A 71,457-nucleotide genomic window follows, 5' to 3' on the forward strand; every position below is an offset into this window, starting at 1 on the left:
AATGGGTCTCCCAAGTGGGCACAGTGTTTAGTGTGTGTGTATGGCGGGGGGTGGCAACTGGAGATTACTCAATGAGAACTGCATTGGGCTGGATATTTGGTTATTTGTGAAGACTTCAGACAACAAACTAAGCTAGGCTGATATAAACCACAGGGGAGTCAAGCTTGGTTCTCAACTCAGAGTAACCCAGTCCCCCCTCCATCAAGGCCAATGACTCTGACAAAGGAAACATGGGTAAGGAAACCTGAAGGTAAGAAACCAAGAAAAATAACACCTGCCCCCACCACCAAAGCTCCAAGGAACAATGTGGGAACCACATGCAGACAGTCTTTGCAGCACTGGACGGAATGCTTAGCTTGTACTTTATGATTTAGATTAAATCTACTTTAATACTCAGAGTCATTCTGTCCTCCTAGGCCTCTGAGTCTGTGATGGGAGGGGCTGCCACAAAGGTCTCTGAAATGCCTTCAAGGCCTTTTCCCCATTTTCTTGGCTATTAGCACTTGGTTTCTTTTTACTTATGCAAATTTCTGCAGCCTGCTTGAATTCCTCCCCTGAAAATGGGCTCTTCTTTTCTACCACATAGGGGGCTGCAAATTCTCCAAACATTTATGTTCTGCTTCCCCTGTAAATGTAAGTTCCAACTTAATGTCTTTTCTTTGCTCACACATATGAGCATAGGTTGTTGGAAGCAGCCACGGCACATCTTGAATGCTTTGCTGCTTAGAAATTTTTTCTGCCAGATACCCTAAAATCATTACTCTCAAGCTCAAAGTTCCACAGGTCCCCAGGCCAGGGGCACAATGCAGCCAAGTTCTTTGCTAAAGTATAACAAAAGTGACCCTTGCTCCAGTTCTCAATAAGTTCCTCATTTCCATCACCTCCTCAGCCTGGCCTTCACTGTCCATATCACTACTGGCATTTTGGTCATAACTATACAACCAGACTCTAGGAAATTCTAAACTTTCCCTCATCTTCCTGTCTTCTTTGGAGCCCTCCGCACTCTTCCAACCTCTGCCCATTACCCAGTTCCAAAGTCACTTCCACATCTTCAGGCATCTTTATAGCAATGCCCCACTCCTCAGTACCAATTTTCTGTATTAGTCTGTTCTCACACTGCTAAAAAGAAACACCTGAAACTAGGTAATTGATAAAGAAAACAGGTTTACAAAAACTGCGTGTTCTCACTTATAAGTGGGAGCTAAATGATGAGAACATATGGACATACGGAGAGTAACAACACACACTGAGGCCTCTTGGAGGGTGCAGGGTGGGAGGAGGGAGAGGATCAGGAAAAATAACTAATGGATACTAGACTTAATATCTGGGTGATGAAATAATCTGTATAACAAACCCCATGACACATGTTTACCTATGTAACAAACTTACACATCCTGCACATGTACCCCTGAACTTAAAGTTTTTTTAAAAAGAGGTTCAATTGGCTCATGGTTCTGCAGGCTGTAAGAGAAGTATAGTAGCTTCTGCTTCTGGAGAGCCCTCAGGAAGCTTCCACTCATGGCAAAAGGCAAAGGGGGAGCTAGGCATCTCCTATGGTGGGAGCAGGAGCAAGAGGGGTCAGGGAGATGCTGCACACTTAAACAACCAGATCTCATGAGAACTTACTATCATGAGAACAGCACTAAGAGAATGGTGCTAAACCATTCATGAAAAATTCGCCCCCATGATCCAATCATCTCCCACCAGCACTGGGGATCAATTTCAACAAGATATTTGGTGGGGTCACAGATCCAAACCATATCACAGAGTTTTAGATCTAAAAGAAATTTCAAGTACCATTTAGTCTCCAGCACCAGCACCACGACCACAGCCAGCTGTCCCAGCCACACAAGCCCCGCCCCACCATGCTTCCTTCTCCCCCTAGCCATGTTAGATTGTAACTGGACTCAGTCCAGGATAGGCTGTAGTTCAGAACCTCCAAGGAGGGGAACTCCACACAACCTCCATTCTGATGTTAACATCATCTATGACAATGACTTCTTTTAAATGCTGTGGTTTAAACTATTTTTTTTCTTTTTCCAATCTGCAAAAGATAGAGAATGGCTCTGATATGGTTTGGCTGTGCTCCACCCAAAACCTCATCTTGAATTTTAATCTGAATTACAATCCCCACATGTTGGAGGAGGGACCTCAAGGGAGGTGATTAGATTGTGGGGGTGTTTTCCTTATGCTGTTCTCATGATAGTGAGTGAGTTCTTACAAGATCTAATGGTTTTATAAGGAGTTTTTCCCTCCTTGGCTCTGTACTTCTCTCTTCTGCCACCTTGTGCAGAAGGACATGTTTGCTTCCCCTTCCACCATGATTGAAAGTTTCCTGAGGCCTCCCCAGTCATGCAGAATTGTGAGTCAATTAAACCTCTTTCCTTTATAAATTACCCAGTCTTGGGCAGTTCTATATAGCAGCATGAGAATGGCCTCATACAGATTCTTACCTTTAAATCCTTAAGCATAGTGCTTTTTATAAGATAGACACCCACCAGGCATGGTGACTCAGACCTATAATCCCAGCACTTTGGGAGGCCAAGATGGAAGGATCACTTGAAGCCAGGAGTTTGAGCCCAGCCTGGTCAACATAGCGAGACCCCATCTCTATTATTTAAAAGAAAAGGAAAAAAAAAAAAAAAAAGGTAGACACCAATTACTAAAAGTGGTTATCTCTGGGACATAAGATAATGGAAGATTTTCTATTCTTTTACATTACTGCATTTTTAATCCATATGTATTATCTTTCCACATGTATTATTTATTTAAGAAGCATATTTTAAAAGTTCTTCATGGAGCATTATTTAGTTACCTCCTTCCCTCTTTCCTCCAGGCCACATCCTTCTAGTTTTATTCAAAGATTGACAACTCAGTTTTCTCTGTGGGTCAGATGAGTGACAAAGAAGTGAGATGGAGGAAGTGTAAGGACGTGCAGGTGACCAGGACCCTGGTAAACCGCAGGGAGCATGCCTGGCCAAGAGGCACACAAATCCCAAACTGGGCTATAGGCCACTAGGCTGTAAACCTCCCCCATGAGTGCTTTTCTCCATTCTATAATTTCTGGTCCTTCAAGCTTTCTACATTAGTGTATGGAGCCCCAAAAGAGAACACCTTCATTTTGGTGAGCCAGAGTCATGCCATTTCCTGTTGCATCAGTAGTAACTTTGGTCTTACGCCAAGCACTCACTAGCATGCAGCATTTGTACCAGCAAAAGGCTGATCAATCTCCTAAGTCCTACGAGAGGCCACAGGAGAAGATTCCCCTCTTTTTGAGCAAAGATCCCAGGGAAACGGTGATTCACAGACCTCACTCAGCATTAACTCGGGTGCCATGGCAACAGGGCTCCACATCCGGAGCAGATGGTGCGGCAGACTGCCCCTGTCACGCGGTGCCTCTTCTGGAAGTTCTGGCCATCTCACCAAGCAGGCTTGCTTCTGTCCAGCTGGCACAGAGTAACACCTGGTAACTATTTACATGGGTCAAAATACACCCGGAGCCAGCAGATGGCAGAGCCAGGCTGAGACGTGGGGAGAGAGAAGGGCTGGTTTGGGCTGTCTCAGAGGCAGAGGCGGCAGACAGCTCCTTTGGGGGGCACAGACAAGGCAAAACATCGCTCCTGTTGCTGCCTGGTGTCTCCGCACAGCTAGGAGGATGGGAAAGCATCCAGCGTGAGCAAAGCTGAAATGATCACAGGCTGATCCTCAGACACTGAGATGAAACGGCACTGGACACACTTGGTCCCCCTCCCACAGTGCAGGCAGTAGATGCTCCCAGCCCAAGGGACCTGTTGGCACCAGCCATCCTCAGCTCTTTGCTGTCTTCAGTGGGGTAGTACTGCCTCGCGAAGCTGGCAGATGGGCCCCATCACAGACAAGCATACCCACACCAGACAAGCAGCTCCAAAGCACGAGGTTCAAAACCTCAACCAAGGTAAGTGAAGAGATGGGGGCTCCCAGGGACAGATCCACTGTCTTTTTCAACTTTATCCCCAGTGTACCCCTGGGCTTGGTACACAACAGGTAACCAGAGGCATTTGTTGAGAGTAATTGGAAGAGAGTGTGACACAAATCCAACAGAATGACCTTTGCTTGTGGCTGGGTTTGGGGCGTGTGTATTTTTTTAAGGCAGGATGCCGGCTATAGAACATTTTGTGAGACGTCCTGAGCCCTGACAGCACCAGTGAAATTCTGACGTAGTTAGTCCTCGGTGATAAATCGGTGTTTCATTTCCTGCTTTGGAATTCTTTCCAGTCACAAGACCCTCAGTGTCTCCAGGCCCATGGCCAAAGTTTGGAGAATTACACTCATGCTCGCCCACGTGGACAGCGGCATTCATTTGCCAAATGGAAGGTATTTGGGCTTGGAGTGTTTTCTTCTTCCTTCTCCCTCTTCTTAAGTTTCCACCAGGGAGGTCTTTGGAGGGTGCCAATCTGTAGTGACAAGCATCAATCATAGGTTGACCCTGAACCTCAGCAGCAGCATCTGCACCAATAATCTGGAGATCAAACTAGGCTGAAAGCCAAGGAGTTAGGAGGCACACAGGCTCCCAAAATGTGCTCTGACATTAACACCAGGAACTTGCTAGAAAACAGTTAGAAGCTACAGACTAGGCAGGGCAGGTGGCTCATGCCTGTAATCTCAACACTTTGGAGACCAGGTTGGGTGGATGACCCGGAGTGACCAGGAGTTGGAGACCAGCCTGAGCAACATAGTGAGACCCTGTCTCAACAACATTTTTTTAAAAACATTAGCTGGGCATGGTGACGCGTACCTGTAGTCCTAGCTTCTCAGGAGGCTGAGGTGGGAGAATCAACTGAGCCCAGGAGTTCGAGGCTGCAGTGAACTGTGACTGCCCCACTGCACTCCAGCCTAGGTAACAAAGCAAGATCTTGTCTCAAAAAAAAAGAAGAAGCAGCAGCAGCAGCTATGGGTTAGAGGAGTCAGATAAATGATTATCGGAAGAATACATTTCCTGTTTGCATTTTATTGGGAACTTCAAAGAAAAGAAAGTGAGACAGATTGATTCCCAAGACAATCCGTGATGTAAACTCTCAACAAGCTGGGGAATTCTGCACAGTGAAGGGGTGGATGATGAGGCTCAGCACAGCCCAAAGTCAAAGGCATTAGGGTTGTTCTGAAAATAGAGATTCAAGAAGCCCTGGAAAATGCTCTTATCCATGAGAAGAGCACAGACTGTGGGGTCCCACTTCATGGCTGATATCCAGAGCCGCAGGGCTGGCGTGTGGCTCACACAGCTGCAAGACAGGAAAAAAGCGTCAGCACAGTACAGGGGGAGGCATCAGGAAAGGGGATGCACATTGCTTTTTAGATTTGCAAGATATGAAAAATGGGTTTATTTGGGGAATTATCTCAGTTATCTTACTATCAAGTGAGAATGATAACTTACTGGAGGAAAATCTTATTTTTGGAAAAGTCGAATGTGTAGAAGTTGTTGTTGCTTCTAACAATACAGTGAAATACTTTGGACTGATGGCTCTGGGAAAATAACATGTCTGTGCTTCATTGGGTTTTTTTGTTTTTATTGTTTTTTAATATATATATATTTTTAAACCTTGAGAAACTTACATGTGCTTCACTGTTTGCCAACAAAAAGACAACCCTCTGAAACAAACATTATTGGGTCATTCTCAGATTTTACTTTAGAGGATAGAAAAAAATAAAGACAAATAATTTCCAAAACATGTTTAAAATGAATAAGACAATAATGAAACCTTGAAATCATGGAGTTGACAGGGCTCTTTCAAAGATCCACCAGGACATTTAGTTCTGGGGTTTATAAAGTGACAAGCTGAAGATAATACGAGTGGGTTGTGGGAAATCCAGTACTAGAAGTGAGGTTTCCTAACCTGTGATTCCATGCTCTGTCTTCAGAGGATACCGCCTTTTGTAAATTTTATGTTTGAGACTGAGTTTTAAATATCCTGTTATGTCGTATCTAATCTCCTTCAAAGAGAGCTGAAGTCGGAAGTGCAGGAGACAGTGCCTGGGTGGGCTCCAGCCCACGGGTTATGAAGGTGCAAACACAGTTCTGCTTCAGCAGGGCTGGATTTCCAAGTGCCAGAAATGTCCAGCACCCACCATGAGAGTGGTTTGGATTAGGGTGGGCGTCCACGCACGTCCAACTTCTCTGAGCTTTGAAGTAACAGAGCACTGTTCTGCCCAGGAGCCTACACAGCTATTTCTTCTCCTTTAACGTCCCTGCACTTCCATACTTCCACAGTGCTCACTGCCGTTTTGTTTGTATGTTCCAACACCAAGCATATATTACTATACAGATCTTTTTTATAAGATTATTACTATCTGGGGGAAGATTCCTCCAGGCAATGAGATGTGACTAAGGTATATGGTGTCCACTGGGGACCCGGCAGGACCAGGTGGAAGCACTGGGCACTGTGACTGTGACTCTCCACCAGCTCTCAGACCGGCCTGTGGGGGTGCTGGTGAAGACAGCAGGTTCTGAAGTCTGTGGGAGGCTCCTGGACTAGGGGTCTTATCTGCAGAAATGCGGGCAAAGTGTGAGTCTGAGTTAGCAGTGGAAAAGCACATGCGTTTTTAACAAGGAAGCACACACTGGGGTTTAGAAACCTGATTCGCTTCACAGACATTCTGAAACATGTCTACAGGGGGCACGTAGACCATCTTAAGCAGTGTTACTCAGTGTGACTCCGGGAATTTACCACAAGGTCAAATGTCTTACTCCGCTATCCCATACACATCCAGCCGCTCAAACCAGGGCCAGAGGAGGTAATCAATCATGGATGTACAGGTTCCACCAAAGAAGGTGGTGTTCTGATACTCAAGAATCTAAAAATGGAAACAAAACAAAAGCAAATAAGTTTATATATCTCCTGACATGTTTATAGACACTAAATGCAAATCTCAAATTAATTCCCAGAGAGGGAGAACTGAGGCCTCTATCCTTCTCCCTCTGGTTAGCAGAATGCTTCTTCCCTTTCTCTGAGGTTTCCTCTCCCTCTTTTAGGGTCACACTCCTGGCCACCTCTGTCCCTTCCTTCCTTTCAACACTAGAGTGACAGTGAGGCTCATCTGATTGAAGAAACTGGAAGAACAACCCCCACAGAGTAGCCCAGCCCCTTCCTCTTAGCCTGGAGCAGCTCCTCCATGTGCTAAGCCTTCCAAGGATAAGCTGAGCCCTGGACAGAGGAGGATCCACCTCAGGCCAGCACTGCCCATTACTTGAGGACAAGGGGAGCCTCAGCATGATGTTGAAGTCTATCATTAGGAATCCCACTCAGGATCTCCCATTCTCCAAGACCTGCTTTATCAATAAGAAAGGGGATTCTGCCGGGCCTGGTGGCTCATGCCTGTATTCCCAGCACTTTGGGAGGCCAAGGCGGGTGGATTACCTGAGGTGGGGAGTTTGAGACCAGCCTGACCAACAGGGAGAAACCCCGTCTCTATTAAAAATACAAAATTAGCTGGGCATGGTGTCACATGCCTGTAACCCCAGCTACTCGCGAGGCCAAGGCAGGAGAATTGCTTGAACCCTCAAGGCGGAGGTTGCGGTGAACCAAGATCGCGCCATTGCCCTCCAGCCTGGGCAACAAGAGCAAAAAGAAAAAAGAAAAAAGAAAAAAAGAAAAGAAGAAAGGGGATGCTGTAATCTCCATGTCTTATTATTTTATCTTCTCAATTAATTCAAAACTAAGGCAGGAAAGAGCATCCTGTTTAATAGGCCCTCACAAATTCTAACCTTGTGTTCTTCTTCTTCTTCTTTTTTTTTTTTTGAGATAGGGTCTTGCTCTGTCACCTAGGCTGGAGTCCAGTAGATCAATCACAGCTCACTTCAGCCTCAACCTCCCGGGCTCAAGCAATCCTCCCACCTCAGCCTCCCAGGTAGCTGGGATTACAAGTGCAGGCCATCATACCTGGATGATTTTTATATTTTTTTTTGTAGAGATGGGGTCTTGGGGTCTTGCCATGTTGTGCAGGGGTCTCAAACTCCTGAGCTCAAGGGATCCTTCTGTCTTGGCCTCCCAAAGTGCTGGAAATACAGGTGTGAGCCACCGCACCCGGCCCCCAACACTGTGTTTCTATCACACTTTTTTTCATTTGAGCTTTTCAAACTTCACATTTGTTGGCCACTCAACACTATTACTTAACGCATTAAAATAAAATTTCTCATTCCCAAATGAGAGTAAACCCAGGTAGAGGGACTGTAAAGAAAACAAACTCACAACAGACAGGTAGCCAAAGACGGCCCCAAAAAAGTACCTGCAAGTTTAAAAAAGCAAAAGTGTTTAGCAGAGGTGACTGTTGGTACAGCTCTTCCCAAAGAGAAAAGCATGGCATGAATTACCTGGTTAAATCAAGCAAGCTACTCATTTTGACCTATATACCTCATAATCAACTCGATATTTCCCTAGAGCCATAGATCTTGATTGCTGGGCCCAGGTGAGTTGTGGAAATAAGCTATACTCTTGCTTTCATCTGGAAATATCAGGGTTCTGGTGAGGGACAGAGGGCAAAAGGACCAGAATCAAGCTGTGGATTAGGGTCCCGGGGCAGGGATAGCACAGTCCCCCGCCCAGCAAATGCACAACACGTTTCCCTCACATTTTCCAAATGTGTCTTGAAACCACCCACATCAAAACTACTGGCATTTCGTTATACAGCTGCAGATTATTGAGCCCCATCCCAGACAGGTATTTCCCCACCAATTTCAAACAGGGCAAGTCTAAAATCCCAACAGAAAAGCTATCTTTCCCTAAACTAGCACAAAGTGCTCGCTCCTTTACAGACGGAGGAGAACATCCTGGACAAGCCTCCTTGGAGGTTTGCTGAAGTCTTCAGGACTCTCGATAGGAGAGTTCCCTTCTGTGCAAACCTGGAACCTTCCAGACATGTAAAATTACTTTTTCCCCTTAAGAATCTGAGAAAATTGGGACTGGAAGGGCCCCTGAAACTCATCTAAGTGTGACCTCCTCATTTCGCCATTTATTTCTACCATGATCATTACACAAAGGATTAGAAGTGTAGTGTAAAAATGTGCACTACATACTAAATATGAAAAATAATAAAATGCTATAATTGGGGAAAATGAAAGCTGGAACAGAAGGTAAAAAACCAGGAAGGAAAACAGTATCAAGATATCATGTCCTGGGTCCTGCAGAGTTCCTTCAATAAAGCCTTGAATTCGACTCTTGAGTTTCCTGGCAGCCAAAGGGGAGAGGAAAATGTGCAAGTGATGTGATTCTTGTCTCCCACGGGGAAGCACAGGGGAGCCTTGCTATGCAGAAGAGGAAACCCAGTCCCAAGGAGGTTAAGGGGCTCTCTGGATCACACCAGAACTAACACGCAAATCATGTTTTCCTAATTCCCAGACTAGCGTCAACCCTATGTCATTCAATTTCAAATATGTATTTTTAGACTCTAATGAAAAGCTTTCTCAAATTGCTTGAGCCAAGGAGTTTGAGACCAGCCTGAGAAACATGGTGAAACTCCGTCTCTACAAACAATACGAAAATTAGCTGGACATGGTGGTGACACCTGTAGTCCTAGCTACTAAGGAGGCTGAGGTGGGAAGATCGCTTGAGGCTGGGAGGTCAAGGCTGCAGTGAGCACGCCACTGCACTCCAGAGCAAGACCTTGCCTACAAAAAAAAAAAAAAAAAAACTGGCCAGGTGCAGTGACTCACGGCTGTAATCACAGCAATTTGGGAGGCCAAAGCAGGCAGATCACTTGAGTCCAGGAGTTTGAGACCAGCCTGGGCAACAGGGCGAGACTCCATCTTAAAATAAATAAATAAACAAAACAAAATAAAAATAAAAAAGCTTCCTTGTCTCTTGTGAATTCTTTTCTGTAAGAATGAAGAAGAATACCATGACTTGATATCTTGATACTGTTTTCCTTCCTGGTTTTTGACCTTCTGTTCCAGCTTTAAATGTAAGTAACAGAAAAAAACTTGGAACCAGCAAACTCTGAAAGCTCCTCCTACTCTGCAGCCAAGGATTGGCTCGGCTCTGAGCTTCTCTGTGAGAAGAATTTCCTTCTTAGTCTCACTCTTTCATGCTCTCTGAATCAGAAGCTCAAGCCAAAGCAACTGACAGAGGGATGAGACATTCCAACACAGTCATGATGAAAGAGCTTATCAGAATTCTCTCCTTCCTGGTTTATTCCACTGATAAGCGGATCAGGCAACTTTACTAAAATAGTTATTTCTTGTACTCAATTTAAAGCAAGTCCCTTCCATTTACTCCTCTGAAAAAATGTTAGGATAGAGGCAGAGGCAAAATAAATTGACAGTCTTAACTTCCAATGTCTTGTCTTTCTTAAGTGTTTTATCATCAGAAATAGAATGAGAAATGGGTGTTAGATCTAGATCCACTTAGCAGTAGTTATGTTAATATCCAATCTGTCCTTTTAAAGAATTCTATGTTGAGTTCTCCCACCAGATTATATATCACATATAAAGATACAGTCAGGCATGGTGGCTCATGCCTGTAATCCCAGCACTTTGGGAGGCTGAGGTGGACAGATTGCTTGAGCCAGGAGTTTGAAACCAGCCTGGGCAACATGGTGAAACCCCATCTCTATAAGAAAACTAACTGGGCATCGTGGTGTGTGCCTGCAGTCCCAGCTACTTGGGAGGCTGAGGTGGGAGGACCACCTGAGCCTGGGAGGTAGAGGCTGAAGTGAGCAGTGATCACGCCACTGCACTCCAGCGTAGGTGACAGAGTGAGACCCTGTCTCAAAAAAAGAAAAAAAAAAAGGTATCAGTGGTCGGGCGCTGTGGCTTACGCCTGTAATCCCAGTGCTTTGGAAGGTCAAAGTGGAAGGAGCTCTTGAGGCCAGGAGTTCGAGACCAGCCTGGGGCACATAGTGAGACCTTGTGTCTACAAAAAATAAAAAAGTTAGCCAGGTGTAGTGGTGCCCAGGAGTTCGAGGCTCCAGTGAGCTATGATCACATCACTGCACTGCAGCCTGGGCAACAAATACAGCAAGGCCCCGTCTCAAAAGACAAAAAAAAAAAAAAAGATATTGGCCATTCTTAATGTTGAATAGCTTCCCTCACAATGGCATTCCTCACTTTCAGAACCACTGTCTTTTGTATGAGCAAGCAAACCAAAATAGCCTTCTTAGAAAATGTTTTTCTTCAAAGACCCCAGATATCCCCTATAAGGCTTCTACAAATGGCAGGGGAGGGAACTGAGGCTCTAGCTTCCAGGCCTCAGATTTTTGGAAAACATTGACACATTTTCAATTCAGGCTTAAGAGTTCAAGAGGTTTGTTGGGAGTCTTTAGTACAATAGAAGAGCTCCTTTCTAATGCAAACATGGTACCTTCCCCAGACATGTAAAATTACTTCCCCTTTAGCATGCTAGATATTTTGCAGAAAGGTGTTTGACCTTCTGGAGTATTAGAAAAATCTATTTTAAAATTTTCTGTTCTCCAATTCACTGAAACATAAGACTACGGACGCGATGAGGAGTAACGAGCGAGCAATGCAAATGAAGAGGAAGGGACTGCTTGGTAGGACGCGGGTGCACTGTTCCCACGCCCTGCACGCGAGAAGCCTGGCTGGAAAGGCACCTCATCTTCTGCGAGGGCCCTTCGGGCGCCCCCAGAGGGACGAAGGAGAACGTCAGCGTTTTGAGGTGCGCCCTGGAACACAGGGGGAAGGAGGAAGTGCGCGGGGCTCCACCTGGTGGCCATCAGTGCGAAGCGCGTCGGCCACGGCTCCCGAAACACCGTTTAACAGGAGGATGAAGAAATCCGCAAGGTTTTTGCGAGAGAAGCAAGATCATTAAGAGAAGCGAATCCCAGAGATCTCCAAACCAGGCATTCGAGAAAGCTCCAGTCTTCAACTCTTTGGTTCAGCCTCAATAACTGAGCTTCAAACATTGAAGCGGCCACCTCACCTTCATTGCCAAGAAATCCTGGGCCCCCAATCCCGAAACAGTATGGTGGCTCCCAGTGGGGGCTGCTGTACTTGCTGGAGGAGGAAGAGTTTTTCCTCATTAAAATCGTTCTGAAAATGCAGAAGCCATCCCCTACTCTCTGCCCCCCAAAAAAGCAGAAGCCATCCTCCACCCTCTGCGGCCCCTGAAAAGACACACAGCAACACACCAGTACATCAGTAATACTGGCCCTTTTCCAGAAGCAGCGGAAAAGTACTCAACTCCAAGGCAGAAGTCTTTTATTAATATTTTTATTTTTTGTGGGCACATAGTAGGTGCATATATTTGTGGGGTACATGAGATATTTTGGTCCAGGCATGCAGTGTGAAATAAGCACATTATGGAGAATGGGGTATCCATTCCCCCAAGCATTTATCCTTTGAATTACTAACAATCCAATTACACTCTTTAAATTATTTTTAAATGTGCAATTAAGTTATTATTGACTATAGTCACCATGTGGTGCTATCAGAGAGTAGGTCTTATTCATTCTTTCTGTGTTTTTTGTACCCATTAACCATTCCCACCTCCCTGCCAGCTCATGCTACCCTTCCTAGCCTCTGGTAACTATCCTTCTACTCTCTCTGTTCATGAGTTCAATTGTTTTGATTTTTAGATTCCACAAGTAAGTGAGAACATGTGATGTTTGTCTTTCTGCGCCTGGTTTGTTTCACTTAACATGATCTCCAGTTCCATCCATGTTGTTGCAAATGACAGGATCTCATTCTTTTTATGGCCGAATAGTACTCCATCGTGTGTATGCACTGCGTTTTCTTTTTTTTCTTTGTTTTTTTGTTTTTTTGTTTGTTTTGTTTTGTTTTCTTTGAGACAGAGTGTCACTCTTTCAACCAAGCTGGAGTGCAGTGGTGTGATCTCAGCTCACTGCAACCTCTGCCTCCCAGGTTCAAGCAATTCTCCTCAAGCCTCCTGAGTAGCTGGGATTACAGGCATGCACCACCATGCCAGCTTATTTTTGTATTTTCAGTAGAGACGGGGTTTCACCATGTTGGCCAAGCTGGTCTCGAACTCCTGACCTCAAGTGATCCGCTAGCCTCGGCCTGCCAAAGTACTGGGATCACAGGAGTGAGCCACCACACCCCACCTGTACCACATTTTCTTTATCCATTCCTCTGTTCATGGACACTTAGGTTGCTTTCAAATCTTAGCTATTGTAAACAGTGCTGCAACAAACATAAGAGTCCAGGTATCTCTTTGATATATTGATTTCCTTTCTTTTGGGTGTGTACTCAGCAGTGGGATTGCTGGATCATATGGTGGCTCAATTTTTAGTGTTTTGAGGAACCTCCAAACTGTTCTCCATAGTGGTTATACTAATTTACATTCCCGCCCCAGTGTATGAGGGTTCCCTTTTCTCCACATCCTCAACAGCATTTGACATTGCCTGTCTTTTTAATAGAAGCCATTTTAACTGGGGTGAGATGATATCTCATTGTAGTTTTGATTTGCATTTCTCTGATGATCAATGATGCTGAGCACCTTTTCATATGTCTGTTTGCCATTTATGTGTCTTCTTTTGAGAAATGTCTATTCAAATCTTTTGCAGGGCAGAAATGTTTTGAGTTCATAAAAGATAAATGGAGGTTCTTAAGATTTCAAATCTCAGATCCCTGGTAAAATGATATAGCTGAGGCTGAGGTAACTATGTGATGAACCAGTTCCCTGTTAAACAAACCTAGGGTGTGGAAGAAACCTAGGGCATATTTAAGACCATTTTCTCCTGTGAGAAGGAGACTTAGAGGCAGGACCTGCAACAGAACATGCTCCTCCTGCTGCCCATCAGTTATGACCTCGATTCTTCTCCATGAAGGTGCAGAATACAACTTGTCAAAATTTGGGGATTAAAGGACCACTCTGAAAATTCTATGCCGGCATCCTTTTAATGAACTTAATTCTTATCTTCAAAATATATTTGTAGGGCTGGGTGTGGTGGTTCACTCCTTTAATCCTACTACTTTGGGAGACCAAGGTGGAAGGATCGCTTGAACCCAGAAGTTCGAGACCAGTCTCAGACGGTCGGAGAAATCCCGTCTCTACAAAAAATACACAAAACTAGCCAGGCATGGTAGTGCCTGTAGTCCTAGACAACACTCAGGAGGCTAAGGCAGAAAGATCACCTGAGCCCGGGAGGTCGAGGCTGCAGTGAGCTGTGATCATGCCACTGCACTCCAGCCTGGGTGACAGAGTGAGACCCTGTCTCAAAAACAAAAACTAAAACAAATCACAATATATTTGTAAGATAGTGTGGGGGAAAAGCTAGGAGGGTAATGCTTGACCAGTCAAAGTCTGTAAAGTGATTGGTGGTGGAAGAAAATATAAATGAATATTTATCAAGTCTCTGAAGTGGGGAGAGGACTTCCTACACATAAAACTGTGGAGGAAATCATAGCAGGAAAGCCTTACCGCATAATACTTTCAGATGCTATACTTCCATATGCAAAAATATATAAGCCAAATTAAAAGTCAAAAGAAAACAAAAATGTGTTTTAAAACCAGCCAAATATCTTTTCTGTACAAGGAATGCTTTAAGAGGAACTTTTACAAATCAACAAGGAAAATAAGTAAGATTCAGATGGCCAGACAGGCAAAGCCCCTGAACTGAACAGACAAATTTTACAAGACCAGGAGCAAGAGATGACATACTTCAGGGAAAACCTTCCACTTCCCTGGCAATCAAAGAAATATGCATTAAGTCAACAATGAGGAGCTACAGTGTATCTCCACAGCAAATATTATTCAACAAACAAATATCTTTTTGAATGAACTCTCCCCCTAGTGAAAAGGAGATAAGGCAAAGAGCATTTTCACATACTGCTGGTGAGGGGCAAACAACACAAGTCTTCTGGGAAGCAATTTAGTGAAATACAGCCCAAGCCTCCAATGTGCTCATTATACCCTTTGATCTGGTCATTCCATTCCTGAGAGTCCAGCTTAAGAACATATTCTAAAATACAGAAAATGCTTCTTAGGCAAAGAAGCTGATGTTCCCTGTAGCACCGTTCAAAACAGTAAAGGACTGAAAACCATCTAAACACTCCTAATTAGTGTACTGGATAAATAACTTTATGGTTTATAAACATGGCAAAGTATGCAGACATTAAAAGTGTTTTCGGCCAGGCGCAGTGGCTCACCCCCGTAATCCCAGCACTTTGGGAGGCCAAGGCAGGCGGATCATGAGGTCAGGAGATCGAGACCATCCTGGCTAACACGGTGAAACCCTGTCTCTACTAAAAATTCAAAAAGAAATTAGCCGGGCGTGGTGGTGGGCACCTGTAGTCTCAGCTACTCAGGAGGCTGAGGCAGGAGAATGGTGTGAACCCGGGAGGTGGAGCTTGCAGTGAGCCAAGATTGCACCACTGCACTCCAGCCTGGGTGACAGAGCAAGAATCCGTCTCAAAAAAAAAAAAAGTGTTTTTTCTACTTTTAAAGATTACATATTTAATACAGAAATATATTCCCATCATTTAAAAAAAAATCAAACACAGAAAATAGTGTAAAAGGCAAAATCTTCCCTCTACATCCCTGCCCTTAACCACTTTTCTTACCCACCCCAATTCTAATCAGTCCCCTTCCCAGTGTGAGACACTACTAGGAGGTGGATGTGTTTCTCTCTAGATACTTTTCTAGCCATTTATTTACATGTATATGCACACCTGCATGGTTCAGTTTTGTTTTCTTCTACTAAAATGAGATCATACCAGCTGTATTACTGTGTGATTCATTTAATATTTCTAGGCAATCTTTTAATGTCAGTACACAGATTTACCTCAGTCATTTTCAGCCATTCCACAGAATTCCACAAGACAGACATGATTTGCTTAACCACTCACCATCTAATGAATATTGTTTCCTAATTTGTCATCATCACAAATAATGCTGCTGCTCTAAGAAACACTCTTATACATGTAAACAAGCATTTATAGCGTTTATAAAAATTGGCCAGGTGTGGTGGCTCACACCTGTAATCCCAACATTTTGGGAGGCCAAGACAGGTGGGTCACTTGAGTCCAGGAGTTTGACACCAGCCTGGGCAACAGAGGGAGACCCTGTCTCTACAAAAGTTAAATAGAAAACTAGCTAGGCACAGTAGCACACGCCTGTAGTCCTGGCTACTCAGGAGGCTGAGTTGGGAGGCTCCCTTGAGCTCAGGAGTTCGACGTTGCAGTGAGCCGTGATTGTACCCTGCATTCCAGCCTGACAACAGAGTAAAACCCTGTCTCAAAATAAAATGGCAGGGGGTCTAGGAAATATTTACATCATAATAGTAATCAAGTTTCAACTACATAAAATATACGTAACAGAAAAGGACAGAAAACAAAAACAAAAAAGTCCCCAACATTGTAGCAGTGGTTGTTTCTGGTAGTGGGATTATATTTTTTTCCCTTAGTTTCTGTGTTTTCCTGTATTTTCCAAATTCTCTCTAATGAACAAGTACTACTTTATAATTGGAGAAGAGTAAAATTAATTTTTAAATAATAAGAATAATTATTATTCTATTATTTATGTGATGGGAAAGGGTATATCAGAAGGCTATTGAAAGAAGTACAGCAAATATTAGTTTATCTAGAAAGCGGCTGTCAGAATTGGATGATGAATGAAGTAACTGAACTAGCAACAGCACTAATACACTTAACCAGGCATCCTGAGTCAGGGATAACCCGTTCCCACGGGTGAAAGAATGGTGGTTACAACTAAAACGGTATATTAGTAAACATGCTAAATCAGCTAGCAAATCCAAGAGAAATCACAACGTATGTTCATGCAAAAACCTGCACAGTGTTAACAACAACATTATGCATATTGGTTCTAAGAGTGGAACCTTCCCAGATGTGGATAAACAAAATGTGTGTATTCACACATGGAATATTATTTAGCCATAAAAAAGAATGAAGGATGAACCTTAAGAACTTCATGGTATGTGAAAATAGCTCATGAAATGCTACATGTTGTATGATTCCAGTTATATGAAGTGTCTAGTATAAGTCAATCCATAGAGACAGAAAGCAGATTAGTGGCTGCGTATGGCCAGGCGGACTGAGAAGAAATGGAAAATGATAGCTTACGAGTGAGTAGTTTCTCTGGGGGATGATCAAAAAACACTCTGAAATTAAATAGTGGTGATAGTTGCACAACTCTCTTAGTATACTAAAAGCCAGTGAATTGTACACTTGAAAAGGGTGAATTTTGTGGCATATGAATTATATCTCAACAACGTTGTTATTAAAAATAGCTAGTAATAATGAATTTAGTTCATAGACATGTTAACTCAGATGATAAAAAATTTAGCCTGTAGTCTGCCATATATAAAAGGATACAGAAAATTGTTTGCAGTGACGAATTAACCAGGTATAAACTTTTTTGCCTTCCTTTCCTGGTGCTATCAAAGGAGAAACAATTAAACAATATATAAATAATTTTGCCACTGGAAATTAATAAAAATTAAGAAAGAGCAAAAGCAAAACTAAACCAAGACAATATAATCTAACTTGAATAAATGTCTTTTTGGATGAGAAGAAAGGACAGACTAAAAATTAAGATTACCAAGTGCAGTGACTCATGCCTGTGATCATAGCACTTTGGGAGGCTGAAGTGGGAGGATCACTTGAGCCTAGGAGTTCAAGACCAGCCTGAGCAACACAGTGAGATCTCATCTCTACAAAAAATTAAAACAAACAAAAACAAAAACAAAACAGTTGGGCATGGTGGCCTGAACCTGTGATCCCAGCTACTCGGGAGGTTGAGGTGAGAGAATCACTTGAGCCCAGGAGGTTGAGGCTGCAGTGAGCTGTGATTGTGCCACTGCACTCCAGTCTGGGTGACAGAGTGAGACTCTGACTCAAAAAAATAATAATAATAATAATTAAGATAATGGAGGCTGGCTCGGTGGCTTGAGCCTGTAATCCCAGCTACTCGGGAGGCTGAGGTGGAAGTACTGCTTGAGCCCAGGAGCTCAGGATGACAGTGAGCCATGACTGTGCCACTGCACTCCAACCTGGGCAACAGAGAGAGACCCCCATCTCTAAAAGGGGAAAAGAAAAGAAAATAATTTAAAAATTAAGATTATGGGTGACATTTAGAATCAAAAAAGTATTTAACTACAGATGCTCCTGGGTGATACACACATAATTTATGCAAATTCCACCTCATGCAAAGTGCTACACATAAGGCATGCAATCAAATTTGGCAATGCGGGAAACTCTGCATGGAAATGCAAAGGGAAGCACCCCAAGGCAGGTGGTTGGATGACAAGAAGCAAAATCATAAAGTGCCCTGTGGCCACCGGCAGACAAAAGCTTCAGTTGCTGGGCCAGGTCTCATCCCTCAGGGCTATTTCAGCATTATTATGTTGTCCCCTCCCTGCTCTCCTTTATGGAGCTCTGATGATGATGAAGAAAGGACTAAGCAATAGTCAGCGTGCAGAACCAATTCATAAGCCACGAACACTTTCTAGATTTAAAGCAAAACTCCAAAGCCTCAAGGAAATATGACCAAATCCTACCTTTCACTGCACTTGGACTTGATTTGACTACTTTCATAATGAAAATATTTTTGGAAGGCACAGATGAAAAGTGACACCAAGAGGTCCTGCCACATTCAAATCCACAAAGATCAAATGAAGCCTGGCTCAAGTCCCATTCAGAAATGGGAAAGTCAATACCTGAAGAAGAATAAAACTAAAAAATATGTGCTGCTTAGATTAATGATTCAGTAAAGGTTAGAAAATCTGCATGAAGACATAAAGTGCAGCAAGACAAGTGTCGTAGTTTTAAAACTCATGCCAATGTTCAGAACAGGAAAGCCAGTGAGCAGGCTGCTAGTTTGATAATAAAAGTGGCAGTAATATATCTCAAAGAATTGTAAAAGATAATAGAGAAAAATGTGGTTATATAACAAGCACAATAAATATTTGATTTTGATGGAACTTAATTTTTTTTTTTTTTTTTTTTTTTGAGACAGAGTCTCACTCTGTCACCTAGGCTGGAGTGCAGTGGCATGATCAAAGCTCACAGCAGCCTTGACCTCCTGGACTCAAGTGATCTTCCCACCTCAGCCTCCCAAGTAGCAGGGACCTCAGGTGTGCATCACCACATCCAGCTAATTTTTGTATTTTTTGTAGAGACGAGGCTTTGCCATGTTGTCCAGTCTTGTCTTGGACTCCTGGGCTCAAATGATCTGCCCGTTTCAGCCTCCCAAAGTGCTGGGACATGAGCCACAGAAACCACCTGAAACCAGATTTAAAAAACAAACAAACAAAAAACAAGAGAAAAAAACACAAAACTTAAAAAGTTAGACAAGGCAGTTATTTCAAAAGAAGAAAGTGTCAGAGTTTAAGGCCCAAAAGGTGAACTGACCTTTTGTTTGAGGATAACATAGCAGAAGATTATACATGAAATCTTGGCTTGCTTATCACTCAGAAAGACAATGAGTATTTAATATATTTTTAGCTCACAAAAAATCCTGATTTTGCAAAACCATGTGAAAGAGTTGCATAAATCAGGGGATCATCTCCATTAGAATTATTCTGACAAATTTCAATTTCACTAGAATCTCCTAGAATAAATATATTGGCATTTAAAGGAACGGATCACATAATTCAAGTTCATTGGTCATGTTTTCAGATTTCAATATTTCCTACATTGTAGTTACAATTCTTTGTTTGTTTGTTTTTGTTTTTGAGACAGGGTCTTGCTGTGTCACCCAGGCTGGAGTGCAGTGGCATGATCATAGCTCATTGCAAGCTCAAACTCCTGGGTTCAAGAGATGCTCCCACCTCAGCCTCTAGAGAAGCTGGGACTACACACGCCACCATGACTAGTTACTTTTTTTTATTTTTAGTAAAGACATGGTCTCACTGTGTTGCCCAGGCTGGTCTTGAATTCCTGGCCTCAAGTGATCCTTCCTCCTTGGCCTCCCAAAGTGCCTGGATCACAAGCGTGAGCCACCATGCTCAGCCATAGTTACAATTATTGCTAACAGTCTATGGGACAAAACCACATTCAAACCTGTTAGGACAATGTGGAATACCCGGTGTTCCTTAAATAGCATCAGTGAAAGCTACCTACACCGAGGCTGGTTAGTGAAAGCTACCTATACAGAGGCTGGTTAACAACAGTGTTTCTGGGGCTCAGTTATTGAAGATAAAGTGAAATTTCTTATTCAATGACATGCTGGAACTGCCCACATCTTTTGCCAGCTCTTGAGTTTAGAGATAGCACATTGGTAGCTCAAAATTAGCCTTGGCGGAAGTATTTACACCACCCAAATCAGCAAATGCTATAAATCAGTGCTTTTTCTTTTTCTTTCTCTTTTAAGAGAAAATTGATTGTTAAACATTTATCACCACACCGCTGACGGCATTCCTAAACTCTCTGGTTAAAGCTCCTAGCCTGTAAAACCATTCCAAAGGTCCAGTAGAGACCATACATTGCTCTTCTAAGCTCTGCCCACATATGAATATTCCATCAACACCTCAAATTTGACAAAATGTGTCCTCCCTCAAACTCTTACCAGACACAAACTTGGAAACCATCCTCGGTAACTCCTACTCCTTCCTCAGATTTCATCTCATCTTAGTCCCTCAAAATCTCTCTAATTAAACCTCCCTCTCTAACCCTCTTTAGTGGGGTCCTCTTTGTCCCTTCCCAGTCCCTGCTCTTGGCCACTCTAATCCAACCTCTACACTCTTGCTGGGCTACTTTTCTTCTTCTTTTTTTTTGAGATAGGGTTTCACTGTGTTGTCCAGGCTAGAGTGCGGTGGTGCAATTATAGCTCACTGTAGCTTCAACCTCCTAGGCTCTGGTGATCCTCTCACCTCAGCCTCCCAAGTACACAGGACTACAGGGATAAGCCACCATGCCAAACTAACATTTTGTATTTTTAAAGAGATGGAGTTTCACCACGTTGACCAGCGTGGTCTCAAACTTCTGGGCTCAAGTGATCCTCCCACCTTGGCTTCTCAAAGTGCTAGGATTACGGGCTTGAGCCACTGTGCTCAGCTGAGCTGAATACTTTTTCTTTTCTTTCTTTCTTTCTTTTTTTTTTTTTTTTTGAAACAGAGTCTCACTCTGTTGCCCAGGCTGGAGTGCAGTGGCACAGTCCTGGCTCACAGCAACCTCCCCATCCTGGGTGCAAGCGATGGGCTGAATACTTTTTTTTTTTTTTTTTTTTTTTTGAGACGGAGTCTTGCTCTGCCGCCCAGGCTGGAGTGCAGTGGCCGGCTCTCAGCTCACTGCAAGCTCCGCCTCCCGGGTTCAAGCCATTCTCCTGTCTCAGCCTCCCGAGTAGCTGGGACTACAGGCGCCCGCCTCGTCGCCCGGCTAGTTTTTTGTATTTTTTAGTAGAGACGGGGTTTCACCATATTAGCCAGGATGGTCTCGATCTCCTGACCTCGTGATCCGCCCGTCTCGGCCTCCCAAAGTGCTGGGATTACAGGCTTGAGCCACCGCGCCCGGCCGGGCTGAATACTTTTAAAAGCATGAAGGAGTACACCACTCTCCTGCTTGACAGGCTTCAATTACTCACCATCAACTCTGAAATAAAGTACAAATCCGTGGGCACAGTGGAAAAGGCCTTTCAGTGTCTTACTCTGGTCCACCCTCCACATTCGCCTCTTACCAATCACTCCCTCGCTGGCAACCCCTCACTGGTTACTGTTTGCCAAACACACCAGGCTCTCGCCCTTGTGCCTCTAATTCATCCTAAGAGTCAACAGAGGCATTTATCTACCCCCACAGACCAGCCTTCTCATATGCATGTCTCCAGCCTAGCACTCAACACACCCAGGTTTTAAATGGGCTTAACAGCCTATCTCCCCATCCAGGCTTTGAGCCCCTTGAAGGTCTTGAATATTTTTTATTCCTAGTACATAGTTCTGAGCCTTTACAAAGAGGCCACTCCAATTTGCAAAACAGGACTAGTACCATTTGTACCTGAGAAGGTTGTTGGAAAGATTCAATGAGATGATGTATGCAAAGTATCTGCAGCATGATTCATGGCACAAAATACTGGTTCACTTGCCCTGGAAAAGACTCCCGATTGAAGAACTGTATCTTCATCATAACCCTATACTTACATCATAATTTTAAAAGTTCATCCATCATCCAAATGGAGGTAGGAGGGAAACTGATGAAAATGTTTCAATTACTATATCTTTGAATTCAAAGGGTTTTTTCCCCCAGCTCCTTTCCCTGGTCCAGTATCTGTTTATCTGTGAGAAGGTAACCAGGCATGATGGGGTCCATTCAGCTGATCTTTAAAATAAAGACCATAAATTCTCTAGTCACAAGATTTTTCAAACTTCTTTTTTAAAGCAGCAGCTCTCCTTTCTCCCCAAATGCCATCTTCTTAGATGTGAGGTTGAACATGGTGGTTAAAGGCAGTGCTGACCTGAGTGAAGCAGTGTCTGGAACCATCTACCAGGCCTCCACTCGCTGGGAAGTTGAGTGGAGAACCCACTGCAGAACCCAGAGGCTCTGAGGAACACACATTTCAAAATATTCCCTCATTTTACACACGGGAAAACCAAGGACCAGAGAGGTACAGAACATTGTCCAAGGTTCTGGAATTTAGTAAAGCCAAGCCTAAGATCCAAGACTCTTTCCACCACATCATACGGCCTCCTTGGGGTCAAGGCCACAGTTGGTGACCTCAGGACAAAAGGTTGACATTTCCTACACATGACCATTCATCATCCATAAATACTTAACTGTACAAATCTGAGATAGGCAACTGGAAATATCAACACATTTAATCTGTTTCCACTTGATAAAGGTCAAATAGAAGAGTATTAATAACCAGTCTTCCCTTAAGGGGAAAAAAATCGTATTCTCTGGCTGCCAATAGAGGAACCACCCACCCATAAGGTGAATTTATCAGTTTCTGGAACAAAAGAAATAATGGAAGTAAAAGAACTGCCTTCCAGATTATTCTAGAAGTATGGGATAAGTAGCTCCATTACCGCCGGGTTAATGAAGGATCTACTGGCAAAGAGTGCTCCTGCCACCGTACCCATTTTCCCCTTCTTCCTTAATTACAGACCCCTGATTTTATTCAAGGTAACCCAGCTAAAAGACTGTATTTCCCAGCTTTCCCTAAGATAGTCATGACCCTACAACTAAGTTCTGGCCAATGAAATGTAAATAGCCATTGGGTAGAATTTCTGGTAGGATTTAAAGCCCTTAAAAGGGGCATGGCCATTTGCCATTTTTTTCTTTATATTCTGCTTTTCAGAGCCTGGAACTTGGATGTGATGGCTGCAGTGACAGAAGCTATTTTGTTATTTTGAGGATGATAGCCTTGTACTAAGTTGCACTAAGGATGACAGAGCCCATAAAGAGAAAGAACTTCAGTTCCTGACAATGTCATAAAGAAGCCATCAAAATAGGCCTGAACTGCCTAGCTCTGGCTTTTTTTTTTTTTTTTTTTTTTGAGTCAGTCTTTCTTACTCTGTCACCCAGGCTAGAGTGCAGTGGTGCAATCATGGCTGACTGTAGCCTTGACCTCCCAGACTCAAGCAATCCTCCTGCCTCAGCCTCCTAAGTAGCTGGGACTACAGCTATGCATTGTTATGCCTGGCTAATTTTTTAAATTATTTTTGTAGAGGAGGGGTCTTGCTATGTTGCCTAGGCTGGTCTTAAACTCCTGGGGCTCAAGTGATCCTCCTGCTTCAGCCTCCCCAAGTGCTGGGATCACAGGTGTGAGCCACCATATATGTGAGAATAAACCGTTATAATATGTGAGAGAATGTTACATGAGACAGTAAACTCTTACAACATGAATTTACAGTAGTTAGACTCCAGCAGCCAAAGACAATCCCTAACCTTTACAGACCTTGACCTCATTGGCAGAAGCTACAGAAGCCATGCAGAGATACTCAGGAAGATGGGGTGACTCTGGGAAAGGAAGCAATTCATGGCATGTCCTCCCCAACTCCTCATCAGATTTTTCCAGAATAAGTCCAGAGCACGTTAGAGGAGGGCAAACATGCAATCAGATGATCAGAAGTCTGACTTATCAAATAAGTCAGAAAGAATAAGCCTGTGAAGGCCCGTGTCAGAGTGACCAGGTTAGCAACCCTGCCTGGTTTCCTCCATTGTAGCTGACCAGGAGAAGGACCCCTTTTTGTACCTCTTCCAGGTTGCAGAATTCCTGACGCAGGGCTGCCTTCAGATCAGTGCATTCTCTCCCACATCTCAACGCTACCAGGCACTCCTTGGTCAAATGTGGGACCTAATCAGAGGACACAGGTTCTCAGTGGAGAAGTCTGTGGAAACTTCCAGTTTCTGCTGTGCTTGAAAAGGCAGCAAAGCTTTATAACTCCAGCCTAGCAGGGCAACACCCACATCCGACCCCCAGCTCCTTGTGAGGAGCACTAGGTTATGTCTGTGGTTCCAGGATAATGTCATATCCCGGACATATCCCGGATTCCTAATGAGAAGTAGGAATCTGCTTCTCATAGTGCCCTGGGAAAACAGGGTGCTTTAGGAGGCTTTCTCCAGTGCTCCTTACTTGATCAGCTGCTTCCATGCTATACATTCTTAGGTGGGACACTCAACCTCTCTAAGCCTCAGTGTTCCCATCTGAAAAATGGATACAATAGCAGTACCCACTTTAAAGGGCAGTTGGATTAAATGAGTTAGCTCCTACAAAGTAATTAGGACAGTGCCTGGCACATCATAAGTGCTTGATATATGTCAGCTGTTAATCTCACTGAGGTTTTTAAAAAATTCCTTTTCAAAGACACCATCTTAAAGTTTCTCCATTCTTTTTTCTTTCATTATCAAATCTGCCACTATTTATCTATTCTTCACGTTTCCTGGGCAGCAGGCACTCTTATGCCTCTAAAGAGCATCACTGGCCAGGCGCAGTGGCTCATGTCTGTAATCCTAGCACTTTGGGGGGGGGCGAGGCAGGCAGATCACTCGAGGTCAGGAGTTCAAGACCAGCCTGGCCAATATGGTGAAACCCCATCTCTACTAAAAATACAAAAATTAGCTGGGTGTGGTGGCATGCGCCTGTAATCCCAGCTACTCAGGAGGCTGAGGCAGGAGAATTGCTTGAACCCAGGAGGCAGAGGTGGCAGTGAGCCAAGATCACGCCACTGCATTCCAGCCTGGGTGACAGAGAGAGCGAGACTCTGTCTCAAAAAAAAAAAAAGAAGAAGAGCATCACTTTCTGTGCATAATCTTCACACTCCATTACTTTTCACCTGAAGTCGGGGAAATAGTCCCTTTAAGGATCACCAGTTTTCAGTTCTTTCAATAGTCCTGCTTCAAGTCACATGGCCATTGCCATGTCATAACCATATCTCCTGAGCCTGCCAGTTGAAATAGAGAAGCACCTAGCAGTTAAGCCTTTAACTTTAATATCAGTGGCCATGCTCTACCCTAATTCCATGCTAGCTAATCTCCTGAGGATCACATGGTATCAAAACAAATCAGTTTCACCAATGATTTGGCTTTAAAACGGGTTGAGGTTTGGGAAAGACATGCAAAGTAAAATAGAGTGTGAGTGGCTTTTTAAATTGAATATACCTTACAAAATAGCTCCAACAACATCTTTTGGCGAGCTCGTTCATATGGGTCATATGGAAATAGCTTCCTTCCTGGATAAGCGTCATCCAGGTACTCACAAGCGATCACAGATTCATAGATCAGTTGACACTGGCTGGTCTCCAGGACAGGAATGTGGCCAAAAGGGTGCTTTGTATAGTACCATTCAGGCTTGTTTCTCAGGTTAATGTTGACAACTTCATGTCTTAAAAAGCAAAAGGAAAACAAAAATGAGAGGCATCTGCAGGCAGGCACTCTTCTTGAAAGCAGAAGCAATCAGTTTAAAAGTTAAAATTTGCAATTAGTTTTCTAAAGTTTAAGTTTTGTATAAAATATATAACATCATCATCTTCCTTCCTGCAGTGAGACGTGTTGGAGGTTTTCTGTGCCTTATCTCAGTTGTTCCTCATAATTCCCCATGAAGTAGACTCACCTTATAGGAAAGAAGGCTCAAGGAGGTTGAATCTCACACACAATACCACCCACTAAGAAGCAGTAGAGCCAGCCGGGCACGGGGCCTCATGCCTGTAATCCTAGCACTTTGGGAGGCTAGGGGCAGGTAGATCATCTGAGGTCAGGAGTTCAAGACCAGCCTGGTCAACATGGCAAAACCCCATCTCTACTAAAAAATACAAAAAATTAGCCAGGCATCGTGGCAGGCGCCTGTAACCCCAGCTACTCGGGAGACTGAGGCAGGAGAATCACTTGAACCTGGGAGGTGGAGGTTGCAGTGAGCTGAGATCATACCCCTGCACTCCAGCCTGGGCAAGAGAGACTCCATCTCAAAAAAAAAAAAATTGTGGAGCCAAAAACACAGCCAGACAGACAGACTCAGAGCTCACACACTTAACCATGGCATGAGAGAATTTAGTACATTTTACAGCTTGAAAATACAAATCTGATATTTACAGGTCACAACAGAATATGGTAAATGTTAACAATTAAGAGCATGAGTTTTGGCATCAGACTGAACAGTCTAGCTTGGGACCTTAACCGAATTCTTAACCTCTCTGTGCTCAGTGTCCTTAATTATAAAATAGGGCTAAGAATTACACCCATCTCTTGGTACTGTGGTGATGATCAAGTGAAGATGTATAAAGTGTTTAGGACAGTGCCTGGCACGTAAGCATGCAATAACTTTTTAATTCTTCTAATTATTAGATGTTCAAATAATACTATTATTTAATGTTCACATAATAATACAATTATTATTTAGATAACTATAAAGTTGCCAGAAGCATGAACATACGTTTGAAAAGATGAAAGGAAACAAATGGGAACATTCGTTGCTTAGTCTAGGAGATTGTCTTAAAACCTACAGCAGAGGCTGGATGAGGTGCCTCACGCCTGTAATCTCAGCACTTTGGTAGGCCAGGATGGGAGGATTGCTTGAGCCCAAGAGTTCGCGACCAGCATAGGCCACATAGAAAGACCCAAAAAACCTAAAGCAGTGAGTCTCAACTAGAAGTGATTTTTGGCCTCCTTCCCAAGGGACACATCACAATGTCTGGAGACATTGTTTTGCTGTCACAACTGAAGATAGGCGATAGGGAAGGGGGACTCTACTGTCATGGGTAGAGACTACTGAATGGGTAGAGACCACGGATACTGCTAAACATCCAGCGATGGATAGGACAGCTCCTATCCCACCTCTCCAACAAAGAATTATCTGGCCCAAATTGTCAACAGTGCCAAGGTTGAGACACCCTGCCCTAAGGAAATACATCAGCTCCTAAGCTGATAATTTATCACCAAATGGGCAAAACATCCTGTTGTTGTTATTTTCCTCAAAAAGCAGGTAACCTTAAGGTCAACTTAATTTGAGCAAAAAGGAAGAATCTGGAAATACAGGCCCTATATACTCAACAAGGTGGATTTACATAATTTTATTTAAAATATCTCTATATTACTCTTTATATCTCTCTGACATGAGTCTGAAACTCTGAAGTCACCCCCTTGTGATGGACTCTCCGAGACAAGAGTCAGGAACCTGGAGTGACACATTCTCAACACTCTAACTTGGAGGCCAGCTGTATTATGCAGTCCACATCCTAGCAAAGCTGCTCTGCCCTCCAGATCCAGACCTGCAGGAGCTGGTCTTGCAAACTTCCTTCTGGAAGAATCCATACCCATTTCTCAAGTTTTCAAGGTGTCTTGAAAACTTCCAGACACCTCTTGATAGCAATTCCTTTTAATTCATTGTTTGGAAAGATTTGTTCATTCATTTAACAGATACTTTTTGAGCACCCACCATGTGACAGGCTCTCTCCTAGCTCATGAATAAAAGAGACAGAGTTCCTACCCTGGAGAATTCACATGGGTGAAGGGGACTGGGGAGGGGAGATAGATGAACAAATAAGAAAATGCTGGACGCAGTAAGTTCAATAAAGAAAGGAAACAGAGGTGACCTAAGATGCCTGGGGTGTGGTGGGGGAACTACCTCTGTGGAGCAGCCAGGAGGGGCCTCAGTAGCCTTGGCTGCACCCTTAAACATTCTGGGAGGGAACCAGTTCACCAGCCCCATCATTCAGATTCCTCTGCGCTGGCCTAGAAGTTTCATGACTCGGAAAAGGGCTCCGCACTTCAGCAAGGCCCGCTAAAAAAAATGCCCGCCCTTTGCTAATTACTTGTTGACTTTGCCTCCGAAAAAAGGGACAGGGAGCCCCTTCTAAAATCTGAGCAGGACGCCCGAGATGCTAAACATTCCCGGGCTCCTGTGAGGCACTGGGTTTGCCCTGGGGCTCTGGGTTCCCGCTTCTCACCTGATGTCTTTGGCCTTGAGGACGAGGCGGGTCCTGTGAGAATAGGGGCAGAACCTCATGCTGTAGATGCGGATCAGCCCCTCCGGGACTGGCCCTGGGGGCTGGCTTCCTGCAGAGCAGCGATGAAGGGGGACAGGGAAAGGAGAGGCTTAGTCAGCCCAGTGAGGAGGGAGCTCGCTCACTTGCCCGGATCCCAGGATGGCTGTGGGAGCTCCAACTCCCAAGTCCCAGAGAGGACAGTGCTGCACGTGGCTTTTCTTCAGGAGAGCCCTCCAAGTCCCTTCCTGCCCCGCTGGTCTGCAGGCCAAGGCCAGGCAGCTCCGCCGACCCCATGGAGAGCACTCACCTTTCCCCAGGGTCCTGATCGCATCCTCAGACATGGTCCCCAGGTGTTTGCGCAGCTCCCGGAGCTCACGGTCGTCGCCCTGTGGCTCGCCACCGCTGCCGCAGGGTCCAGAAGCAGCTGCGCTCTGGCGCGCACCTCTTGCCCCAAATTTAATTTTTGAACTACTGGGCTCCGGCGGGGCAGAGGGAAAGCGATATGGAGCAGGAGCTAGGATAATTTAACCTGGGGAGACATCGCCCCAGATTTGGAAGCCGCAGAGTAGGAACTGGCAAAAAACAAAACAAGACAAAATAACACCTGAAAAGCTCCCTCTTGCTCTGAATATGTGCTTAAAGCTTTGGAGGGGCCTCCTCTATCTATATCAAGCAACCCTCAAGAATGGGCATTTAAACTCCAACATGGATTTCAAAGGAGTTTAATCAAAATCGACTAGGGTAATGCTGACTTTTTCTTTCCCATTCTGAATCTCTTGCATCACTAAGACAATTGGCCACACCTCTGTAAGTAAGTAAGCTTTAAAAAATAATAAGGCCAAACATTCTCATGATACAGCAACTAGGAAATAAAAAGTTATTGGTGTTGAAATCTCACATACGCCGGAGAGTCAGTGCCCGCTAGACACCTAGACACCTTTGGTGTCTAGACAGCTCACATTTTGCACCCTAGACACCTCAGTTGCCTCATCCCAGTCCTGTCCCTACCTGTGAGGTTTTACCCAAGCTCTGAAAAACTAGCAATGAATAAAATTAAGATACCTGGAGGCAAAGAACAATTTGTGAGCTCCCCCAATTCCCCAGCATAAATTTTTGAGAACACTCTTACTAGATGCTAAGGATACATTGCCAACAGCCCAGCCATATAGGGGCCACTTGCACAGCTTTTCTGTTTATGTGAGATAATGGAGGTGGCTTTGGCTCTGATGCTGATAAGCTGAGATCTTGAATTTCAGCAGGTAAAAAAATAATTCCTTAAATTTTCCAGAATTGGGCTGCTGTGGGAATTGCCTGTAAATTCATTTTGTGGCAAATGACCTTCAGGTCATGAAGGAAAGAAAAATATTTTCTGTGTCTCACTCATACTGACTAAATTATTTCCAAAGATTACCTTGATTCCTACAATTGCTCTGTCAGGCAACTCATATTATTCCTACTTTTCAAAACAGAAAACAGCTTCAGAGAAATGAAATTATTTGCCCAAAGTAACCAGCTAGTAGGGTTGAAGAACTTTAAAAGTCCAAAGCTTGACTCGTTGTCTTGACCTTTAAAGCTGGTAACAGTGTTGGGAAGAAAGGATTTTAAGTCCAGGAAAAGATATAGCATATAATGGCTGCTCAACAAATAATAGTTGAATCTAAATATCTTTTATTAAAATGACACAGCCTAATTATGTAGCTTATAAATGGGTACTGTTAGGCCTTTGGAGTTCCAGTCTATCCAGAACTTCTTGGTTAATAATAGTGTTAACATTTTTTGCTAGTGAATAAGAATCTTTGCAAATCTTCAGAATAGTGACTCAACTACATTTTTTGCTGTCATTCAATGATTTCATGTGAAATAAGCTTAGATAATATGGAAAGCATTAACATTTTACAAGAATTAGGGAATGGCAAAAATGTTTGAATAAATGTTCTCTGAAAATAAAAAGCATATATGTCAGCAAGAAATCTGGTGTTGGAGAAGACATATTGGTTCCTGGCTTGCTAAGCTGACTTTTCATTTAGGAAGACAGAGAAAGTAATAGAGTAACTTCTATTACTTTGGAGCTAATTCTGACCAAGAAGGACAAACTGGATGGTAAAATAGAAGCAAGAAACATAACCATGTCATGTTAGAGCTCCTGATAGATAAGACGACTTCTGGGCATACACATGTATCCCACATGTAAACAAAGCAGATTTCAAGACAGTTGAGAAAAATATATCCATAGCCTAAAAAAGGCCATAAGAGGAATACAAAATCTCAAAATCAAAATAAATTTTACTAATAACTATTTGGTGCTTCATGTGTATTGACCCAGTTAATTCTTAAAATAGTCCCATAACTGAGCCAGGTGCAGTGGCTCACGCCTGTAATCCCAGCACTTTGGGAGGCCAAGGTGGGCGGATCACGAGGTCAGGAGATTGAGACCATCCTGTTTAACATGGTGAAACCCCGTCTCTACTAAAAATACAAAAATTAGCCAGGTGCAATGGCGGGCGGCTGTAGTCCCAGCTACTACTCAGGAGGCTGAGGCAGGAGAATGGCGTGAATCTGGGAGGCGGAGCTTGCAGTGAGCTGAGACTGCGCTACTGTACTCCAGCCTGGGCGACAGAGCAAGACTCCGTCTTAAAAAAAAAAAAAATTGTCCCATTACTGTTCTATTGTGATTCACTTTAAAAGATGAGTAAACTGAGACTAGCATGGTTAAACACTTCTCAACTAGTAAGTGGAAGAGGGAGGACTAGGAACCCTGGAAGTTTGACTCCAGCGGCAACAATCTCAACCAGTATCTTAGTCTTTATCAGATGCAATGAACTGAATGGTTGGCAAATGTTTTTACAAATATTAAATATTTTAGACTTTTCAGGCCATCTGGTTTCAACTATTCAGTTCTACACTTGTAGTGTAAAAACAGCCATCGAAGATAAACAACCAAATGGCTGTGGCTGTATTTATGGACACACTGCATTTGAACTTCATATATATATTTGAATAGCCTTTATTTTAAAAGTTTTAGATTCACAGCAAAATTGAGCAGAAAACACAGAGATTTCCCATACATGCTGTGCCCCTGCACATGCAGTCTCTCCCACTATCAATATTCCGATCAGAGAGGTATATTTATTATAATCAATGAGCCCACATTGACATATTACCACCCAACATCCATAATTAATATATTAGTGCTCACTCTCAGTGGATTTCATATAATTTTCACATATCACATTGTGACTGGTTTTTTGTTCAACCCTTTAAAAATGTAAAAAATCATTCTTAGATATTGAGCTATACAAAAACCAACAATTGGTTGGATTTAACCCAATGGCCTTAGTTTGCCCATCCATGGTCTCTGAACAATGGCCAAACTGGGAATTCCATTTGTAAATTAAAAGGTTCCTGGATCCACCTTTCTACTTTGCCAGATGAGGATGATTTTCCAAGTTTTGTTTCTTCGTTCCCACCTTTTAAAAGAAACTAACTCTGAGAGTTGGGAAATGTTTATGAAAAGTATATCTGTATGTGGGAAATCAAGTTCTGAAATGCCAAGTTAATTTGGTAGAGTCAGAAGACAGGGATGGAAGCTGTTCTCCTCTAAAGGGAAGCAATCTAGTGTCAAGGTTCTCAGAACAGGCCCTGGAGCCCAATGGGCTGACTTTTTGAGACCCAGCTTTTGCACTTAGGCAAGCTATCTAACCTTTTTGACTTTCACTTTCCTCACGTGCAAAATGAGAACGCCAATAATACCTACTTTATGAGTTGCTGTATCGAATCAAATAGTCCAGGGCATCATCAGTATAGTAAGAGCTCAGTATACATCAAAGTTAATGACAAACGCTAGTGAGTAAGAATACATTTTTTATAACAGAGTGCATTCCAATTTTGTATCCATAAAGATGAAGCACACTGTGATTCGGCTTTGCCAAGCATATTAGAATTAAAGTTCAACTCACAATACTTATTTCACCAGTTACCAGTTTAACGCCAACTGAATGGGCTGAATGCTGTAGACTCCATTTCAGTAATGTGGTTTTTAATCTTACCTCTGAACACTATACTTTCCCTAGAAAGATTTTAACCTCAAGCTTATCCCTACTTTCTTTTGAATACCCAGCAGGTACTTATTTGAAATCCTCTTTGCAAACTTTCCTTCTATGTTATTTCATGTTTACACCTTTATTATACTGACCCACTCAGTCATGAAACAAGTTGTAACTAGACCATATTAAACCTACTTCAAATCCATTTTCAGCCACCTGAAATATAATCGGATCTGTTTTGAAAATGTTTGGATCTTTGGTCATGGGTGATTAATGACTTAAGCCTTCTAGAAAAATGCTGCTACCAAAGAAATAACTTATACTCTATTTACATGCATTTGTTTTGAGAAGAGGAACTGTGGTTTGCATTTGGCAACTTTTCAAAATTTTTTGTCATGCCATCTCTTGATAGTAGCAGAAACTGGAGTACATTCCTCTTAATATGTTAGAAGCCTAATTTATATGAAAGATTATATTACTGGCTGTTCCCTTATTGTCCAATGAGTTCAAAAAGTGAGATCAGTTAGGTAAAAGGTTCTATTCTCAAATGTGCCTATATTCGGGAAATTTTTCATATTCCCTATAGGGAAATCAGGGTCAAACGAGGCTTTTTAAGTACTTGATTCTGCTTCCCTATCCCTCTCTCTCTACAACTTGGGGAATCAAAGAAAAAAAACCTTTTTAAATAAATATTTGGTATAATAACATCTGAATAAGTAAAGGCAAATTGTCAAAATCCCGAAATCAGTAAAAGTCAAATAATTTGTAAAATCAAAACCATTGAGTTTAGAAAAGGAACATTAACTCCTGTGAAATCCCAGGAATAATGGTGTGGTCAAAAAGGTAGATACTATCCTCTCTTGAGAGCTGTTGGATAAAAACAGACTGGAAAAACAGCACACATAAATTCATCTCAATAATGGTCTTACTGTAAGAGTTCAGGCTAGGTTCGAATCTCTTCAACATTGATTAGCTGGGTGACCTTGGGCAAATGACAACAACTTTCTGGTGTTCTTATATGTAATTTGTAGCTATTAGCTGGGTGCCCTTGGGCAAATGACAACTTTCTGCTGTTCTTATATGTAATTTGTAGCTAATAGTACCAGTACATTATGTGGTTTCCAGAGGTTTCATTCAGAAACTGGATGAGAAACATTGAATGCTTAGCATGTGTCTGATACCTAGTATACCTAGTAGGTATTCAACACTAGCTATTATTATTTTTATGATTATTTCAATGTAGCAGAGAAGGCTTTTCATAGTTTTCACAAAGACAGCACATTCCCAGAAACCAAATTCCCCTACTTGCCAGCGCCGTAAACACGTGGCATAAATTCGTGGTGTCCCACGCAAGGCTGAGAACTGGTTATCTGGGTGGTCTCTGCCTGTTTCCAGCCAAATCGGAAAAATAAGAACACCTTAATTAAAGGTATGCAGTTTGAAGACCTGTTCTTTATTCTTAGGCTGCACTTTTTTGGATGTGAAATTCTTTGATGCAACAGTGGTCAAGGTTAAATAAGATTTCTCGTAAAGTGTTAAGCAAAAGTTAAAGTTGGCAAGTCTACTGTGGGCCCCGAAATTCGTGAAAACCCCAACAAACAGAATTGACCTCAAACCCCTCTTTCCTTCAAATACAACGCAGGCCGAACGGACCCACCCGGCGGCTGTGAGATATGTCCCGCGAGGGACCTCCGGGAACGCACGAGACCGAACCAGGATTGGAAGCGGCAGCAGCAAGGAGGCAGGGCCTAGACGGGGCCTGACCCTCGCACGTGATCCTACCCCGGCAGCTAGCCCCGGCGCCCGGAACGTCAGCCAATCCTCAAAGCTTTGGAAGCGCCTGCCCAGCAGTGCGGCTGAGCCAATGGGCGGCCGCCTTACAGGCTCTTGGTGATCGGGATTCGCGGGTCCTGCCGGCGCTGGTTGCTGACGAAAGAGGAACCGGTAGTGGTTGGTTGTGGGACTCCGGCACCCGGCTCCGCACCGGCGGGGAAATCCGCCGGAAACCACTAGGGCCAAGCGGCTGCGGTAGGCGCGCAGCCGCAGAGGTGGTCCGCTGCTGGCAGCCGGGGCGTTGGTGGCCGCTGAAGGTGGGCGGCAGGAGGCCTTTGTGAAGTCAGGCGGCTCCAGGTCGTCCTCCGGGTGCGGTCCCCACACCACCTGCGTCACCTGGAGCGAGAGGCTCATTTCAAATATAGACTTCGCGGCCCACCCCAGCCTGCTGAATCGGAAATGCTGCGTTGAGCCATAGGTGATTATTATGCACCCTTAAATTTAAGAATTGGTCATTCGGAGGTTTCTCTCAATGGCGAACTTGAAAATAAGTTCAGGAAAGCAGACAATTGGGGCGGACCGACAGCCCTGATTCTGATGGTAAGAGCAGTGCGCTGGGTGTGATCTTTCTGCCACAACCTTAAGGCCTCACTTAACCTCGGGACCTTCGTTCCATCATCTGTAGAATGAAATGATGCTCTTCGACCTACCTTCTCGTGGTGGTGATGTGATGATAAAAATTGAATAGTGAGAAACCAAGTGGGATATAAAAATGTGTGGAACATGGCATTACTATTTCTCAGTGGGGTTCTTATTACTTATCAACCTTATAGGCGGAATTGACTGATGCGGCCTACACAGTATTTAATTACATAAGTGGTACACCACGTATGTGCCCAGCATAGGATTTGATAGGAAGGATTTGAAGGGGTTAGAGACTGGGAGACCAAATAGGAGTCTGCCCAGCCACCCACCTTTGGGGTAATGTGCGTCTGGTCTTCAGTGCCAACAATAGAGAGAATGTGAAATTAAGTTGATGCTGGAAATGAAAGAAGGAATTGAAAGCTTCTCAAGTAAGAAACCAGAAGACAAGCAACAAGAGAGCATCTCTTGAAATCACACAACAGGGTAACCGAGTGGAAATTTCCTGTGAGCAGTTAAAAAGTTAGATTGTGGAGTGGCGCCACCCGTAGCTCATGCCTGTAATCCCAACACTGGGAGGCTGAGGCGCACGGATCACCTGAGGTCGGGAGTTTGAGACCATCCTGACCAACATGGAGAAACCCCGTCTCTACTAAAAATACAAAAAATTAGCCAGGTGTGGTGGTGCATGCCTGTAATCCCAGCTACTCAGGAGGCTAAGGCAGGAGAATCGCTTGAACTAAGGAGGCGGAGGTTGCGGTGAGCCGAGATGGGGCCATTGCACTCCAGCCTGGTCAACAAGAGTGAAACTCCGTCTCAAAAAAAAAAAAAAAAGATTGAAGTCCAAATTTTGCTGAAGATGATAATTTGGGGCTTTTCAGCATGGACTATGGTAGAACCCTCAGAGTCATTTTAGGATGCTGAGATAGGAAATGCATTTTCATTTCTGTAGTGGGGCCTTAAGGAGACCCCATCGTTAGGCTGTCGATATCACATCAGAGAATATGATCCCATGCAACCTGAACCCTTGGTAAAATAAAAGCATGCTGTTATTCATATTAGTGAAGGAAAACATCAGACATAGCTTTATTGCTGACTTCTGCCCCCTTCAGAGCCCATAGTCACAGGCCTCAGGGCTGTTCTGTACGTAAAGCTCTAGGAAACCTTGCCAGTCCTTCTCACTGATGAGCAGGGCTGAGACTGTGGGATCTTTCTTCATGGCTGCCATCCACAGTTTAAGTTTTGGAGTGTGGTCTACACATCTGTGGGAAGAGGAAAAAATGAAAGGTGTGAGCTAGGTCAACTAGGATGACATCACAGAGTCTCCCATATGTCATTATTACTCTACAGTTTCATTTATTTCCCTTAAATATTTCATTAAAAATATTTAAAAATGCATGTAATAGAATATTCAATTTGAAAGACATTATAGAGGTTCCTTTTTTACCCAAGAGGAATGAGACTAGTGAAGCAACTTGTTAATGTGAGAACTTGCCCAAAGAGAGAAACTGACAATTTATTAAAATGAGAACAGGGAATACAATCAGGAATGTTCTGTGTTAATTATTCTACACCCAGATTATGACCAAAACTAACCCTGAATAGCTCTAATGTCCAAGAAGCGGGAGTAAGGCAAGGTGGCTGCCAAACTCAAAACAGAATTTGGAAAATAATGTGGAAATCTTACTGGTAAATGGGAGGTAACACTGGTCATACAATCAGGTAACAACATCCTTATAAAAATTTACAACCTTACAGATTTTTTTTTTTTTTTTTGGATACAGAGTGTTGCTCTTGCCCAGGCTGGAGTTCAGTGACATGATCTCGGCTCACTGCAACCGCCTCCCAGGTTCAAGTGATTCTCCTGCCTCAGCCTCCCGAGTAGCTGAGATTACAGGTGTGCACCACAATGCCCAGCTAATTTTTGTATTTTAGTAGAGATGGGGTTTCACCAGATTGGCCAGGCTGATCTCCAACTCCTGACCTCAGATGATCCACCCACCTCGGCCTCCCAAAGTGCTGGGCTTATAGGCATAAGCCACCGTACCCTTCCCCTTATGGATTTGTAATCAGGAAGGAAGGAGTAAATTTTAAAGCACTTTACTACATGTCACAGAAATCCCTGCCCCCTCCCAGTGATGGAGAGTAGTTAGTGTAGGTATATGACATGCCCTGGATAGTCCAAGAGTCCCGTCTGCTTGTTCTCATTCAGACCAGTTGTATTAAATATTTTAACTTCTGTTAAAAAGAAAGGTCAATATATACTATGCCAGCTGTCATCCTAAATTATGCACAAAATATTCAAATATCTTACTCATGTAACGTCATTGCTTCCAGCCGTTCAAACCAGGGCCAGATGAGATAATCAATCATAGAGATAGAATTGCCACCAAAGAACGTCGTCTTCTTATTAGTCAGAACCTGAACATTAAACAGCATAAAAGTATTTATTATTTGTGCATGTAGTAAGACTCACTAGAAAGGCTGAAGGGAAATTCAGTAGAGCAGGTGAGAGAAGCAGTTTTTACTCCGATGTATCCAAGTTGGGTTTTTGTCTGTTTGATCAAAAAACTTAATTAAGCTTTAGAATCTGTTGGTCTGGGATGAAGCAAAACAATCGCAACATAAACTGGAAAACTGAAAAATAAAACAAGTCACAGAGTACAACATATCTGTAATACAAAGGACTGGTATTCAGAACATAGAAAGGATTCCTGGGAATCAGTAAGAAAAATGGCAAATAACCCATTAGAAAAATGAGCAAGACTTGATCTTCACAAAAGATGATGTCCAAATGACCAATTATCATTTGGAAAGGTGTTCAACTGCATTAGTCATTAGGGAAATGCAAATTAAAACCAAAATACAGTAACACTATACATCCATGAGAATGCCTAAAATGAACAAAATGAAGTTGGCAAGGGTATGGAACCACTGTCATAGAGGTGTAAATTGGTACAACCATGTTTTAAGAGTATGCATACTCTTATCACCGAGCAATTCTACTTGGAAATGGAACACATTTTCACCAAAAGATATGTATGTGAATGTTCACTGCAGCACTATTTGTAATAGCCCAAATGTGAAAATGCTTATTATCAAGAGTAGAATGGGTAAACTATAATACACTATACTTTGGAACACTGTATAAAGAATAGGAAAGAACTACAGCATAGATGAACCCACAAACCTAATATTGAATGAAAGCAGGCAGACCCAAAAAGATGCACATTATATGAGTTCATTTGCATAAACTACAAAAAAGCCCAAACTAATATTTTGTTAGTTGATATGACTGCTGGTTCCATGACTGTGTTCACTTTGTGAAAATGTGTATGTTCTTATGCTTTGGGTACTTCCCTGTGTCAAAAATTAAAAATATTAACTTTTCAATATAAAATGCACAGTCTGCAGCTTATGATGGTTGAGTTTAAATTCTTTTCAACTTTACAATGGTGAAAAAGCAAGCATTCAGTAGAAACTGTACTTTGAACTTTGAATTTTGCTCTTTTCCTGGGCTATCGATTTGCAGTATGATACTCTTGATGCTGGGCAGCCACACCATCAGGAGAGTAAACAACCAATGCTCTAATGTGTGTTGTGTTGCCAACGTCTTTTGGATATGGATATTCAATAAATTATATGAAATATTCAACACTTTATAAATAGGTTTTATGTTTGATGATTTTGCCTAATTGCAGGCTAACAGAAGTTTTCTGAGCACATTTAAAGCAGGCGAGGCTAAGCTATGATGCTCTGTAGGTTGGGTTTATTAAATGCATTTTCCACTTAACGATATTTTCAACTTACGATGGGTTTATTGGATGTAACCCCATTGTAAGTGCAAAAGCATTTGTACTTAAAATATACTGGAAATAGATTGGATTAACTACTAAACAGATGACAATCATTTGAAAACCAAACACAAATTGTATGTTCCTGAAATTTTAAGAAGGCGAATTGGTTACAGGGTTTGCCAAAGGGGGTGATTGAGAATATTATCTGACTATTTAAACCAACACCAAACTAATTTGTCCTTTATAAATAACCTCCATAGTTTTTTTCAATGCATAATATGCATTTTAGATTGCTTATATCTACCGATTGTGTTCTGTCTACTACTAAACTAATTATCTGAAGAATATGGACTGCATCGTACTTTCCAGCTCCCACACTGTTCAGCAGAAAAATATAAAGTACCAACATTGATTCCAGAAGAAATGTAAAACCGAAAAACCAGTTACCATTAAAGAAATCAAACTAGTAATGAAAAATCTACCCCTGTTAACACAGACACCAGGCTCAAATGTTTTAAAGAAACACTAGTCCCTACCAAATGGTTTCAGAGATTAGAAAAACAGCTTAGTTACCCAACTCATTTTATGAGGTCAGAATATCCTTGATACCAAAAGCCAATAATGATACTATAAGAATAGAAAATTATAGGCCAATCTCATTTATGAACACACATACAAAACTCATTTATTAGCTAATTCTACAGTACATATAAAAATCCATAGAGAACAAGTAGGTTTTATCTTAGGAATGCTAGGATGGTTAAACATTAAAAAAAAAAAAATCTGTCAGTAGCACCATATTCACCAGATTAATAGGAAAAAATTCTATGAACATTTCAATAGATGTAAAAGATGCAGAAAAGCATTCAATAAAATTCAACATTTATGACTTTTAAAAAATTAGCAAACTAGTAATAGAACTTTATAATGAAAAAAAAGGTTTCTGAAAAACCTACAGCAAACGTCATATTACTGATAAGATGTTAAATGCATTCCCATAAAAGACGGGAACTATATCTTCTGTCAGCAAAAACTTCAGGCTTAGCATGAATGAAATATCTCAAGGCTAAGAGACAGACTCCAAGGCCCAAATGTCAGCTTTCCCCAAAAGAAGGTAAAATACATCTGGGCTTCCCTCAAGTGTCTGTACTGTTCATTGCAAACTTTTTCTGGTGGGAAATATTTAGTATGTAATACTAAGTGGACACAGGACACAGAAAAGAAAGCAGAACACAGAATGATATCTATGCTCTGATTAGAGCTACATTAATTTTTTAAAAATATATGGACAAGGACTGCAAACAAGCATGGAAAACTGGATACATAAAAGCTTGTGGAAATGTGGGGACAATTTCCTTTTTCCTTGTTACTTTAGTGTTAACACAGCAGAATATTTTAAAGCAAGCCCATGACAAAGTATTTTTAGGTGTTTTGATTTATATCTTAAGCAGAACAGCTTTCTGCTTTATAACAGCAGTCTGTTAAATGTTTAGGGGAATTTTCCTAATTGCCATAAAGTGACTTGGGAAGTGGGAATATGAAGAAAAGAATAGGAGGAAAAGGAGGGTAGATATAGTTATCGTTTACTCTGATGGTAGCTAGGAGAAATAATTACCTCCTCTAGCTTGGTAAATTCTTTACGAAATTCTTCTTTTAGGCCAGCATGGTCTTCTTTATTTTGGCTTCTAATAAAGCTTCCTAGCAAGGATGGCACCTAGAAAGAGAATAATTTCTCAGTTTATCAGTTTACGGCTAACTATATCGGCCCCCTCACATAAAAACATGATAGAACCCTCATAGTCCTGGTGTCACGGTGTTCCAGAAACATCAAGGGTGCACCAAGTTCCTGTGCTCGCAGAGGTAATGGACTGGTCTTAGGAACAGTTTTGTGGCCTAAAATGCTGGGTTGGTCAGGATTTTAGCAATTATAAATAACAGAACCTACTTTGGCACGTTTAAGAAACAACTTTCTTTCCTTTTTTTTTTGAAATGGAGTCATGCTCTGTCACCCAGGCTGGAATGCAGTGGCACGATCTCAGCTCACTGCAACCTCCACCACGCAGGCTCAAGTAATTCTCCTGTCTCTGCCTCCTTAGTAGCTGAGATTATGGGCATGTGCCACTACGCCCGGCTAATTTTTGTGTGGTTTTTTTTTTTTTTTTTTTTGAGGAGGAGTCTCGCTCTGTCGCCCAGGCTGGAGTGCAGTGGCGTGATCTCGGCTCACTGCAAGCTTCGCCTCCTGGGTTCCCGCCATTCTCCCGCCTCAGCCTCCCGAGTAGCTGGGACTACAGACGCCTGCCACCTCACCCGGCTAGTTTTTTGTATTTTAGTAGAGACGGGGTTTCACCGTGTTAGCCAGGAGGGTCTCGATCTCCTGACCTCGTGATCCACCCGCCTCGGCCTCCCAAAGTGCTGGGATTACAGGCTTGAGCCACCGCGCCCGGCCATTTTTGTGTTTTTAGTACAGCGGATAGGGATTCACCATACTGACCAGGCTGGTCTCGAATTCCTGACCTCAGGTGATCCGTCTGCCTCAGCCTCCCAAAGTGTTGGGATTACAGGTTTGAGCCACCACGCCCGGCCAACACAACTTTCTTTAAAGGAGACTGAGTGGCTCATAGAATTATTGGGAGGCTGAACAAACAGCCTTGGAATTAAGACAGAACATCCCAAATTCATGCTGAGAACTGGCCTCATGGGAAGCGCCCACAGATGCTAGTGCAAGCTGAGCATTAGATGCTTCAGTTTGTGCGGCTGCCAGAAAGTAGAGTCTGAGATAACCGCTAACGCCACTGGCACTGATGCCATTTCTACTCGAGAATTTTATTTTGTAACCCACACTGCTGAAACCCAGAAGCTCTGCTGCCACTCTCACCAGCAGAACCAGTGGAGAGCTGAATATCTTAAACAGATATCCCACCGAGTCTGTTTCCTCACCTTGCTCGTTTCTGAATTGAACTCTCTTGTGTGTGTCTGACAGGAAAAGCCTAGGTCACAAAACTTGGCCCCAACTGCAAAGAGCTAGGGTAGAGAATTTTTCTGATTTCTTTGTTGGGGAGGACGCCAGGAGACTGTCCAAAAGTGACTGACTACCTAAAGACTTGACGGGTGTAGCATCAGATGCTTTAATGCTAATTATGGTGTTTATGTGTTTTAATACTTTGGTCTTCAGTATCATTTCATTGCAAGATGCAGAAGTCCACTCATCCTAGTTTAAGTAAACAGGCACTTGTAAAAATACAGAATCCCATGAAATCCCATCCACATCAGTTCAGCCTGCCTTCACTGGGACTGAAAGCTTTCAGGCAGCCCTTTCATCCACATTTCCATCTGGGTCTACCTGGTCTTTCATCTGTTTTTGCTTACATTTCTGCTCCATATTACTTTCCATACTTCAGTCCCTTTGCAATGCTTTAAATTTTTGCTCTTCTAAAAAATTATTTCTTAAGTGGCTTTGGTTTTCCTAGCCTCTCATGTTATATTTGAGCCCCAATGCTTAGTTGTCTTTACTGTCCTAACCTTTACTGTCTTAGTCTCTGTGTCTCATTTCCAGGTTCCCAGGAGAGAAGATGACTGGCCCAGGTGTGGGGGTGGGGTACGTTTCTGTTCTGATGGGCTGTGGCCAGGAGAGCAGGGTCATATGTACATAAGGCCACCTCTCCTTTAAAAGCAAGTGGGGAAGTAAAGGTGGGCATCTTCAGCATTACTTCTAAAGCTCATTTTCTTACTAGATAGTACAATGAATCTCTTGTGACTACTTTTTAAAATAGTAGCTTTATGTATGAAAGTAAAACTTCATGCCTAAAAGCTTTACTTTTAAAGCTCATTTTCTCTGACGTGTCCTACAAGTCCTTTCACGATCCAGTTCCTGTTTATCTCTCCAAAGTTACCCATTTTATCTCTTCTCCTGATACTTTATATTCCAGCCATACTAAAAAAAGTTTTCTAGAACTGGCACCAGACCAAAGAGATTTTTCTTAAAGAACCACTTAGGCTTATTTTTTTTGGTTGATATTGATGACTTCGTGTCTTGAAGCTGCATGCCTTTAACTTGTTACTACTTTGTAAAACTCTCCAACATCTTTCTTGAAAATGTCATGTTCCCTTTCATTATCTTTCACAGCAGCCACCTCTACTATTCTTTCACCCTCATCTAACTAAGCAGGTGACTCACTCTTCCTTTCCCGTTGGCTTCCCTTCATAATGTCTCCTAAAACAGATTGTTTTCCCTATAACTCTCTCTTAGGGCATTTCTTTAACCATCTTTTTCTCTAAAGATAATCCTTTATACATTGACCATACTACCAAGGTGACAATATTATAGGCATATAATCAGACATGCTATTCTTGGTGTCTAAACACACATCTGTTAGTTATTTCTTTGTTAATATTGTTTGTGCTAATCCACAATGTTGATGCTAAATAAGGTACAAACAGTTCTCCAGGAATGCCATTTATTCCGTCATCTGAGTAGCTGCTCGCTGCTTGATGCTATGGCTATAAGGACAAGAACTAAGTAGTTACTGTGTGTCAGACTCTGCTCTAGGTGTTTGATATTAACTGATTTTTATCTTATGAGGTGGGAACAATTACTATACCCATTTTACCAATGATGAACGGAGAGGCAAAGTAATAAGTAACTTGCTCAGAGTCACAAGAAAGTAGCAGAGCCAGTCACAAAACTAGGCAGAGAACTAACAGTGATCAAAACACAGCCCTCACCCTCAAGGAGCTCACAACCCCAGTGCAGTACATAGGCAAGAAGACAGGCAAAAGTTCACACAGATGGGAACTCAGAAGCTAGAGCACTAACCAGCCTGACAAGCTCCTGAAAGGCAGCAGTGTCTGAACAGACATGTGAAAAATGATGTGGAGATAACCAGGCACGGTGAGAAGTGGGAAGAATCTGACAGCAAGAATTGAGAGAGAAAGGGGCGAATTTGGGAATTCTGAGAAAAGTTTAGTATGGCTGGCATATATAAAGTGTCAGGAGAAGAGTGAAAAGGGATAATTTTGGAGGTAAACAGGAACTGGATCGTGAAAGGACTTGCAGGACACTCAGAGCTGACAAGTATATTCCTGTTTTGTTTTTCTCTCCCAAATCACTGAACTATAAATGGCAGCACAGATTTCGCTTTAAAAAAACAGGTTTTTCAAATAGGAGCTGAAATTTCTTATGCACAAACCTTAGAAAACAACTCTAAGATCATCTTCTGGCAAGCTTTCTCATAGGGGTCATCCGGCAACAGCTTCTTCCCTGGGTATGCTTCATCCAGGTACTCACAGGTGATGGGAGACTCATAGATCAGCTGACCCTGACTGTTTTCCAGAACTGGCACCAGACCAAAGGGATTTTTCTTAAAGAACCACTCAGGCTTATTTTTCAGGTTGATATTGATGACTTCATGCCTGAAAGACACATAGGAGACTATGAAGAGAGGGAAACAACTTTTGTGCTTTTGGATAAATCCTCTTTGCCATCCACTTAGCTGATCAAGCCCCAAATTTAGGAGTCTGCCTAGATGCCTTCCATTCTAGTTTTTTATTTTATGAATTTGACTACTTTTGATATACCTTTTAAGTACAATCATGCAGTATTTGTCTTTCTGTGGCTTATTTTACTTAGCATAATGTCTGCAAGGTCCATCCATGTTGTCACGTATTGCAGAATTTCCTTCCTTTTTAGGTGGAATAGCATTACCACATTTTCTTTATCCATTCATCTGCTGATGGACATTGACATTATGCTGTTATGAACAGTGCTGCAGTCTACATGAGAGTGCTAATATCTCTTTGAGAATTTGATTTCATTTCATTTGGGTATATACCCAGTAGTGAGATTGCTGAATCATATAGTAGTTCTATTTTTAATTTTTTGAAGAACATCTATACTGTTTTCCATAGCAGCTGTACCATTTTACATTCCCGCCAACAGTGCGAACGGTGTGCAAGCGTTCTGATTTCTACGCATCCTTGCTAATACTTTTTGTCTTTTTTAATTATAGTCATCTTGACAAGTGTGAGGTTATTATGTGATTTTGATTTGCATTTTCCTGATGATTAGTGATAAGCACTTTTTCATATATGTGTTGCCCATTTTTATGTCCTCTGAAGAAATGTCTATTTTTTTAATTTTTAATTTTTTTTTTTACACTCTGTCTCCCAGGCTGGAGTGCAGTGGCTTGATCACAGCTCACTGCAGCCTCGACCTCCTGTGCTAAAGCGATCCTCTTACCTCCCGAGTAGTTGGGACCACAGGCATGCACCACCACGCCCAGCTAATTTTTTTGTAGAGACAGGATCCTGCCATGTTGCCAAGGCTGGTCTTGAACTCCTGGGCTCAAGTGATCTGCCTGCCTTGGGGTTTTGGTGTGAGCTACCATGCCCAGCCTGAGAAATGTCTATTTAAGATCTTAGCCCATGTTAGATTCAGGTTTTTTCATTGCTGAGTTGTAGAGATTCCTTATGTATTTTGGAGATTAACCCCTTACCAGATATGTGGTTTGCAAGTACTTTCTCCTATTCCATAGGTTGCCTTTTTGCTCTGTTAATCATTTCCTTTGCTGTGTGGAAGCTTTTTTGTTTGATGTAGTCCCATGTGTTTATTTTTGGTTTTGTTGCCCGGTCTTTGGTGTCATGTCCAGGAAATCATTGCCAAGGCCAGTGTCATGAAGCTTTTCCCCTATGTTTCTTCTACACATTGGCCTTTTTTATATTCCTTGAATTTGCCAAATGTGTTTCCACCTTAGAGTCTTTGCACCTGATGGTCCTCTGCCTCCTCTGCCTGCCTTTTCCTAGGTCTTCCCAGGTCAAACACACATCCCCAGGCCCTCCCTGACCACAGCTCTGAAGTTGCTGAGCAGCTTCTATTACATGATTATCATGTTTTACTTTCTTCATTGAACGGATAACATGTATCTGAAATTACTTTGCTCACTTATTTACAAGTTTATTAAGTTATCTTCCTAGAATGCAAGCTGCACGAAAGGTGGGATCTTGTGTGTCTGTTCATAGTAATAAACAAACATGTAAATGAGCAAAATGCTAAATAGATATAAATACTCTGAAGAAAATAAAAAGTTTCAGATAAGGACTCAGTAAATATTTTTGTTTTGAAATATTTCATATGAATGAATGAATATATCAGTGGAAATGCTTCAAAATTGTCAGTAAGATACTCCATTTATGGCTAAGAGGTATCTTAGTTATAAATTATATGAGGCAACTCATTGAATTGTGTCCACTACCCACTATATGAAAACCAACATAAAATTCAATTTATTTTGCTAATTTGAGTAAAAAGTTTCTTGGTTTTTACAAAGATATTAAAGAATCCTTAAAATCCACCCACAAGGTCAGGTGTGGTAGCTCAATCTGTAATCCCAGAACTTTCGGAGGCTGAAGTGGGCGGATTGCTTAAACCCGGGAGTTCAAGACCAGCCTGGGCAACATGGTGAAACCCTATCTCTACAAAAACTATAAAAATTAGCCAAGTGTGGTGGCACTCACCTGTAATCCCAGCTACTCAGGATGCTGAGGTGAGAAGACTGCTTGAGGCCTGGAGGCAGAGGTTGCAGTGAGCCATGATTGCACCACTGCATTCTAGCCTGGGTGACAGGGTGAGACCCTGTCTCGAAAAAAAAAAAAAAAAAACCAACAATCCACCCACAAAATAAGCTTTCAGATTAAATCTCCATGCACTGATTTTTTAAAAAAAAATGTTGTCTAAGTAAATCGTACAAAGTAAACCAAAAAGGAAGAAAACAGGTGAAGTCCAGGATATAGTCAGATTGTATTTAGGTCTCTCTTGTATGTTGCCTGAGACGGTAGAGGAACTTAGAGAAAAGAGCCAGGTCTATATGATCATCAAGGCTGAATAAATGTTCAACAGAACAAATTGCTGAAAAAAATAGACACCAATACCTTTTGTTTTCTATTTTCCCATCCACAGCTGTAGCTAGAACAGCGTTTCATTTAAGGATTTAAATACATAATCCCCCATGGAAACAAAGGAACATCCAATTTGAACATGAGCACAGGTGTGTGTATAATTTAAAAGGTTCATGTGCTGACAGAATACTGGACACTTAGGTACCAGCCATTGCAAAAAAAAAAAAAAAAAAATGGCCCTTGCCAAGGAATTATCAACATTTTGAACTATGAAAACAAACAAAAACCTTTTGTTACTATGAAAACAAAAGGCAGATCCTGGGCTTTTGTTCTAAAAAAAAAAAAAAAAAAAGTATCGGCCAGATGCGCGGTGGGCTCAAGGCCTGTAATCCCAGCACTTTGGGAGCCGAGAACGTGGCGGATCACAGAGGTCAGGAGATCCGAGGACCCCATCCTTAGCTTAACACGGTGGAAACCCCCAGCTTATAAAAAAATACAAAAAACATAGCCGGAGCAGAGATGGGCGGGCGCCTGTAGATCCCCAGCTACTCGGGAGGCTGGGGAGGCGACAGAATGGCCTAAACCACGGGAGGACGGAGCTGAGGAGCTGAGATCCGGCCACTGCACTCCAGCCTGGGCGACAGAGCCCGAGACTCCGTCTTCAAAAAAAAAAAAAAAAAAGTATCTCGGAACACACATGCATTTTGGTAACCTGGCATCGTGAGCCAGCAAGTCTATACACCTGCCACAGCAAGGTGGAAGATGCATCTTTTAGAGAAAACCATGCTTTGTTAAGTCATACCATGTGGTTAGAATCTAGTACTTTCCCAGTAAAAGCCTCCTAGGGGCTCAAGCTTAAAACTGGTCTATTAATGTAATAGACCTTTGTTGTTTGCACTGCCTGGAAGCTGTTAACTACCTTCTTCCTCCCTTCTACCCACACTATTATGGGAAGATAGTTCCAATGTTCGATCTGCCCCAGTAAATAAGGTAGGATTGTTTCAGACTAAAGGTCCAGGGTGAAGCACATAATCCAGGACTTTGTGCCTCTGAATCCAGCTGTGTCATGCTCCTGGACTTTTCAATTAAATGAGTACCAAAAAAGGTCTTTTTCAATTTCGATTAAATTAGATTTCTCTTAGTACAATAAAAGAGTTCTATTACAGCAAATATGACAGTGTTTTTGATAAACATTACTAAATAGTAAGTATTCTATGTGTTCAGAATCATCTCATCCAAATGAGAGGCATTGCTTAGTGAAGTAATGACGAATCCCCTTCAAATGTATTTTTTAAATGCATTTTACCTTTCTTTTAGGGAAAATAATTGCCGACTCCTAAAGATTCTCCCCTTAGAAAAGTAAAATTAGTTCACAAACACTGAACACACAGAACATTTTTTAAGAATGGGGTTTTTTTTTTAAACTTCCACAGAGCCTTCCACACCACAGGTATCTAATAAATGTCTAATCAATAGACATTCAGAGGTCATGGGAAAGGAAGTGGTTCCATTGGATACTTGGTGTCAGAGAAAAGCCAAGTGACTGTTGCACATGTCCTGTGGATAGCCCGTAAGTCAAAAACTACGCTAGTTTCAAAACAGGCTCTGCAGAAGGATGAGCTAGACAGACACTTCCCTCTGACTCAACCAACAGCCCAATCCACAGGAATATGTGCAGTAAACTCAGCACTACTCTAGGAAGGTCAGGGTCTAAACTCTGCTGTACTGGGGTAAATTACTATTCTAGGAGGGAACAATACATTCAGAATAACAACTAACAGTTAAACTGGAATAAGAATGGGGAATCACAGTAGGGCGAAAGCAAAAGGGCTCTGGACCAGGAATTTGCGACCTACCAAAGCTGAAAGAGCTGCTGCCGGTTATTACCCGGGCAAATCACTAACATCACTGGAGCCTCAGCTTTTCTAATCCATTAAATGGTTGGTTAATCTAAATGAGGTGTCCTAGACCTGGAGTCTTGTCCTAGACTGCTGGAATCTGTGGCCTATTTTTCCTAGGGTAAGGGTCTATACCTTGCTGTCTCCCAAAGGGCCGAGAATAATGTGCAGTAAAGGACGCTGGCGGGAGGCGGGTAGAAGGGGGCTGAGACCCCACCCCACCCCGCCGCCTGCAGCAAGGTCCCGGACAGCTCGGGGAGCGTCCCCCGCCTGGGTGCCAACCTGATTCCCTTGGCCTTCAGGACCAGAAGCGTCCTCTCAGCAAACGGGCAGAACCTCATGCTGTAGACGCGGATCGAGCCCTCCGGGACCGGCCCCGGGGGCGCGCTTCCTGCCGGGGAGAAGCGAAGGCGATTACGGCCCAGAGAGGTGTCGAGACCCCCCGTATCCCACGGCCCCCGCGTCCCACTGCAGCTCCGACCCCTTCCCCGCCGGTGGGGCGCTCCCGGGAGGCTGGGCTCCCGGAGCAGCCTCGAACATGCCGCCGGGGGTCGCCGAGATCACCCCTCTTCGCGGCGGGCAGGCCTCACCTTTCCCCAGGCTCCTGGCAGACTCCCCGGACATCGTGGCGCAGCGCAGGCCGAGCTCCTCTGGGGTGCAGGCGATTCAGGAAGTAGGTCGCCCGTCCTTCCCGCCCTCCTTCCCTCCCGCGCTTCCTCCCTGGCTCAAAGGTGCCTGCCCCAGGCGGCCGCCAGCTCCACCCGGTGTGCCTTCCCGGCTTTATGGGATAGCCCTTAAAATAGCTTAAGGGGCTGTGTCAAAGCATCTCGCTGGCCAAGCGATGCACCCACAGGGAGATGCACAAAAGTTCTAAATGCTCAGAGTCATCCCTCCGCCCCCGAACGAAGGGGTCTCCACTCCGCCCTCCATGGGGCTCCACGTCTGACCCTGGCCCTGACCTCCCTCCTGTGGCACTGACCTCGAAGCACCACCCGCTCCGTCCCAAGGCTTCACGACTTCAGAGCCTGTGGCCCGAACTCATGGCTCACTCACCGGTCCAGAGCATTCTCTCCAAAGGCTCCTGTTAGCTTGTGAAGGGAAAATAAAAATCTCTGGACCCCAAACTTACTATGCCAAAGGGAAGAGTCAAGCTTGGAAACTGAGTCAGGCAATACTGCCTCCCATTTTGTTCCTAAATAGATAGCTACAAAGATCAAAGGCCACACACCTCCCCAACGGGCTTGTTTACAAGGAAATTCCTTGTGGGCCCCCAAGATCTTTACTCTAAAACAGATCAGTTGAATTTCATCCTGGCAATGTAAACTAACGGATTATCTTCCCAAGTACGGGACAAAGACAGGTCTAGGAGTCATCCTTCCTCTCGCTGGAGAAAAATGCATATTTGACTGCTTCCTCTACCCTCTATTTAATCTTGTAAAAATGCAGATTCACCAAGCACTAGCATAATTGACTATTCCTCTACGACCTCCTTTCACGAATGTAACATGTACATTCAGTGAATGCTGATCAAAGGCCCCAAAGAATGCAACTACTTGCCCCTTTTATCTACCTTCCCTTTTTTCTTTCTTTCCACTTTCCCCAACTGCCTGCTCTTTCCCCTTTAAATATTGAAGTCCTCAAGCCCTCTTTGGAAAGAGCACAGATCACAGATGCTCCTGTGATTTTGTGTTCCTTTTTCTCAGATGTGTCCTCAACCCTGGTAAAATAAACCTCTGAAAGGATTGAGACTCACCTTGGTCATTTCCTTTGATTTTCAAGCTCATCTATGCCTCGCTGCAGGGTTGCCCAGCCACCTGGACAGGCTTTTCCTTTTTCTGTCAGTACTAGCTTAACGTGACTACTGGGAGGGCCTCTGTCCCTACTGTCACCTGTAGGATACATCCTTTTCATTTTAACCCACAGGAGACAGCACAAACCTGGATATCATCAACCTCAAAACAATGGTGCTGCTTTCAAAACTCTCCCACTTACTAAACATTTGTGTTTGAAGCCCTGGTAATGTAACTGAGTACTCCCATTTTTCTAAGAGATAGAGGATGAGTTATGTTTTACATTATTTGTTTCTCCTATCTTTCTCTTTCCTCCTTTCTCCCTGTTCACCACTTCCTACTTAGCTCTTTAGAAATGTGATTATCATCTTTGACCTTCCCTTCACTGACACTCCCTACAGGGCAAGCTTATCTAACTGGGTGTTTACTTAAAAGCTCCAGAGCAGGACTCTCACCCACCAGGAGACTGCCTCCAGAGGTAACAGTCAATTTACATCCAAAAGTATCCCTGAGACAAGTCCACTTCACAAATGACTTCTGCCTATAATGGCACCACCCAGTTGATAAAGCACCACAGTGAGTCGTGCAAACTCCCACCCACTCGCTCCCTCCCCAGCGTGCAACTCATACCAACTCCCCCCTTTAAAAGCCCCTGCTTTCTGCCCCAGAAGCGAAGTGGTACTCTTAAGGCAGGAAGCCTGTTTTTATTCCCCTAAGCTAGCTTTGGAATGAAAAATCACTTTCTTTATACCAGACTTTGCTTTTCTTATTAATAATTGGACTCTGAAAGCAGCCAGCAACTGAACCTGCATTTCAGTTAAATAAGGGCACAGGCTCAGAATCAAGCAGGTGGGATTAATGAATTTAGTCTTGGGTCTGGGAATAAAGGTCTGGCCAGAGAGTCCTCTCAAACAGCTCTTTTAACTTAGGGGTCAGGAAAGAGGGGTTCCAGGGCCATCATACAGATGAGGAAAACGACTATTCAATGATTTCCCTGTTTGCCTAGATTCGAAAGCTGGTAACTCCTGTGCCATTTATTGGGGTGGGATGGGGGTAGATGTCTATTTTTATTTTGATTAGCCCTATTACGGGAGGAGTAGAGAATGAGGTGAAAATCACCAAGTCTTGGAGCAGCCTGCCTGTTTTAATCCTGGCTCCACCCCTGTATTCAGTTGCTAGGACTAGGGTAACAAAGTACTGCAGAGTGGCTTAAACAACAGAAGTGTGTTGCCTCAGTTCTAGAGGCTACAAGTCCAAGATGAAGATGTTGGCAGGACTGCTGCCTTCTGAGGAGGGAGTCTTTAGGGAGTCTGTTCCATGCCTCTCTCCCAGCTTCTGGTGGTTTGAGGGAACCTTTGATGTCCCTTGGAGTGCAGAAGCACCACCCACCCCATCTGTGGCTTCATCTTTATTCACACTCCATTATGACCTCATTTTAATTTAGTTACATCTGTAACAACCCTATTTCCAAATAAGGTCACATACTGGGGTACTGGGGATTAGGACATCAATGTATGAAACTGGGAGGAGCACAATTCAACCTGTAACAACCACTTATTAACTGTGAACATGGGCAAGTCACTAACCTCAGTGTGTTTCAGTTCCCTCACCTGTAAAATAAGGTGGAAAACATGTTATGCCTCCTGTATAGATGTTACGGGAAAGGGGTCCTGATCCAGACCCAAGAGAGGGTTCTTGGATCTCGCGTAAGAAAGAATTCAGAGCGAGTCCACCGTGCAAAACAAAAACGTTTATTAAGAAAATAAAGTGGTGAAAAACAGCTACTACTACGGAGTAGGGTGTTCCCGAAAGTAAGAGGGCGAAGGCGCCCACCCCAGGTACAACGCCTATCACGGGGAGATGTGCTCTGCTACAAGGGTTTGTGATAAAGGATTAATTTTCATAATTACTATGCTTTGCAAGAATCAATATTATTTAAAGCAAAATTAGGAATGCTCTTGTTCTCAAGATATCAGGATATCTAGACATTCCCAAGTCTGGATCTGTTTAGTAAACATTATCAATCTGTTCCCTTAACCATAAACATCTAGAGGCTAGGAATACCTTTCTGGGAATGCGGCTCAGCAAGTCCCAGCTTCATCTTCCTAGCCCTCACTCAAGATGGAGTCACTCTGGTTCAAACGTCTCTGACATAGTTTGTGGCAGGATTAAATTAGTTACTATACAGAAAGCACTTAGAGCAGCACTTGGCATAGAATATGTTAAATAAATGTGATCACTACATATTTTTATTCAATTTAGTAAATAGGCAAGAAATGGATATAAAGTTTTAAAATTGACCATGTTTTGCTAAAATGTGGGCACTGCTTAACTCTTTTAAGGAAATTGACTTTTAGCACATTAATGACTTCATGCAAATAACCTTGTAAATTTAAACTTGGCAAGGCAAAACCTCTGAATGGCCAAACAAAAAAATTTCACATCAAGGTATTACTTTAAAGTTTTACTTGGAATGACCTGTCCCGTAATTTAGTATGAATAATATAATGTTTTGCTGTAATGATTTGAAAGATCCACCTCATCAATAAATAAAGTAAAAGGTTAATTCCTCAAAGAAAGAAATTGAAAATATACTCTCCCAGTGAACTACTGTACTGTGTTACTGTTGTGCATTACAATAGATCCTCTCCAAGTCCTTTGTGGTTGTGTAAACATCTGAATATACACTTGAGGAAAGAAAAGAACTTTCATCTGAGGAATGTGAGCCATTTCAAATTATTAGGCCCAAAGAGACATTAAAATGAGACAGCAATCATGCCCCACTACCGGCTTTGAGCTGTGTATTCACCTCTTGCAACTGCTTGTTATAGCCACAAGTAGCTATAAATTAACCTAATAATGCTACAGCAAACACTATAGCCCACAGCCTATAGCTTAACAATGTGTAGCCAGCTACTAATCACTGTTGTTTCTGTAAAGCAATGAGAATTCCTGACAGACAACTTTGTGTCAGCCCACTCTCTGAAGCCCCTTTTTTTTCCTTTAGAAATCCACTTGTAACTGCTGCTAATGAGAGTGTCTATTCAGAGCAACTTCAACCTATACTCCTGGGTTGCAACCCTCAACCTTGGCTCAAATTACCTCTCTGCATTAATTTTGCTTCACCTTCTTCATTTTACGTTGACACACTGCTCATAGCCACAGTTAAAAGGAAACAATACGAGAATTTTTACAACTACAGTTCTTAATAATCAACCTAAGAGACTAATCTGAGAGGATTCTGCTAGCTAAAGATCAAGAGTTCATGCCACTGCATTCTAGCTTGGGCAACAGAGTGAGTGAGACGCTGTCTCCAAAAAAAAAAAGAAGCTTGAATAGAAAAAAGATTGAGGGGATATTAAAAGCCCATTGAGAGAAGAATGGATAAATAAATTGTGTCATATTCATATAATGGACATCTACCCAACAATGAAAACAAATAGTCTACAGCTATAGTTATCAACTTAAATCCCTCTCAAAAACATGATATTGAGCCAGAAAAGCAAGTCATGATAATATATATGGTATGACTCTACATGTGTTAACTTTAAAAATATGCAAAGTGAAACAGCACACTAGTTATGGCTCATGCATACATGGTAGAATTGAAAAGCAGGGAACAATAATCACAGAATTCAGGATGGTAGTTACATACAGGGGAAAGGAAGGGAGTAGAAAAGGGTGGGTGCACAATGTAGGGGAGTGCTTCCGGGGTATTGGTTCTCTTCTGTTTCTTCAGCTGGAAGGTGGCTTTAGAGAATGGCATTGAGGTGGGAAAGGAGCAGGTGGGAAGAAATGAGGTGGTGACTGTTGTCATTTGAAAAGCTTTCTATACACTTTGAATTTTTACTATTAATATATGCTATATTGGGAAAAATTAAGATTTAAGAAACATTTTTTAAAGAACAGGGGGAAAAAACCCTACTGTTAAAAGGGATAAAGTAGATTCATATATACTGATGCAGAAACATGCCAGAGATATACTGTTAAATCAAAATGTTGTAAAGCAGCATACAGGAGATAATCTCACCTGTTGAATGTCCACATCCTGCCAAGTATCTCCTAAATGTTCTACCCCAAAAGTCTTTAATCCTCACAACAATCCTAAGATGTAAGTACTGTTAATATTACCATCTCAGGGATAGGGAAACTAGGGGGCAGAGGTTAAATGATTTTCTCCAAATCAATACACTTTTGTATGGTGGAGATGGGTTGTCAACTCTGGTCTTGTGTCTGGAATTTATTCTTTCTGATGGGTTCTTGGTCTCGCTGACTTCAAGAATGAAGCTGCGGACCCTCGCGGTCAGTGAGTATTACAGTTTTTAAATGTGGGGAAAAGAGAGGTCAGCCTGTTACTGTGTCTATATAGAAAGAAGTAGATTTAAGAGACTCCATTTGGTTCTGTATTTGAGATGCTGCTAATCTGTGACCCTACCCCCAACCTTGTCCTTGCAAAAGATATGTGCTGTGGTGACTTAAGGCTTAATGGATTTTGGGCTGTACAGAATGTGCTTTGTTAAACAAGTGCCTAAAGGCTGCTTGTGGTTAAAGGTCATCACCATTCTCTTAAATCTCAAGTAAGAGAAAAACATTTGTCTCCTGCCCGTCCCTGGGCAATGGAACATCTCCATGTAAAACCCATTGTGTGCTTTGTTTACTGAGCAAAGAGAAAACCACCTTTAGGAATAAGGTGGGATTTGCTGGAGCAATGCTGCTAAAAGGTTTATGGAGATGTTTGCATATGCATCTCAAGGCACAGCATTTTCCTTGAACTTATTCAGGTCACAAAGATCTTTATCTATATGTCTTACTGCTGATTTACTCCCTTATCTTTTAGATGGTAAAGATAATTATCAATAAATACTAAGGGAACTCAGAGACCAGGGCCGGCGTGGGTCCTCTGTAAGCTGTGCGCCGGTCCCCTGGGTCCCACTTTTCTTTCTCTATACTTTGTCTCTGTGTCTTATTTCTTTTCTCAAGTCTCTCGTTCCACCTAACGAGAAGCACCCACAGGTATGGAGGGGCAGGCCACCCCTTCACTTAAAGATGATGTGTCCAGAGTTTGTTCTTTCAGATGCTCAGATGTGTCCAGAATTTCTTCCTTCCAGTGAGTTCGTGGTCTCACTGACTTCAGGAGTGAAGCCACAGACCTTCGCAGTGAGTGTTACAGCTCTTAAAACTGGTGCATCCAGAGTTGTTTGTTCCTCCCGGTGGGTTTGTGGTCTCGGTGACTTCAGGAATGAAGCCGCAGACCCCCACAGTGAGTGTTTCAGCTCATAAAGATAGTGCAGACCCAAAGAGTGCACAGGAGCATGATTTATTGTGAAGAGTCAAAGAACAAAGATTCCAGAGAGTGGAAGGGTACCGGAGGAGGTTGCCTCTGCTGGCTGGGGTGGCCAGCTTTTACTCCCTTATTTGGCCCCACCCACGACCTGCTGATTGGTCCATTTTACAGAGCTGATTGGTCCATTTTACAGAGTGCTGATTGGTCCATTTTTACAGAGTGCTGATTGGTCCCTTTACAAACTTTTAGCTAGACACAGAGCACTGATTGGTGCGTTTTTACAGAGTGCTGATTGGTGTGTTTACAAACCTTTAGCTAGACACAGAGCACTGATTGGTGTGTTTACAATCATTTAGCTAGACAGAAAAGTTCTCCAAGTCCCCACCTGACCCAGAAGCCCAGCCAGCTTCACCTCTCAATCCCCCCTCTAAACAAGACACCCCAACTGCTGTTGGGAACTGGGCAATGACTGCTCTAGCTACTTCCTGCTGGATAGGGTCGAAGAAGGGCCCTGCAGTTGTAGTGACCTACAGAGGGGAACTCTTTAAGCTAGTGAAAGGGCCAGCAGGTCAGTCCAGGGGTCCTTGGTAGAAGTTGTTAGTTGAGCTCTTTTGGGGTTCCATTTGTGAAACCATCTGTAGCTTCATGGCCTCAATTCTAGAGGAAACAAATTTGACAAGGAGGTTAAAAATACAGGGCCCAAAGGTGAGTAATTGCAAGATGGCTGTCACAGGACCGAGAAATGGTAGAAGCCATGTCGCCCAACTCCAGAGGTTGGTAGAAGAGTTTGAAAGCCATTGTCTGATTTCAGAAGTGTTTTCCTGTAAATGCCGGGCAGCATCTCGTATTATCTCTGACTGGTTAGTGTAAAAACAACACTCTTCCCCTAAGAAGGTGCAGAGTCCTCCTTTCTCAGCAGTGAGGAGATCTAGGCCTCGGCGGTTTTGGAGAGTCACTGCCACCAAAGAGCCTATTTGGGATTGTAGAGTAAGGATAGATTTCGTTATCTTTTGCAAACTGTCTGAGAAATCCTTTGAGAGTGTGTGGTAGTAGGATAATGAAGTAGAGAAACTGGCTATTCCAGTTCCTGTAGCAGTAGCCATTCCTAACCCTATAAGTAGAGGTATTAGTTGTATGGCTCTGCGCTGATGGACTCGAGCTTTGAGGGGTACTGGTAAGGTGTGATTTCCTGGGGTAATGGTAATGTTGGGACTTAGAAAGACTAAGGTGTAGGTGCCTCTCCAGTTACTGGGGAGGCAGATATAGGTTGACGTTCCACATAAGAAGAAGATATCTTGGCTGGGTAGACAGAACTGGTTGTGTATGTTTAGAAAGGTGTGTGAGTTTGTTATTTTCATTTTCCCATACTCCTAGAGTACTTGCCAAGGTAGCGCCAGTGAGTGGCTGGAAAGGGGTGTTGGGAACAAACTGAGTGACTCCCTGTGTTCTATTTTCCCACTGGAGAAAAAACCGTTTTGCATCTACTAGGAACCATTCGAGAGAGTGATTGAAAGAAGGGATGAGAAGGCATTCACTAGTGGTGGGGGCACTGCTGCAGGGGGTCCAGAGGTGAATGGTCATGCAGGGAATATATTTGCCATTACAAAAGCTGGACAGTTTGTTAAGCGGGGAGGAGGTGATGATGATTTTTGGAGGCCCTGAGAAGCGGACAAGGCATCTGAATGGAGTTGTTTGAGTGACTCAGAAGTTACGATGATCAGTTGGGGCTTGAAGTTGTAGGGTGTAATTACACTGATGGGCTAGTAGGTGTCCCAAGGGCAGGCCTGATAACAGGTTGCATTGGATGCATAAAGGGGTTTGGCAAGTTAAGATGGTATTTGTAGTTACAGGGCCATGTATGGGCTTTTCATGGCTTGTGTAATAGGTGAGGTTGGAAATGTAAGAACATAAAAATTGGATTGCACGTCCTGTTAGGATATTCTTGGTCCTATCAGAGATGGGAAAGTTGGCTAATGATTGCATATTTAGTAATCGGAAAGGGTCTTTTCCTTCATAATGAGGGTGGTAGGTTAAGTTGGTAAAGACCCAGTTTCTTTGTGGGAATGGGAGTGGCAACGTAAGCAGAAGTTGATAGAGAGATACAAAGCCAACAGTCATTTGCCAGGGAAGGATTGGACTGGTTTAACAGAGAGTGGGTTAAGTTGAGAGTCTTGTAGAGGTAATTAGGAGCTAGTGGAAGGGGAGGGGCGATTGTATGAGGTATCCAAGGAAGCAGGAAGGATAGATAGGCAAAGAGTAAATAGGAAGGTAAAGAGGGTGCTCTGGAAGACAAGATCATTTTATCCAGTCTGAGTTAAAGGTAGGAGTAAATTGCTGTCAGGAGGAAGGAAGATAGAAAGAAGGTTGATGTGATTAGGATTTTCATCCCAACAGGAGCTATAGCATATAGTCCTATCACAAAGAGTATGGTTAGTATCCTGCTTAATAATACAATGAAATAGTAAAATGATTCCATTGAAGGGGCANAAAGGTAGGAGTAAATTGCTGTCAGGAGGAAGGAAGATAGAAAGAAGGTTGATGTGATTAGGATTTTCATCCCAACAGGAGCTATAGCATATAGTCCTATCACAAAGAGTATGGTTAGTATCCTGCTTAATAATACAATGAAATAGTAAAATGATTCCATTGAAGGGGCAAGGAGAGGTGTTAAAGATAAAGATTATGTAGGTTTTCACTTATCTTTTTTAAGGAGAAAGGGGTTTTTCCTCAGGATCAGCAGTAGGAGCCTTTTTAGTCTGGGATGTTTCCTTCCAAAATAGGAGATGCAACTCTTCCAACGGTTCGCAGGTGTATCGAGGCTGGTCTGGCTGATCTTGGGACTCCTGGGCTGACAGTCCCGCAGGTTCCTCAGGGGGCGTCCAAAATCTAACTCAGGTGTGGTGAATCCAAGATTCCACTCCTGCCATCTTAACTGTAGTGGAGGTAGAGAGGATTACCGAGTATGGTCCTTCCCACAAAGACTCCATAGATAGGGAGGTAGAGGGGAGAGATTTGACCAGCACTAGATCTCCTGGTTGAAACAACTCTGTTCCCTTTTCTCTGTGACATCCTTTAAGTAGGTGTTTAAGGTTTCGTTGATATTTTACCAAAGAAGTTATATCTTTGACCAACTTGGCCATTTCCTGATCAAGTAGGCGGTCATTTGTGAGAAAAGGTCATCCATACAGCATTTCATATGGATTGAGCCCCATTTTGTGAGGAGAATTTCGGATTCTCAACCAGGCCATGGGCAAAAGAGTAGGCCATGGGAGATGAGTTTCTTGTGTTAGTTTCCTTAAGTGCCTCTTGAGTGTTTCATTTGCTTTCTCGACCTTCCCTGAGGATTGTGGCCTCTGGTGCAATGAAGGTGATATTGCATCCCTAACGCCCTGAAAATTCCCTGAGTTACCGTGGCTTTGAAAGCCAGACCATTGTCACTCTGTAAGCTTTGGGGAAGCCCAAATCTAGGAATTATTTCATGAATTAGGAGTTTAATCACTTCCTGAAACTTTTCTGTCTTGCAGGGGAAAGCTTCTATCCAATTTGTAAAGGTATCAACACAGACGAACAAGTATTGAAATCCCTTTGATTTAGGCATATGGGTGAAGTCTAACTTCCAGTCCTCTCCAGGATAGTGACCTATTCTTTGTTCCCCCAAAGGAGCCTTACGATGGGACAAGGGATTAATCCTTGGGCACACCTCACAGGCTTTGACTACCTGTTGGATGGTCTGTAGGAGATTTGGCCCTGTAAATAGGGATTTGGCCGTTTGATGAGTGTTTTCAATATCCATATGAAAAGTTTGGTGGAGGGTATAAATACCTTTCCTTCTTCTGTCATTAACCACCCTGAGGGGAGAAAACTATGCCCCAGTGAAAGTCCCCATTCTGTTTCAGTAGGGGAATATTGGGGCTTAATCTCTTGGAGGGGGTTGTTCCATACCAAGGGTCCTTCCTTAGGTATTTCTAATGGGAGGTTCCACCTGGCAGCAATTTTGGCCTCAGCATCTGCCCGATGGTTTTATTCTGCCTTTTCTCCTTCACCTTTCTGATGGCTTTGGCAATGTAAGACTGCCACCTCCCTGGGTTTTTGCACTGTGTGCAATAACCCTATAATTTCCTTGTGGTATTTAATGGGGGTTCATTCCCCCAGAGGTTATGAACTCCCTTTCTTTCCATATTATAGCATGGACATGTAGGATTAGATAAGCATACTTGCTATCTGTATACGAATTCATTCTTTTTCCTTTTCCCAGTTCTAAGGCTTGGGTAAGTGCCACTAGTTCTGCTAACTTGTCACTGGTCCCCGGGAGAAGAGGCTTACTTTCAAGTACGGTTACATCAGTAACTATGCCATAACTTGCCCTTCATATCCCATTCTCCACAAATGAACTTCCATCAGCATATAGATTAAGGTCAAGATTAGCGAGGGGGACTTCTAAGAGATCATCTCAGGCAGTGTAAGTCTGGACTATAATTTGTTGGCAGTCCTGCTCGATTGGTTCCCCATCCTCCGGAAGAAAAGTGGCAGAGTTGAGGGCTGCACATGTACGTATTTGAAGTCCTGGTCCCTCAAGGAGTAGCACTGGGTATCTAAGAAGGTGGTTTTCTGATAGCCTACTTAGGATGTAGCCTACTAGGATGCAATAAACTTCCTTTGGCACCTAGTGTGCCATTTACATCATGAGTAGTCCTGGCAGTGAGATCCTTTCCTTGTATTATTTTGATAGCCTCTGACACTAAGATGGCCACCACCACAACTACCCATAAACAGTGAGGCCAGCCTTTTGCTACTACATCAGTTTCCTTACTTAGGTATGCCACTGGTTGTGAGGATGTCCCACGAGTCTGAGTAAGGACTCCAAGAGCTATCCCTGCTCTCTCTGTGACATATAAAGAGAAGTTTTGTCCTGTGGGAAGGCTTAAAGCTGGAGCTTGTACTAGGGCCTGCTTTAAGGTTTTGAAGGCTGTTTCTGACTCTGGTTCCCATTCTGCTAGATGAGTATTTGCCCTCTGGGTCTCCTTGATTAGAGTATAGAGTGGACAAGCCATCTCGCTGTATCTGGAGATCCATAGTCAGCAAAAGTCAGTGATTCCAAGGAATCACCGTGCTGTTTTAATGTCTTAGGGTGAGGATAAACCAGTATAGGCTGTATTCATTACTTGCTGAGGGCCCTGGTCTCTCTGGCCAATACTAGGCCTAGATATTTGACCTGCTGTAGGCAAAGCGGGGCCTTTGACCTAGATGCCTTGTACCCTTGATTAGCCAGAAAGTTTAAGACATCTAGAGTAGGCCGGGCACGGTGGCTCATGCCTGTAATCCCAGCACTTTGGGAGGCCAAGGCAGGCAGATTACGAGGTCAGGAGATCGAGACCATCCTAGCTAACACGGTGAAACACTGACTCTACTAAAAATACAAAAAATTAGCTGGGCATGGTGATGGGTGCCTGTAGTCCCAGCTACTCAGGAGGCTGAGGCAGGAGAATGGCATGAACCCAGGAGGCAGAGCTTGCAGTAAGCCGAGATCGCGCCACTGCACTCCAGCCTGGGTGACAGAGCAAGACTCTGTCTCAAAAAAAAAAAAAAAAAAAAAAAAAAAAAAAAAAAAAAAAAAAAGGTCTAGAATAGCCTGCTGGCATGAGGCTTCTGAATTAGTAGCCAAAAGTAAGTCATCCACATACTGAAGGACCAGAGTGTCTGGACTTGAGAAGTGGCCTAGATCTTGGGCCAGTGCCTGACCAAACAGATGAGGGCTATCCCTAAACCCTTGGGGCAAGACAGTCCATGTAATACGTTCCAACTCAGAACTGCTCTAGAGCACAAATGTGTGTTATAAATGCTAATTAACAATTTAAGGGAAATTTATAGTCTTCCTTCTTAGAATTAGCTCACAGTAGTATTTTACGAACTCAGAAAACATATTTTAAAAACTAACATAGTCTTGTTACCACGTATCCTGCCTAGACAGGGCATATTGTTGCAGTGTGCGTGTAAACCACTTTTCTTCCCAGACTCAATAGCTAAGGGGAAAAGACTTGCAACTATGTAACAAGACCACATATCTGTATTGTACATTTTATATGAAAGTCCTTTTTATGTTCATGATTTTGTCTGATCTTCACAACAATCCTGTGATGTTAGACAGGGAAATATCAGATTCACTTTACAGATGAAGTTAAGATTCAGAGAGGTTAAGTGGCTTTTCCAGTTATCACATACCTAGTAAGAGGCAGAGATAAAATAAGAACCAGGAACTTTAAGGTCGAGGGCTTTTTTCTCCATGCCACATAGCCTCTGAGAGTTTAATCTGAACTCAAATATTTTCACCGCTTCATCCTCACTTTCTTATGTTGACTCAAATTTTTGTCATAGAATGCAACAAAACGCCTACTTCTAAACTTATTGTAATGACCTAGTGGGTTCATCTTGCCTGCTGCACAGATAAAGCCATTCACTGAGACAGTGGTATTGCAGTAGAGAAGGAGTTTAATTATCACAGGGCCAGGTAAGTGGTAGGACAGGAGCTAATTCTCAAATCTGCCTCTACAAGAGCTAAGAAGCTAGGGCTTTTAAGGATAATTTAGTGGGTAGCGGGCTAAGAGAATGGGTGCTGCTGATTGGTTGGGGATGGAATCATAGGAGTGTCCAAACTGTCTTCAAGTGCTGAATCAATTCTGGGTGGGGATCACCGGTTGAGTCGGTTCCTTGATACGAATCATGGGTCTGGGTGGAGTTAGTCAGTTACCAGAATGCAGAAGTCTGAAAAGTATTTCAAAAACCAGTCTTAGGTTTTGACAATAGTGATGTCATCTGTAGCAGCAATGACAAATCTTATGACCTCTGACTTCGTGACTCCTGAACAGTAAGAAATTACAGAAAAGCAAGCTAGGAAATAGTAACTGCTAGTTACTGCCTAACTATGCCTACATTTTAGTAATCAGGGATTATAGAAAACAATGGTTGGTTATCATTGGTTACCAACGCCTACATTTTAGCAGAATTCAGGCCCCTCCCACAATCCTAATCTTGTGGCTTTTCGTTAGTCTTACAAAGGTGGTTTCAGTCCCCAAACAAGGAGGGGGTCAGTTTTAGGGAGAGACTATTACCGTCGTTGCTTCAAAGTTAAACTATAAACTGAATTCTTCCCATGGTTAGCTTGACCTATACCCAGGAATGAGCGAGGACAGCTGGCCTGTGAGGCTAGAAGCAAGATGGAGTCAGCCGTACTGGATTTCTTTCACTGTCATAATCTTTGCAAAGGCAGTTTTATTGTTATGCCGGGTTTTCACCAGTGAAAAAGGTCACAGAACATGTATTTTTTTGGAAAGGGTTGTTTCTTTGTCTCTAGTCTAAGGGAACACAAACAATATGAAAAACCCTGAAGGCCAAGGAAATTGAAGGGAAGTCCAATGAGATGATATAAAATAGAATATATTGATACATTAGTGGTTTTAAGTTTATACTTTGGGAGGAGGTTTACTTTTGTGAGAAATTAGAAAAGATGAGCTTTGAAGCTTTTGAAGAGGATCTTAAGTCTTCATGATGTTATTCAATGTGGAATGTGGAATGATGGTCTTCAGACACTTCTTCAGACCATGTCATCACACACTTGGTACTTGGTGCTTTCCTAACATGCCATTTTAGGTGATATTTAGGCAACAGTGCTCATTGATTTGTGTTTGTGTTTATTAATCATCCTTGGAGTTCTTTAAATGGAGTCCATGTTCGAGTCCACAGATGTCAGTGTTCTGCAAAACTGGTAATAACCTGGCACCTAAGACTGCAACACCTATCAGAAGTCCCATGTCCATCACAAACCAAGTACTTCCAGGGAGTAGATTCCTTACTTTTTATTACTCTGCAGTGGAATTTTGTCATTCTTATAAATTCTACTGTTTTCCCCTTTTGTCATCTCCTCCAAAGTCTTCCTCCTCCTCCTATGTTATTGTATCTTTCACTAAGTACTAGTTTCTCAAACGTGTACCATAGTGTTACAGGTAGTTAGGCATGAGCAGGGAAGGAGAGAGCTCTCCCCCGCCCACTAGGAATGTCAGGTGATGGTTCAGCAATTATCACATTGCCTCTCTAAAAGTGATAAATTGGCAGCTGGAGCCAGGGAGAGGCCATTTTCTGATGGTCCACAATTATTGCACTAAAGTGTTAATTGAATGCAGGCACCAGAGAGAAGGAACTTTCTGGGCATATACATTAACAGAGAAAATGGGCCGGGTGAAGTGGTTCACGCCTGTAATCCCAGCACTTTGGGAGGCCAAGGAGGGCAGATCACCTGAGGTCGGGAGTTCGAGACCAGCCTGACCAACATGGAGAAACCCCATCTCTACTAAAAATACAAAATTAGCCAGGCATGGTGGCGCATGTCTGTAATCCCAGCTACTTGGGAGGCTAAGGCAGGAGAAGAATCTCTTGAACCTGGGAGGTGGAGGTTGCAGTGGGCCAAGATTGTGCCATTGCAGTCCAGCCTGGGCAACAAGAGCGAAGCTCTGTCTCAAAAAAAAAAAGAAGAAGAAGAGACAAAGTGGTAGAGTATGACCTTCTAGGGGCACTCCCCCAGAAAAGGGCAGAGAGCCTCAGATGGTCATGTGTACAACTTCCTAAACACACTGCATGTGCTCAGTTCCCAAAGGTAAAGAAGAGGCATTGTGCATGTGGGCAGCCCACCCTAAGGGAAGAATTATGGGAAAGGGGCTAGCCTATAAAGTCCTAGGATCAAGGTTAAACATTGTGCTTATTCTTCAAGTTGCTTGCTTGGGTCTCTTCCAAGTGTACTTTCCTATCTTTCCTGTTCTAAAGCCTTTTAAAATAAACTTCCACTTCTGCTCTGAAACTTGCCTCGGTCTCTTTTTCTGCTTTATTTCCCTCAATCAAATTATTTCTTCTGAGGAGGCAAGAGTTGAGTTGCAGACCCATTCTGCTTTGCCCCCTGTAACTCAAATACCTTCCACCAGTAAAAATAGTGCCACCCACAGACCCCACAAGGTGTGCCCCTGCCATCGGCCCCACCCTTTAGAGGGCCCACACCGCTGTCATGTGAGGTCCACCTCTCAACACTCCCCCAGCATGACTGTGACTCTCAAGTTCTGCCACGTGACTTCACGCTTGCCCCATGTCCTTGAAACAAAAGGCTACTGTGTTTGGACACTGTGAGGTTTGTGTGTGTGCCTCTTTCAACATCAGAGATGGAAACTACTTAAGGAGTGTGGGGAGGATCTGACTGGTGGGAATGCTTGGATAAGATAAAAGATATTGGCTGGGTGCTGTGGCTCATGCCTCTAATCCCAGCACTTTGAGAGGCCAAGGTGGACAGATCACCTGAGGTCAGGAGTCACAGACCAGCCTGGCCAACTGGCGAAATCCCATCTCTACTAAAAGTACAAAAAATTAGCCAGGCGTGGTGGCACGTGCCTATCATCCCAGCTACTCAGGAGGCTGAGGCAGAATTGGGTGAACCTGGGAGACAGAGGTTGCAGTGAGTTAAAATCGTGCCACTGCAATCCAGCCTGGGCGACAGAGGGAGACTCCATCTCAGAAAAATATATTAAGGAATTTGTCCTTTTTTCAGAGAGCATGAATGTATTCATTCATTCAGTATTGCTTTGTGAATAATTAAGTATTGTTTCCCAATACAATCAAGTGACTATTTTCTTGCTTCTCTTTGATTCCAACTCCGTTTGGTTCCAGGGGTTGTCATGGGTTAGTGTGGTATTGGCAATAGCTGTACATGGATGCTGAAGAATGTTTTGCAATATAGAAAAAAAGTATTAGTCCTACGTTTCTATATGTATGTAGGTCTAGATATAACATGTGTGAAGCCTGATACCAATTCTTTGACAGCTAGATGAATAATATTAGAATTGCAAATTTTTATATAAAATATTTAGTAAAATTTCATTAAAATTAAAATATTTGCTTTAAACAATTTTGATTTGAATTTTACTTTTCAATCTTATAATTTGTGTTTGACTTTAAATTTTAAGAACTAATTTGAAAATAATTGAACAAATGATTTAGGAGTCTCCATTTATATTCTTGCCTTAGAATTCCAGGTGGGCATGTTGTGACAATCCCCTCTGTCTTGCAAAATAACCTTCTCATTCTTCTTTAAAACATTATTTAAAACCACATGTTCAGTGTGTTATTTTCTTGAATGTTGACCTACAAACCCTTTCTGTATTTAATCTAGTGTAGTTATTTCAGCATCAAGAGTAAAGGAAGCATCTTGGGACACAAAATTTAGTCATAAAGCTATACTCCACAGATACCTCCAAAATATTTGAAGCTTGAAAATGAAGTCTGAATTTGTAGATTAAATGCACTAAATAATAACATTCAGCCATTTTCACTAACTGGCCCAGGATCTCCATAACAATGTAGCCTCTTCCCATATTATTTATTCTAAAACTTTTGGAAATTATGAAGGATTTCCTATTTTCCTCTCTTTTCCAGAAAATGCAAAGTTTAAACTAAATGTCCAATTTACTTTGAAATTTACAAGTCTGCTGGAAAGAAGAGTTCTTTTAAGACAATTAACTACCTGAATTCAAGTTCATTTGAAACTTGTGAGATGTTGGGCAAAAAAATTTAACTTTCTGAGACTCGATTTTCCTGTCTCTACAACAGGGATTAAATAATACATGTATTATAAGGATGTACAATGCCAGGCACAGAGAAGTGGCTTAATATAAGTTAGCTATTATTATACAAACATGCATGGATGTGGCAGCAGAGCAGAGAAAAAACCTGTGCAGAAGACATAGACTTTAGGCCAGACGCAGTGGCTCACACTTGTAATCCCAGCACTCCGGGTGGCCAGTGTGGGAATATCACTTGAGGCCAGGAGTTCAAGACCAGTCTGGGCAACATAACAAGACTCCATCTCTACAAAAAAAAAAAAAAAAAAAAAGAAAAGAAATGCATAGACTTCAGGGGCAGGTGAACCCATGATTGAATCCAGCTCTACCACTAACTAAATGTGTAATTTTGAGTCTCACTCATCTCTCTGAGCTGCAGGTTCTTATGTAGCGTAGTTGGTGGGAGGACTCAGACTCTATGGAGCTCCAAACACATAATAGCAGCTTAGTAAATTGTGGCCATCACTGCTATAAAAGGGGTCAATTGCCATAGAATAACTAGATACTCTCTATCATAGCAGATTATTCTTTTATTTTAAAAACATTCATTATTTACATTTCTTTTTACACAGAGAAACAATGCCAACTTCTTTTTTGGACTTTTCTCATAAACAAGGTGCATTTCACAAAAAGCAAACAATTAGCTGATAAACAGGAAACCACTTACTCATCGACTTAATAAAATAAGTTTTAGTATGCTGTATGATCTTTTCACGTTTAAATGGTCATAGAAAATTAATGGGTGAAAAACTTAGTGAAAGTTCATCTTGCAGATTATCTTGGAATTTGGCTGGAACCCTACAGAAGCCAGGACTGAAATGATCCCTTAGCGGGAAATAAGGATTTTTTTTGTTCTGTGACTGGCTGTGGCCCGGTTTGGTTTTAGGGCTTGCTCAATGAACTTGAATTAACCACTGCTCTTTTAGCCTTTAAGACAAGCTGAGTTCTAGAAAGGTATAAAATCTCTAAGCCGGGCGCGGTGGCTCAAGCCTGTAATCCCAGCACTTTGGGAGGCCGAGACGGGCGGATCACAAGGTCAGGAGATGGAGACCATCCTGGCTAACACGGTGAAACCCCGTCTCTACTAAAATACAAAAAACTAGCCGGGCGAGGTGGCGGGCGCCTGTAGTCCCAGCTACTCCGGAGGCTGAGGCAGGAGAATGGCGTAAACCAGGGAGGCGGAGCTTGCAGTGAGCTGAGATCCCGCCACTGCACTCCAGCCCGGGCAACAGAGCAAGACTCCATCTCAAAAAAAAAAATAAATAAAATAAAATAAAATAAAATCTCACACTGAGGATTAGGCATATTCTGTCCAGGACTAGGCTGTTGGTGGCGAGGTGGATATTTGCCAGGGAAGATTGAACATTGGGAGGGGCAGGGCCAGTTTAGGGGAGATGGGCCCTTCCTAAAAATGGTGGAACACACTGGTTATTAGAAAAACTTGTGTGTCTTAGATTTGGTTTCTAATACCCACAAATCTTTCAATGTGAGAACTGGAACCGATTTCCCTAACTTATCCTTCCCAGTCTATTCTCTGCGATGATCCGCATTTCCCCTTCCAGACTAAGAAAGAAAGGCCACTCATCCCTCTGTAACCTGGCACGGTGTAGGGGTCAGGTAATCTCCTGCATATCAGAACATTCTGGTATCCCCAGAAACCCAGCTAGAGACTTCCCTTTCCATCTAAACCATAACATCAAGATTTCAAGAGTAAGATACACACGAGACTGCCTTTTCAAGTTCATTCCATTCAGTTCCTCTTTTGCTGTAACACAGAGTAAGTTCAGCTTCCCAGGGTCACCGCTGATTCCAGGCCAGCATCTCTTTCCTGAAGTCTATATTCCCTGCCTACCTTTCATCCTCTGACAGTCACTTACTTTGGGATCAAGGCAAGACTGGCCTCTTCTGCTCTAGGGTTGGCTTTAAAATTAAGGGAGGTCTCTAGCTGGGTTTCTGGGGATACCTGTAGATGATATTCAGGAGATTCCCTGACCCCCACACCGGGCCAGGTTGCAGAAGGATAGTGGCCTTTCTTTCTTAGTTGTGGTTAAAGGTATGAGGGTGGGGTGGGGAGGGCTTGGTCAAAACACAAATAAGCAAAGTCATCAGGGGTGGCAAGAGAAAGTTTGACTTTTCCTCCTTGCCACTTCTCCCTGGGACCTGCAACATGAGATTTTGTCAGTCAGTTTTATGAGTTTTTAAGAACTAAGCATGGTGTGTGTCTGGCACTCACATTTCTGCATAGAGACACATGTCTCCATTTCCTCCTCACCCTGTCTTGGTGAAGGACACCACCATCTCTGTGGTAATTAGAAATCTAGGAACATCCTTCACTCTCCTTTCTCCCTTGCCTCTTTTTATCAATCCATCACCAAATCCTATAGATTTTTACCTTTTAAAATAACTTTTAATACACTGACTTACCAGTGGTTTTCAGCTGGGGGTGATTGTGCCATCCAGGGAACATTTGAGAATGTGCACAGGCATTTTTGGTTGTCACAACTGCAGAGGTGCTACATTGCCAAACACCCTACAATGCATAGGACTCTACCCACAATCACCAAATCCAGCCCAGAATACCGACAGTGCTGAATTTGAGAAATCCTGCGTTGGCTCCACTTGTTAGGAGAATAGAATAGACTCCTGACTGATTTGCCTATTTCAATTCTCCCTGTTTTCCCAACCCAGCCAAATTGATAATCCTGCAGCCAAATGGTCTTTTAAAAGCATAGACCTGATCCCGTCACTCCCCTGCTGAAAACCACTTAATGTCTTACAGGGGAGAAAAAGATGTGATACCTTTCCTCATCTATCATAAGGGTTATAGCTGACATTCCTATAACAAAAGACAGATTAACAAGAGAAAAGCATGAAAAAATTGTTAACTCAAAGTTTTAGACAACACAGGAGTCTTCGGAAATAAAGACTCAAAGACCCAGGGAAAAGTATTTTTATGCTTGGGCTCCATGAAGAACGGACAGCTGTGTAGAAATGTGATTGGACAAAAAGGGTATGATATAATGGTAACAGACTGAAAGGGGAACCCAGCAAGGCCTATCTGTTTACATTCTTCTTGACCTCTCTGAGTAGGATTCCTTCCTGCTGGGTATAGAGCAGAACTCCTCTGGAATAAGATGCTTATGATCCACATTAGACGGGCATGCCAGAGAATTTCTTTATGGCCAGTTCCTACAAATAAAGGCAGAGGAAGGTTAAAGTAATATTTCCAGGTTTTTGTGCTTTGCTTTGAGGGAGAGGGGTTCTATAATATATATAATATACATATTAATAGTTTCCATGACCCACCTTGGGGAAGAGGAATTCTGGTGTCTATGATTTGCTTTGGTGGAGAAACAGGGGCAGGAGACAGGAGAACAGAAAAAGGTCAGAGAGAAACTTTGCTTCTGAGGCCTTCCAATCTTCTTTAATTCAAAGTATTCAGCATGCCAAAGCATCATACTTTTATTTATTTATTTATTTATTTTGAGATAGGGTCTCACTCTGTCACCTAGGCTGGAGTGCAGTGGTGAGATCATGGCCTACTGCAGCCCCGACCTCCCAAGGCTCAAGTGATCCTCCTGCCTCAGCCTCCCAAATAGCTGGGACTATATGCATATGCCACCATGCCCAGCTAATTTTTGTATTTTTAGTAGAAATGAGGTCTCACTGTGTTGCCTAGGCTGGTCTTGAACTCCTGGGCTCTAAGCCCCAGTAGTCTTTTCATGGCTCTTAAGATAAAGGCCAGAACTTTCAACTTGTCCTTCACCTGGCCATTGGTTCCTTCACTAGCCTCATTTTAAGTATTTTCTTCTTATCTCCCTCTGTGCCAATCACACTGCCCTTCCCAGTTCATCCAATCTGTGGCCCTACCTTAGTGTCTTTATAAAAATTATCCTCAGCCCATCCCACCCCCATCCAGCAATCCCTCCTCATCGTTTGACCCTCAGTGAAAGCGGTGCATGCACACAGAGACCATCCCTATCACTGCCCGTTCAGCTCATGTTAAAGAACAAATTATTCAACGATACTTGCTAAAGCATGGTAAGGCCACCTTTACTCAGGACCATCATGAAAGGTATAGGAACCATGACAATGGAAGCTTGAGAACAGAGCTCAACTCTAAATACAGCATGGGCAAGTGGGAACTTATAGCCAAGGAGCAGGTCAGTGGATAGAAAATTACTAATAGCAACCATCAGGGCTGATGGAGGATTCTGGCTAAATTGACCTAATGGGTTTCTTGCTGAAGACAGGTATGAAAGGAAAATAAATCTTGGGGCCCTCAAATCACTAAGCCAAAGGGACAGCCAAGCTGGGAACTGTGTCAGGCAAATCTGCCTCCCATTTTATTCCTGCATAAGATAGTTACAAATATAAAAAAGCTACATATCCCCCCCACCCCAAATAATTTTCCCACAGGGAAATTCCTTGTGTACAAAGGACAGACAGAACTCAAAGTCGTTCCTCTGGTCACAAGAGACAACTGTGCATCTGATGGCTTTCTCTGCCCTATTGTTTCACGAAGCCAGACTTAGGCGTAAGTCACTATTCCTCTACCCTCCTCTCATATGTAAATTGTTGTATTCAGTGAAAAGCTAATCAGAGACTCAAAGGAATGTAATCTTTTGTCTCTTATCTCCCTATGACCTGACTGAACCAATGTACATCTTATACATATTGTGTAGGATGTCTCATGTCTCCCTAAAAATCCTTGGTATACAACCAAGCTGTGCCCTGACCACCTTGGGCACATGTCAGGACCTCCTGAGGCTGTGTCATGGGCATGTTCTTAACCTTAGAAAAATAAACTTTCTAAATTGATTGAGATCTGTCTCAGATATTTTGGGTTCACATAAGCCAAGATAATCAGACATCACCTGGGGGACGGTAGAGAATAAGGAACCTGATCGGATATGGAGGGTGATCAGACATTGAGGACACTGATGGACTGACTTAGCAGTGTTGCCAAACTGACTTAGCAGTGTTCTTTGCTAAAACTGGATTTTACAAGGAAGGGCACAGACAAGCCTAGGAAAAGGTTCAGGAGCCCGACGAAAGTTTGGCCAGGCAAAGAATCTTTGTCACTAGGTGGGGATCCTAACATAAGCATTCATACTATTATGTTTCTTTTCTTCTTATTTCAATCTATAATTCTATTTGCATAATAATTTTGTTACAGGAAAGGAGTCCTGATCCAGACCCCAAGAGAGGGTTCTTGGATCTCATGCAAGAATGAATTCAGGGCAACTCTGCAGTGCAAAGTGAAAGCAAGTTTATTAAGAAAGTAAAGGAATAAAAGATGATATGCTAAACAAGGGGTGGATTATTCATGGCTCCCCTTTTTAGACCATCTAGGGTAACTTCCTGATGTTGCCAT

At 42.8% G+C, this 71,457-nt stretch overlaps 2 protein-coding genes and 1 long non-coding RNA gene across 4 annotated transcripts in view; all 3 read right to left on the bottom strand.

The window, feature by feature from the left end:
- Window positions 1–4,967: 4,967 nt before the first annotated feature.
- On the bottom strand, window positions 4,968–35,387 carry GSTO2 (glutathione S-transferase omega 2). 2 transcript variants are annotated; one of them, XM_017851748.1, is made up of 7 exons: window positions 34,140–35,387; window positions 28,622–28,886; window positions 28,276–28,384; window positions 25,496–25,718; window positions 24,090–24,191; window positions 6,722–6,828; window positions 4,968–5,258 (listed from the first exon to the last, which is right to left on the bottom strand). In XM_017851748.1, exons 2-7 carry the CDS (start codon window positions 28,653–28,655, stop codon window positions 5,102–5,104), a joined length of 732 nt encoding a protein of 243 aa, XP_017707237.1. In that variant the 5' UTR covers window positions 28,656–28,886; window positions 34,140–35,387; the 3' UTR covers window positions 4,968–5,101. The 2 variants fall into 2 exon arrangements, with proteins under 2 accessions (XP_017707237.1, XP_017707236.1); XM_017851747.1 differs by having other exon boundaries at window positions 34,015–35,387.
- Window positions 35,388–35,824: 437 nt separating this feature from the next.
- Window positions 35,825–49,228, bottom strand: GSTO1 (glutathione S-transferase omega 1). The gene is made up of 6 exons (XM_017851750.1): window positions 48,948–49,228; window positions 48,640–48,748; window positions 43,756–43,978; window positions 40,185–40,283; window positions 37,087–37,193; window positions 35,825–36,034 (listed from the first exon to the last, which is right to left on the bottom strand). Exons 1-6 carry the CDS (start codon window positions 48,979–48,981, stop codon window positions 35,881–35,883), a joined length of 726 nt encoding a protein of 241 aa, XP_017707239.1. The 5' UTR covers window positions 48,982–49,228; the 3' UTR covers window positions 35,825–35,880.
- An 18,899-nt stretch (window positions 49,229–68,127) lies between these two features.
- Window positions 68,128–71,457, bottom strand: part of LOC108515115 (uncharacterized) — an 8,393-nt gene continuing 5,063 nt past the window's right edge. Inside the window, exon 3 of the long non-coding RNA XR_001881424.1 lies at window positions 68,128–69,269. This is a non-coding gene — a long non-coding RNA (uncharacterized LOC108515115). The remainder of the gene's footprint in view (window positions 69,270–71,457) is intronic.

This window comes from Rhinopithecus bieti, unplaced genomic scaffold, assembly GCF_001698545.2.
Source record: "Rhinopithecus bieti isolate Rb0 unplaced genomic scaffold, ASM169854v2 scaffold_31787, whole genome shotgun sequence".
Classification (NCBI taxonomy): domain Eukaryota; kingdom Metazoa; phylum Chordata; class Mammalia; order Primates; family Cercopithecidae; genus Rhinopithecus; species Rhinopithecus bieti.

Excerpts from the sequence above, each read along its gene's own strand:
- GSTO2 (XM_017851748.1), bottom strand. The coding sequence starts at position 28,655 with ATGTCTGAGGATGCGATCAGGACCCTGGGGAAAG. Across the intron at positions 25,719-28,275 it reads CTCAAGGCCAAAGACATCAG|ACATGAAGTTGTCAACATTA; the intron begins GTGAGAAGCGGG and ends TTGCTTTTTAAG. Across the intron at positions 24,192-25,495 it reads TGTTGGAGCTATTTTGTAAG|GTCCCACATTTGACCAAGGA; the intron begins GTATATTCAATT and ends TCCTCTGATTAG.
- GSTO1 (XM_017851750.1), bottom strand. The coding sequence starts at position 48,981 with ATGTCCGGGGAGTCTGCCAGGAGCCTGGGGAAAG. Across the intron at positions 43,979-48,639 it reads CTGAAGGCCAAGGGAATCAG|GCATGAAGTCATCAATATCA; the intron begins GTTGGCACCCAG and ends TGTGTCTTTCAG. Across the intron at positions 36,035-37,086 it reads GAAGCAATGACGTTACATGA|ATGTGTAGACCACACTCCAA; the intron begins GTAAGATATTTG and ends CTCTTCCCACAG.